Below are 62,870 nucleotides of genomic sequence, written 5' to 3'. Positions count from 1 at the left end.
AAATGTTTATCTATTTTCTTTATCTTTTCAAAACCCAACTCCTGGATTCATTGATCCTTAGAATTGTGCTTTTAGTCTCTATGTCGTTTAATTCTGCTCTGATCTTGCTTATTTCCTTCCTTCTACTTGCTCTGGGCTGTCTTTGTTGTTGTTCCTCAAGTTCTTGCAGGCGTCAGGTTAGGTTGTTTGTTTGAAATGTTTCTATCTTTTTTAGATAGGCCTGTATGCTATCAACTTCCCTCTCAGGTTTGCCTTCCCTGTGTCCCATAAATTTGGGGTTGTTGTGAGTTTATTTGCATTTGTTTCTAGAAGCTTTTTGATTTCTTCCCTAATTTCATTCTTGACCCATTCATTGTTTAATAGCATACCATTCAGTCTCCATGCTTTTGGGTGTTTTGGGGTTTTTTCCTGTGGGGTTGGTTTCCAATTTCAGTCCCTTGTGATCAGAGAAAATGCTTGGTATGATTTCTATTTTCCTGAATTTGTTGAGACTCGTTTTGTGTCCTATCATATGGTCTATCTTTGAAAATGTTCTATATACATTTGAAAAGAATGTGTATTTAGCTTCTTTGGGATGGAGGGCTCTATATATATCAATTAGGTTCATTTCATCTACAGTGTCATTTAATGCTGCAATATCTTTGTTGATATTTTGTTTGGAAGATTTGTCCATTTTTCACAGTGGGGTGGTAAAATCCTCTACAATAATTGTGTTGCTGTCAATATCTTTCTTGAGGTCATCTAGGATTTTCTTTATACATTTCGGTGCTCCTATGTTGGGTGCATATATATTTAAGATGCTAATGTCTTCTTGGTGGATTCTTCCCTTGAGTATTATGAAGTGACCTTCTGGGTCTCTCTTTATGGCCCTGTTTTTGAAGTTTATTTTGTATGATATGAGAATTGCTACCCCGGATTTTTTTTCTTGTCCATTTGCTTGTAAAATTTGTTTCCATCCTTTCACTTTTAGTCTGTGATGGCATTTTTACCTGAGGTGGGTCTGTTGTAGGCAAGCATATGTTTGTGTCATACTTTCTTATCCATTCAGCTATTCTATGCCTTTTAATTGGTGTATGTAATCCATTTACATTTAAGGTTATTATTGAAAGGTACTTATTCATTGCCATTTATGTATCTGTGTTCCTCTCTGTCTCTCTCTTTTCCTTCCTTTCCTTAAAGCAGCCCTTTTAGTAATTCTTGTAGAGCTGGCTTGGTGGAAGCGTATTCGTTTAGACTTCTTTTGTCTTGGAAGCTCTTTATTTGGCCTTGTATCTTGATTGAGAACCTTGCTGGGTACAGTAGCCTTGGTTGTAGGCCTCTGTTTGTCATTACTTGGAATATTTCTTGCCATTCTCTTCTTGCTTGGAATGTTTCCATTGAGAAGTCAGTAGCCAACCTTATTGGGCCCCCCTCGTATGTTACTTCCTTTTTCTCCCTTGCTGCCCTTAGGATTCTCTCTTTGTCTTGGAGTTTTGCCATTTTAATGATGATGTGTCTTGAAGTAGGCCTCTTTGGGTTCTACCTGATTGGGACTCTCTGCGATTCCTGCATTTGTGGGACTTTATCTCTCCTCAACTTAGAAAAATTTTCTGTTATTACTCTCTCAAGTAGGTTTTCTATCCCTTGTTCTTCTTCTTCTCCTTCTGGTATTCCTGTTATTTGGATATTATTATGTTTCATATTGTCTTGCATTTCTCTTAAACTCTCCTCATTTTTTCTGATTCTCTTTTCCATTACTTGGTCCATCTGGGAGATTCTTTCTACCCTGTCTTCAGGCTCGTTTATGCGGTCTTCCACCTCATCGATCCTACTCTTCATACCTTCTACTGTGTTCTTCATTTCAGAAATTATATTCTTCATTTCCTCTTGGCCTTTGATGATGGTTTCTATTTCCTTTTTCATGCTGGTATAGTTTGCGGAGAGTTCGTTGTAGCTCCCCTGTAGTTTCTGCTAGCTTGTTGTAAACTCTTTGAATTTCCTGATAACCAGTGCTTTGAATTCAGTATCTGATAGTTGACTTGCCTCTATTTCATCTAACATTCTTTCTGAGACTTCCTCCTTTTCATTCATTTGGGGATTGTTTCTTTGTCTTCCCATTGTTTGTCTTGCTCTTCTTGTTGGCCTCAGCTTCTTAAATTGATCTGTTCTGGTTCCCTGGGTTTATGGTGTGAACTTCTGTGGTAGGATGCCTGTGAAATTCAGTGGTGCAGTCTCCTGCAGGTATCTTGGTGTTCTCTGCTTCCACCTACTCCTCTTGTTGGTTTCCAGCTGGTCAAACCTTTTCTATTCATCTCACTAGCTGCAGCACCCTGAGGGGCTATTAGTGCGGCCTTTCTCGAATCTCAGTGAACTCAACTGGTCTCGCCAGTGCCCTCCCAAGATCCAGACTGGCACTGCTCTCCCACACCCCACTGAGAGCAGATTTTTTCTCCACACTTCCCAGCCCTGGCCTGGCGTGAGGGCACATGCTCCCAGCCAGGCTTTCCTGGACTCGCAGGCTTGGGCGTGGACTTCTCCTCGTGCTGTGGCTGAACACACAGGGCAACTCACAATTCTTACAAACCGGCAACCACAGCCTCACTCCTGGGTTTTTCAGTTTGAGCCCGGCTGGGTAGGGAGGGAGCTGATGGCTGGCTCTCTTTCAGGGGCCTTGCCAGCAGCCTGAGACTCCCAGGGTCCGTGGCAGAGACAGCTCAGACCCCAGGCTACAGGGAACGCACTGTTGACTGTCAGTTCCCCAAGCCGGCAACCACAGCCTGACTCCACCGGTTATCAGCTCTCTGGTTTGCTTCCCAATGCCCACTCCTCTCTCTGCCACTACAGACAAACCGATCTCTCCTGGTGTTTTCCAATCTGCGCCCTGCCGGATAGGGAGGGTGCTGGTGACTAGTTCTCTCCCAGGGTTGTTGTTGCCCACCCTCAGCTCTCAGAGACTGGGGTGGCCCGGCTAGGGCCTGGCGCGGCCCGGCGGAGGGCCTGCAGCCTCTGCGCTGTTCCCTCGTACCTTGTTGATCTGCGGTCATCTCCTCTCCTCAACCTCTGGTCATTCAGTTTCCGCTACACTTTTTGGAGTCCTGCCTTCCTATATGCTGGGTCCCTGTTGGGTATCCAATGTGCTCCTCTACGGATCAGCCCGGTTTTTCTCCAGCACGTGGAGGGAAGCAAAATCCTTTGTCCTACTCTGCCGCCATCTTCCTGATCTCAACAGCATGTCATTAGTACAATGAAAATGGTGTGTATCAGAAGTTAGTGGTACTTGATCTAAACCCTCATTTAACTTGTGGTGACAAGAGATACGGTACGTTTTCCTGCTAACATTTGCCTAACCTGACTTCACCTGACCAGAATAATCCCCTCTGAAATTTAGGGGGTGGGGATACATAGGCATGTCACACATATTTTCTATTATATTCTGATGTAGAACAATAGGATGCTGCCTTTACCCAAGGAATTCTGCTATGGTCTATGTATTCCCTCAAAAATCCGATATGGAAACCCACCACCCGGGGTGATGGTATTAGGAGGTGGAGCCTTGTGAACATAACAAGGAGAAGTTTCTCATTCAGGAGAAGGCCCTCGCCTGACTATGCTGCATCCTGACCTCAGACTTCTGGCCTCCAGAACGGTCAGACAGAAATTGTTGTTTATTGGGCACTCTGAGGAGTGGTGTCATAGCAGCCTTATGACAATGACATGGACTTCATTTACCTCACCAAATCCGCATTACTCTGCCAAGGTGAAAAATCAGGCTATTTATTCATGGAGGACTCAGACACTGTCCATCCTCATTGCCAAGACTGTGAAATATGCAAAGCATGTAAATTTTTCTCCATTTGCAAACAAACAACTCAGACTGCCAATTCCAAGGATGCTGAACAAGACCTGAGACTCCTGGGACTGAGACAAAGACATTATTATTCATGGCACAACAGGGAGCGAGAGTTTCATGTTCACATCTGGTCACACTACTTCCACATGCCCCACAGGCAATTCAAAGGTCTACGTGGATGCTGCACACACAGCAGGTTTGCAACACAGCTGGAGAGCCCTGAGCTTAATAAACTCCAATCCTTTTATGTGGTCTCTAAGTACACATGCCCAAATATTATGTTGAAGGTAGGCATTAAATTTATTGTATAAGTTAGAAATTTTATCTGCCTTCTCTCCAAGAAAGACACTATTGCCATCTTCCAAGGTTATTATAAAAAATCTTTGTAAAATAGTCCAGAACAGAAGCTGACACAATAGGTGAAAAGCATTTGAGACAATCACAAATAAATATTTGCTAATACAATGAACCTTTACCCTTAGAATGTGCAAATATTGCGTAAACAAATCTAATGAATATTTTTCACACCAAAATTGTCATTGGTTGAATGGTGCTAGGGAATTGTTAAAAACTGAAGAAGGCAGGAAGGACATAAATTTACCAGGAGACATCAAAGAAAAGACAGATACAAAAGGTGGCATTAACCTGGGTGAGGAATGAGAGTGAGTACAAAAGCAGAGAAAAAATACATCCCAGTGTCTGAATGAATGACAATTTCATAGCTTGTAAGAAAGTCATACACTTACAGTCAAGATGGAGGGTAGGAAGCCACTCTTCACCTCTTTGCACAACCATAGAAAGAATAAAAACCAGATCTCAAAAAACAAGTAACACCCAGAACCATCAGAAAATTGAGCTGTATGGAAGCCTGACAACCAAGGATTTAAAGAAGCCACATTCAACCAGACTGGGAGGAGAGATGGTGTGGCACAGCAGCAGCAGAGCAGATAGTCCCACATTCATGTGTGGTGGATAAAAGTCAGAAGGGATACCCTGGGAGCAAGTGATCCCAGCCCCAGGCCAGACTGCATAGCCCAGGGTTCCAGCACTGGTAACATAACCCCCTATTACCTCTGGCTGTAAAAACCAGTGGGGGTTGAGGCAATAGAAGAAACTGCTGGATTTTCACTGCTTAAAGGGCATACATGGACTCAGAACAGATGCAACCCCAGGGAAGCAGCTGGAGGGGTGCTAATTGCATTTGGGAAGTGGGTGAAATGACGGACAACAGGGCAAGGGATGGCCAGACCTCTGAACGACAGGCAGTGGCAGGGTCCCCTCTCCACCCCCAGCCGAAGCAGAGCCACAGAAAGGAGAAGCAGGTTGCCCTACCCTGGTTATTACCTAAGGACCCACCTCATACAATTTACAGGTGCCTTTGCTACACAGGCCATGCTGCTAAGACAGGTAGGAAAGTGGCTCTACCTAATACACAGAAACAGGGAGACTGCCCAATTGAGGAGGCAAAAAAACTATGACTGATATGAAAGAACAAAACAAAATCCAAGAGAAAGAATGAAATGAAATAAAGACAGCCAGCCTATCCGATCCAGAATTGGAAATATTGGTGATAAAGGATGCTTAGAGAACTTCTTGAGTATGGCAAGAAAATAAAGGAAGAAATTAAGGTTACACAAAGTGGAATAAAATATATATACAGATACAGGGAACCAACAGTGAAGGGAAGGAAACCAAGGTTCAAATCAAGCATTTGGAACAAAAGGAAGAAATAAACATTTAACCAGAAAAGAAGAAACAAGAATTCAATTTTTTTTAAAAAGACAACAAGACAGAACAAGGGGAGGCTTAAAGAACCTCTGGGACAAATTTAAGCATACCAACAACTGAATCATAAGGGTTTCAGAAAGAGAGGAGGAAGAGCAAGAAATTGAAATCTTATTAGAAAAAATAACAAAAAAAAACACCCCAATTTGGTGAAAGAAATGGGTATGCAAGTCCAGGAAGCAGAGTCCCAAATAAGGACCCAAAGAGGACAACACCAAGACATATCATAATTGAAATGCCAAAGGCTAAATATAAAGAGAGAAACTCTTTATATTTATCAGCTGATTACTTAAAAGAAACTGCAGGCCAGAAAGGGCTGGAAAAAAGTATTCAAACTGATGAAAACAAGGACTTACAACCTAGATTATCCAGCAAAGCTATCATTTAGAATGGGAGGGCAGATAAAGTGCTTCTTAAACAAGGTAAAGAGTTCATCATCACCAAGCCATTATTACATGAACTTTTAAAGGGACTTGTGTAAGAAAAAGATCAAAACTATTACATGAATGACAACAAACTCACAAGTATAAACAACTGAATCTAAAAAACAAAAACTAGACTTCCGCCAAGATGGAGGCATAGGTGGAAACACTGTGCCTTCTCCCACAACCAAGTTTGGATACAACAAAAGTTTTGAAGAACTAAGACACACCCAGAGACCAGAAAACCGAATTATACGGAAGTCCAACAGCTAAGAACCGTTCAATGGGGACGGTAAGAGAGGCAGAGCCAGCAGCAGAGCAGGGTCGGGAAGGACAGACCTAGGAGCGCAGGCAGCCCGGATCTAGTCGGGGTGTGGGGCAGACTGACCAAGGTCGCACATTCGCGCGCAGTGAGACGGACCACGCAGGCCCCAGGGGGTGAACCCAGTGGTGGAGGGCTGACAGCGGTGGCACACTCCCATGCAGTGGAGCAAGGCACGAGGCCCTGGTGACGGTGGTAGCTGCAGTGCTCCTGGGGGTCACGGCGGTGGGCACCGGAGGGAAGCCATTGTCCCTCTTTGACCCCGCCCCCACATACAACCTCACAACCCAGCGACTTAGTTGCCCTGCTCTGGTGAAAACCTAGGGCCCCGTTCCTGCTAGTTAACAGGCACGAACAGCCCAAAAGTTGGTGCAAGAACTCAAAGTCCCAGAGCCAATAACTCTAAGCGACCAACAGATTGCCAGCCTCTCAGAAGCCCAATTTAAAATACTATTTATCAGGAGGCTCACAGAATTGGTAGAGTACAGTCACAAATTAGAGGAACTTAGTCACAAATTAGAGGAACATATGAAGGCTAAACTAATTGAAATGAAGGGAGATGTCCAGGAAACCAATAGTGATGGGAAGGAAAATGGGACTCAAATCAAGGGAATGGACCAGAAGGAAGAACGAAACATCCAACCAGAAAATAGTAAAGAAACAAGAATTCAAAAAAATGAGGAGAGGCTTAGGAACCACCAGGACATCTTTAAACGTTCCAACATCCGAATTATAGGCGTACCAGGAGGGGAAGAGGAACAGTCACGAGTGGAAAACTTATTTGAACAAATAATAAAGGAGAACTTCCCCAGTCTGGCAAAGGAAATAGACTTCCAGGAAATCCAGGAAGCTCAGAGAGTGCCAAAGAAGTTGGACCCAAGAAGGAACACACCAAGGCACATCATAATTACATTAGCCAAGACTAAAATGAAGGAGAGAATCCTAGAAGCAGCAAGGGATAAGGGGACAGTCACCTACAAAGGAGTACCCATCAGACTGTCAGCGGATTTCTCAAAAGAGACCTTACAGGCAAGAAGGGGCTGGAAAGAAGTATTCCAAGTCATGAAATCCAAAGACCTACAGCCAAGATTGCTTTATCCAGCAAAACTTTCATTTAGAATGGAAGGACAGATAAAGTGCTTCTCAGATAAGGTCAAGTTCAAGGAGTTCATCATCACCAAGCCCTTATTATATGAAATGCTAAAGGGACTTATATAAGAAAAAGAAGATGAAAAATATGAACAGTGAAAGGACAGCAAACACACAGTTATTAACAACCACACCTAAAACAAAAGCAAACCAAGAGGACAGCTAGATCAGGAGTGGAACCATAGAAATGAAGAACACATGGAGGGTTAGAAAAGGGGGGGTGGGAGGAGGAGAAGGGGGGAGAAGGCACAGAAAATAGCATAGATGGTAGGTAGAAAATAGATAGGGGGAGGGCGAGAATAGCGGGGGAAATATAGAATCTAAAGAAGTTGAGACACGTGGTTATAAACTAAGGGGGGAGAAGGGTGGGGCAGGGAGTGTGCGGGTAGAGGGGAATGAAGGGGGTAATAGAACAACTGTAATGGTATAATCAATAAACTATATTTAAAAAATAAAAATAAAATAAAATAAATAATAAAAAACAAAAACTAGCTTCACCCTGGCTCGTGAAGCTTAGTGGATTGAGCACGGCCCTGCGAACCACATGATCGAGGTTCGATTCCCAGTCAGGGCACATGCCTGGGTTGCGGGCTGGTTCCCAGCATGGGACTCATGAGAGGCAACCACACGTTGATATTTCTCTCCTCTCCTTTCCTCTAAAGATAAATAAATAAAAATTAAAAAATAAAATAAAAAACAAAAACTAAAACAAACTAAGCAAACAACTAAAACAGGAACACAATCACAGAAATGGGGATCATTTGGAGGGTTATCAGCTGGGAGAGGGAAGGGGGGAGAATGGGGGAAATGGTGCAGGGTTAAGAAGTATAATTAGGAGAAACAAAGTACACAGGGGGGTGTTAAGAATAGTATAGGAAAGGAAGAAAACAAAGAGCTTATACAAGAGACCCATGGGTAGGAACGAAGTGAGGGGGCGGTTGCTGGAGGAAAGGGGTAGAGGGGGGCACAAGAGGAAAATTGGGATAACTGTAACAGCATAATCAACAAAATGTACTTAAAAATACAATTTGCCATCCACACATATACCACATCAGTCCCGAGTGGATTGCTGATCTGAATCTTAAAGCTGTATGATGTTTTGAAACAGAAATGATACAGTATATACCTCTAGTGTTATAATAGAAAAATATTTCTTAAACAGAATAACATTATCTAAGAAAATAGATTAAGTCATATTAAAAAGAAGAGATGCTGCTCATCAACACACACACACACACACACACAGGTCCTGTGAGGAAGAGACACAACCAAGAATGAAATCATGTCCAGCAGCCCTGGCTGGTGTAGCTCAGTGGATTGAGCATGGGCCTGCGAACCAGGCGATCCCGGTTCGATTCCCAGTCAGGGCACATGCCTGACTTGCAGGCCACTTCCCAGCAGGGGACTCACCAGAGGCAACCATACATTGATACTTCTCTCCTTCTCTCCTTCCCTTCCCCTCTAAGGATAAATAAATAAAATCTAAAAAAAAAAAGAAATCATGTCCAGCAGATATATAAAATTATTACAAATCAATGGAAAAAGACAACTCAATTGAAAAATTAAAGAAAGATTTTAAAATGTGGTTGTCTTATGTCTAATATATGTGAAAATATCCTCAGATTTTATACTAATGAAGAAATGTAAGTAAACTGTTACGTGTCTCCAACATACATCAATCATAAGTCTGACATAAAAATGAAAAAGAAAACTAGACTAAAAGAGTTGGCAATAATGTTGATAAACTCAGAAATCCTACTTCTGCTGGGAGTGGCAGCTGCTTCAAAAGTTTTCCAAACCTCTCTGACACTATTTCCAAGACTTAAAACCCAACAATTCCTCTCCCACATGCATTGTCAAAGGAAATGTGTATGTCATCAAAAATTGTCTATGTTTATACACAGGAAGTTTCCTAACATTCCCAGTCTGAAAACCACTCATATGCCAAAGAACAGAAAATGATTAAATTAAATGTTTTATATTCACACAATAGAATCCTATACAGCGAGGCTATTGAAAGACCAATTCCAACACAAAACAATAAATTCACCAAAAACAAGGAATGAGAAAGAAGAAACATAGTTAGTATGATATAATTTCCCATATAAAGTGCAAAACAGGCCCTAGTAACCTATGCTGTGAGATGTCAGAACTGTGCTTAACCTGAGGAAGCGTGACACAGGAGGAGCACAGGAGTCTTCTGATGATCTGACAACATTCTGCTTCCTGATCCAGGTAGAGTACAGGAGTGTGTTATAACGTCCTTATACTGTAAAGTTGGAGTTTAACAGTAGTAAATAAAATGACAGTATGATTAGCTTTTAAGCATATGCTGAAATTATTCGGCAGAAACTAACAAATAATCACTAACCAAACATCAAAGGTCATAAGTCCATTAAAATGTACAGTTAGCCCTGGCTGGCATAGCTCAGTGGATTGAGCATGGAACCAAAGAGAACCAAAGAGATGGCAGTTCGATTCCCAGTTAGGGCACAGGCCTGGTTGAAAGTCAGGTCCCCTGTGGGGGCCACGTGAGAGGCAACCACACACTGATATTTCTCTCTCTGTCCCCCTCCCTTCCCCTCTCTAGAAATAAAGAAATACTTTTTTAAAAGATCAACTTTGCTTATTAAAAATATATAATCATAGACAATTATAGTATATAATAACAGAATTATATTGCAAAAATTAGTAGAAAAAATTAACATATAAAGTAAATGTAAATAAATTTAAAGTGAATAAACTCTATTGACACCCAAATGCATTAATTTTTATATTAAACTTAGGTAGACTAATCCCTGTTTCAAATACAAACAAATGTTTACAATATTTATGTTTTTTCAAGAGATGCAACCAGACAGTAAAATTCAAAACCACATTTTTATTGAATTTTAATAGAGAAAAGAACTCCAATACACACATCTGATAACACACTTTAAATCTGTCATGATTATATTAGTACCATTTTAAATTTTTGTAATATACAACTTTTCAATATATTGATTAGAGAATAATAAACACAACTGGCAGTATATGTGTATAATATATGTATGCACAGATCACACACAAACATGTATGTTTGTCTATGCTCTCACAAATAATTGTATATAGGGGTTTCTATGGCTTTCCCCATTCTCTATTCTTACTTATTTTGGGCATAATTGAAAGGTTTCATATGTACTAAAAATATGGGTTTCATTCGTGGTACGAGGCTCAACATACATAAGCATAAGGTCAAAATCATTCTTTTGTTTCTCAAACTGCTGAATCTATAAGTGTGCAACAGCTTCACAATGTAAATACAGAGAATGGTATATAAAATCTCTTAAGAAATTGAGAAAATATTCACTTTGCTCCTCAAAAATGAAGGAGTCACAGACTCCACATACACAGAATGGATTCCCGACTTTCCTTTCAAATGAACCTGGCTATAGTGCTGCAGATAGTGGAAGTCCCTGTGATGAACTAGTGTCATCAGAGAGACAAGAGTATGCACCTACAGACCTCCTTCTGCCAATATTCCCAAATCCTTTTCACAAAAGAAATGCCTACCTTCTGTGGGTTGCAATTCCATTCAATTCACATCTTTTATTTTATTTTATTTTTTAAATAATTTTTTAATTTAATTCTTGTTACAAGTACAGCTTTCTGTCTTATATTCCCAACCCTGCCCATCCCCCGCCCCATGCTCCCCGCCACCCTCCCATTTCCGCCCCTCACCCTTAGTTATTGCCCATGTGTCCTTTATACTTGTTCATGTGAGTCCATCTCCTTTTCCCCTATGATTCTCTCCCCTCTCCCCTCTGGACCGTCAGCCTGTTCTGTATTTGAGTGTCATTGGTCATATTTTGCTTGCTTGTTTGTTTTGTTCAGATCCCTGTTAACGGTGAGATCATATGGTATTTGTCTTTCACTGCCTGGCTTATTTCGCTCACCATAATGCTTTCCAGTTCCATCCATGATGTTGCAAAGGGTAGTAGTTCCTTCTTCCTTTCTGCAGCATAGAATTCCATTGTGTAAATGTACCATAGTTTTTGGATCCAGTCATTGACCGATGGGCATCTAGGTTGCTTCCAACTCTTGGCTATCGTGCAATTCACATCTTTTAAAATGGTCACACTCACCTGATGTGGTCAAAAAACCAGCTACCATATAATTTTATCCTGGCTGGTATAGCTCAATGAATTGAGCGTGGGCCTGTGAACCAAAGGGTGACTGGTTCAATTCCCAGTCAGGGCACATGCCTGGGTTGTGGGCCAGGTCCCCAGTAGGAGGCATGTGAGAGGCAACCACACATTGATGTTTCTCTCCCTCTCTTGTTCCTTCCCTTCCCCTCACTCTAAAAATAAATAAATAAAATCTTTTTAAAAAATAAATAAAATATAATTTGATGCTGCCATTGCCCACTCCACTTAAATCTGTCCATTTCTGCCTCAACTTTGTTGAACATGGTTATCACCCTTCATAACATTGTATTTCAAATAAATGGACCACTGCCTCTCCAGCAGTGTCATGTACGAAGTCGGAACAGGATGCCACAGTCTTTCCTCACAGACTGAATTCCCTCCAGCACTGCTGTCTTCAGCTCAGTAGTGACTTACCACATGCTGATCTCCATCCTTATTATTCAAATTTTTCTTACAATTCCATGACTTGCACATTTCTGAACATGTACTGGGATAAATTGAATTTACATACTTGAAGACTTCTCCAGAATATCCAGATGTTTCAGGGCCTGATGTTTATATTGCATCCATTCTGAATTCCTTCATGGCAAACATGAGGAAACTTCTATCAAAGAAGTATTTACAAAGCAGTTATATGTCATTGCATTTCCAAATATAACATTGTTGACTTTGACGATACTAACCGTGTTCTATGTACCAGTCCCTTGTAAGGCACTCTTAATAGTATTTAGGATGCTGAGGAGGATGAGTGAATTACCAAATGAACACTGTGCATGTACATACAATCTACATATTTCTCCTAAAATGACAGAACTTTGCATTCCTTTCCCAGGTGAAGCTGAATCTGGAGACATTGGAGTTACGGCCTAGGATCAGAAAGGGACTGACAGTTGGGAAACTCAGAGAGATTAATGAACTGGTGTTCACAATGAACCAGTTGGGATTCTTTAAAATAGCTAAAAAAATATGAAAGATGGAGGAAAGGGCATTACAAAAGAGAAAGGTGCTCACCAGGAGAAGAATAGTTTTGATAGCCCTGGACTCAGGGGAGGATAGGGAAGAGATGCAGGTCCTGTGAATGCTCTGGACCCTGTGCTTGTGTCTGTACAGGATGAAGAGCATGGAGCCACTGGCCCAGAGCATGAGCAGGAAACATACAACATCAGGGGATGCTATCAAGGCTGCATATACTAAGTCTCTGGTATCTTCATGACGAACAGAGGAACAGTGTCCCAGATGTTTTTTATTTGTGATGTTTCTGTTGCTCAATTTGCTAGACAGAAACAGAGGATAAACTACATTTATCAACATTTGCAGGATCCAATACAGAAAAATTGTAGGGACAATGTATTTTGGGGCTTTATGTTTAAGGTTTGCCCACCTGGAGTTCGTGGGGCTGATGGTGATAGCCTGAAAGAGGCTCAAGAGGCAGGTGGTGCCAATGGACACACCCCTGCCCACTGCACGAAAATAGTGGAAAAGTTTGCATCCAATATCACTATAAACAGTATACCACCCAAAAGATGACATGCTATTGGGAAACCCACTGAAAAACAGAACTGAAAAGTTGGCCACAATCAGGTTGTTGACAATAAAATCCGTGGGCTTCAACCTGTACCCAGTGAAGTAAAGGAAGAGATAATGGTAAAGAAGAGAGGAATTCCCCACAACTCCAGTTATAGTGTGTAGTAAGAAGACCATTCCTATTGCCAAATTCCTGATGGACATGCTGTTTGTTCTCAGTGACTGATATCTTCTTCCAACCTAGAGAGAACCCTGCATGGGAAAGTTAGGCATAAGCCACACATACCACATTAGCTGAACTCCAATATTTTCTACTTCGAACCCCAACAGTTTTCCCTGAAATACTGACTTAAAATTTTGTTTTTCCGCCATCTAGTGGCTTCCAGGGGATGAATGTGTAACCATTAAAGACCACTTTCAAAATATGAGTCATTGCTATCAAGACCACACATGAAATCACTTCTTTATCTCTTACAAGCTTACAAGGCCAGCTAAATATTAGAAAGGCCACAGAAACTGTCATTTGTCTATATTCCAGGAGAAATTGCAATGACATGAGTAATCAAAAGTATGCAAAAGCAAAATCTGATCCCTAATAAACAGCATATGGCACAGTAAAATTATTAGTAATTTTAGATCATATACATATTTATTAAGATGTGGGTTAAATTAAATAATTACCAGTAATGTTATAATTCTGTTAAAATATTACAATACAAATGAAATAAGCCAGGAGGTGAAAGACAAATACCATATGTTAGCACCGTTAACAGGGATCTAAACAAAACAAACAAGCAAGCAAAATAGGACCAAAGACACTGAAATAGGGAACAGGCTGACAGGGTCCAGAGGGGAGAGGGGAGAGAATCATAGGGGAAAAGGGGATGGACTCACATGAACAAGTATAAAGGCCACATGGACAATAACTAAGGGTGGGGGGTGGAAATGGGAGGGAGGTGGGGAGCATGGGGCGGGGGCTAGGCAGGGTTGGGAATATAAGACAGAAAGCTGTACTTGAACAAGAATTAAACAAAAAATTTATTTAAAAAAATAAAAGATAAAATATTGCATCTTTTCAAAAACAAAAAAAACACAACGAAAAATATTACAATACAAGACATGCAAAATGAATAGTAATATATAACATTGTATATTATTAAAACAACACACTTTTTCTGGATTGGTATTATACTTTTAAAAGTAGAAATATTGCAAGATACATCTGAACCTGAAGGTGATAACTAAATTTTATAAAGTTATATTTTTCTTAAATGCTGCCTCCCAACTTTAAGAGGGAATAATCTCTTCATAATCAATAAAGACACTATGATTAAGCCCAATACACACCCTGAGTTAAAGAAAACATGTGTGCTTCAGCAAATGCTCTCAGACACACTTTCTGCAGTCAGATTATTCCTATAGATGAAAAATCGTGGAGGTATTACAATGCCCCTCTAGAAATGTGCAAATTATTTCTGTGATGCCTGTAAATTCTGCTGACCAGAAATTGATTTGAAATCTGTACACTTTTTAATTGTACATTAAAAAGTACAATTCCTGATCGCTGGATAAAACACACTACAACTGTGAGTGAGGACCACAATACACCACATCAGGAGCCACTGGAAACAGGAGCAGGTCTAAGATGCACATTTCTTTACCAGCTCAGCTCAAGCCTCAGAATTCCTCACCCTTGGCTGTGGCTTTGGGGCTGAACCAACTTAACTCTCAGAAGATCCCCTTTGTCCACTATGATCACTTACCCAAACTCTTATTATATAATGCCTTCCCTGACAGTCTCTAACTCTCAGATTAATTAAGAGAAAAGCCACCAACTTCTGCTGCTGCCTGGACTCTGGACGCATCATCAAGTCAGCACTGTCAGTAACTGGTGGAGGCAGCCAGACCCTGAGATATGAGCTGTGATTCAGTGATCTCACCTCCCTTCTGAACTGTAATTATCATTTCACCGGTAGCAGCATTGGCACTGACAGGCTTGGGAGCTGGGAGTATTTCTCAAAACTTTCTTTCCACTTGTTAATTACCAAGAACAACTCTAAGTTCCCAGCCAGCATCTCTTAGGAGACTATTGAGTGTTTGTGAGAGGCCCTCTCTTTCCATGATCCCTGGAGCAGACAGGGTCTCCCATGGAGGAGAGACAGCAGGGAGTGCTGATGTCTGACCCCTGAGGGGCGGGGGTGAATCTGGTATCTCACTGGACATTCTGCTCCATTAAGAAGTTCTATCCAGGAACTGGAAAGCATTATGCTGAGCGAAATAAGCCAGGCAGTGAAAGACAAATACCATATGATATCACCATTAACGGGAATCTAAACAACAAACAAACAAGCAAGCAAATATGACCAATGACACTCAAATACAGAACAGGCTGATAGGGTCCAGATGGGAGAGGGGAGAGAATCATAGGGGAAAAGGGGATGGACTCACATGAACAAGTATAAAGGACACATGGGCAATAACTATGATGGGGGCGGAAATCGGAGGGAGGTGGGGAGCACTGGGCGGAGGGGGGGCGGGCAGGGCTGGGAATGTAAGACAGAAAACTGTACTTGAACAAGAATTAAATTTAAAATTTTTTTTTAAATCAGGGAAAAAAAAGAAGTTCTATCCAAAGTGAATCTTTTCCTAATCTTACAAATGAGTTACACCATTGTCGATGTATGAAGCAAAGGAATCAATGAGGAAGATTTAAAAAGAGGGACAGTAACAAGAGAAACACAGTATGAACAATACACATTAGATGTTGCTACACTGAGTGACTCAAAGGCAATATCAACTTACAGAAAATTTTTGTGACAAAATATACATTACCCCCTAGGGAACCCCGGTAGTGTCAAAAGCAGAGGCAGAACAATATCCACAGAAGACAGAGCATTCTAATAATCCCTCCCATACAAGACACCAGGATCACACACTTTCACAGGTAGATTCTTCCAATGCCAATTACTTAATTCAACGCCACTAAATGGTAAACATCTTTCTCTAAACTTACCTCTTTGCAAAATTTTCAGTAAGAAACTCCCTGCTTTTTAAATTAAGAAATATATTTCTCATGGGCAACAAAAAACCACATAAATCAGAAGTTGAATTTCATTCTCTAGGTTTTTCTATACACAAATGACTTTTTATCCAAGTTCAATGTTGATACCCACATTGTCAAGTCACTTTTTAGAGCTGTTATCATGGATAACCCATCCTACAGACACTCACACCCGCAGAGTCATTTACACACAGATTGAAACACACACATGCGTGCACTTTCACTGTATTATAGTCGCATTTAATTACTTATACATATACACAAACGTGCTGATATTAATGCACACACTGCACACATGAAAGTTTACACTCACATATATAAATCCTCTAATACACACACTCATCTGAACTCCCAATTACTCTCTCACATAACATCACATTCACTATGTATGTGTATACCACAATAATATGATCTATTACAGAAGACTTGTATAACTCCAGACTTCTGAATGTCTAAAAAAGGATGGAAATCTCCCTATTCTTTATAGACCTTTGGACCCTGCAACAATCACAAGAGAAATGTCTAATATAATGCACAGCACTTAAAATGTGCTCTGAGCATTGCCACCTTATGTCAAGAAGGATGCTAGAAAACTGGGAGTTTAGGAGAGTTTCAGTGTGTGGGTACTTATGGAAATTCCTTTGTAGGTCACTGTCTGCCCTTCTCTTGCCTTTAAGTTTCTCTCTTTATCTTTAACCTTTGGCATTTTATTTATGATGTTGTCTTGGTGGGGTCTTCACTGTCTCCAACTTGTCTGGGACTCTCTGCGCTTCCTGGACTTGTACGTCTGTTTCCTTAACCAAACTGGGGAAGTTTCCTTTCATTATTTTTTCAAATAAGTTTTCAATTTCTTGCTCTTCCTCTTCTCCTTTTGGAAACCCTATGATTTGGAGGCTGGAATGTTTGGAGGTGCCCCAGAAGTTCCTGAGCCTCTCCTCATTTCTTTAAAGTCTTGTTTCTTCCTTCTGTTCTGGTTGAATGTTTATCTCTTTGTCATGTTCCAAATCGTTGGTTGAATCCTGGCGTCTTTCCCCTCTCTGTTGGTTCCCTGTGGATTATTCTTTATCTCACTTAGTGTAACCTTTATTTCTAACCTTTATTTTCTTTTTCTGTACTCAAAAGAGTTCTCTGAGCACCCTGATAATCAGTGTTTCCAACTCTGCACCAGATAGGTTGGCTATATCAATTTTGCTTAGTTCTTTTTCTGGGGTTTTCTTCTGTTCTTTCCTTTGGGCCATGTTTCTTTTTCTCCTCAAATTAGTAGCCTCCCTGTGTTTGTTTCTGTGTAGGTACAGCTGCTTTTACTATGTCTTAGTAGCATGGCCTATGTAGAAAAGGCACATGCAAATTCTGTGGGATGAAGCCTTAGGTAATTGCCAGGGTGGGGAACCCACTTCACCACTTTGTCTGTGTGGGGAAGGCTCTGAGAGTGGACAATGCTGCCACCTGCCTTCTGGCCAGCACTTGCCCTGTTTTCAGTCACTTCACCGCCTTCCCATGTGTAACTGGCACCCTTCTAGCTCCTGCCACAGTGGTGAATCCTGCAGTGGGTGGCCTTATGCATGTCCTAAGACCATGCTGGCCCTTCAAGCAGGGAAAATCTGGTAGTGACTTCTGCCAACCAACCCCCACAGGTTTTTACAACCAAAGGTAATGGTGATCTGTCTTTCCAATGGTGGAACCCTGGGCTGTGTGGTATGGACTAGGGCTGGTATCACCGATTCCCAGGGTATACTTCCCATCCATTCTGCCAGTGGCACCACCATCTCTCCACCCATCCTCATGACTCTGCCACTCCTACCCATCTGAATGAATGGGGCTACTTTAAATCCTTGGTTGTCAGACTTCCATACAGCTTAAATTTCTGACAGTTCTGGGTGTCACTAGTTTTAAGATCTGGTTGTAATTCTTTCTGTAGTTGCATGAGGAGGTGAAGCATGTTTACCTATGCCTCCATCTTGAATGGAAGTCAGATATTGGTAGAATATAATGTTCCAAGTGAGGTAGACTATTGAAAATGAAGATGGAACTATTGAATAGAATAGACATGGGCAAGAAGGTAAAATGGTACAGGACAATTAGAGAGCTGAAGAGGACAGTGGGAATAAGTGAGGCCAGGAGCCAAGGAACAAGGATGTAAAATTATATAATTCAATGTCATGATGGCAGCATGTGATTTGGATTCCTGGGATGTTTATGATGCCTGAAAGGCACAGAAGACACAGAGCATGTGATGACATACCGGAATGGGGCATAGTAAGACAAGAGGAAGAAAGCCATGGAAAAGGAACTTTGCAGATGTAACAGAACCTGAGGAGGGTTAGACTGAGGTCCCTAGAATATGGTCGTGGAGGGTTGGATGCCAAAAAAGTAAAAAGGCAGAGGTGGAGAGTGCAATACTGAAGTATAAGTGGGTTGGATGGAGGTCAGACAATGTTGGAGTTTTGGTAGATGTCTGAAGGTCACATTGTGAAGTACCAACTGCAACCCTGATGCTGAAACCCTGAAGCTGAAACCTTACAATAAGATGATCAATGTGGAGCTCGCATGCTAATGAAAAACGCACACACCTTAGTGAATGACAGAGACTACCTTGTACCAAAAAATGCTGGGCAACCCCAACCAGCTGACTGCCAAGTGCTGTGGCAAGGGTGATTGGTCCATTCAAAGGAAGTGGCAGTGTGGGGCAACTATTGTTGCGCTGGAAAGTATGGTTCTCTCTGTAGTCATCACTGCCAGAAATTGACCCCAGGTTGGCCACCACATCTTCTGTTCACCACGGACAAACATCTGGCTCTCTAACTCTCCCAGGCTCCCTATCCACTACCCTCTCTGGCCTAGCCTCCTCCTCTGGGGCCAGGACAGTTAGGTTTTCTGACTTCCAGGAAGATGAGCAGGAGGGCAGAGGGAACCAGCACCAGAGGTGTGGTGTTTTCTCACATAGGGAGAAACTGAGTCAGGGCCTGACCCCCATCCAGTACAGAAGGAAAGGCCCTTCATTTTTCCAAACCCAATATTCATTACCTGCCAACACAAGCCTGGGTTAGTTCTCAAAAGCAAACTGCCTCAGATCTCCCTTCAAAGGGGCTAGGAGAAGCCCTACAACCATTTGGAAAAAGAGACACAACAAAACCTGGATGTGGATGGGAGAAGCTAGATGAGCTCTAGAATTGTGCATGTGAAACTTGTATAATTTTGTTAACCAGGGTCACCCCAATAAATTCAATGAGAAGGAAAAATAGATCAGCTGGATGTAGGTATCTTCTAGTCTGTTCCCAGTATCAACCTCTGAGTTTCGACCTACTTACTGTCCAGGCTCCCTAGGTCTCCAAAGCTCTAGCCTCATGTGGCTCTACAGACATACACAAACACCTTCCCCACAAACAAAAAATACAAAAAATGTGACCCTAATTGTTTTAAATATATTTTATTGATTATACCATGACAGTTGGCCCATTCCCCCTTCACTCCCCTCCACCCTGCACACCCCTCCCCCACCATCCCCCTTTTGTTCATGTCCATGTGTCACAAGTTCTTTAGATTCTGTATTTCCCATAGTATTCCTGCCCTGCCCCTCTCTATTTTATACCTACTGTCTATACTACTTATTCTCTGTACCTTCTCCCCCCTTCTCCTCCTCCCACTCCCATTGCTAACCCTCCATGAGATCTCCATTTCTATGTTTCTGCTCCCAATCTAGCTGTCCTCTTGGTTTGCTTTTGTTTTAGGTGTGGTTGTTAATAACTGTGAGTTTGCTGTCCTTTCACTGTTCCTATTTTTTATCTTCTTTTTCTTAGATAAGTCCCTTTAACATTTCATATAATACAGGCTTGGCAATGATGAACTCCTTGAATTTGACCTTATCTGAGAAGCACTTTACCTGCCCTTCCATTCTAAATGAAAGTTTTGCTGGGTAGAGCAGTCTTGGACGTAGGTCTTTGGATTTTATGGCTTGGAATACTTCTTTCCAGCCCCTTCTTGCCTGTAAGGTCTCTTTTGAGAAATCAGCTGACAATCTGATGGGCACTCCTTTGTAGGTGACTGTCCCCTTATCTCTTGCTACTTCTAGGATTCTGTCCTTCATTTTAATCTTGGCTAATGTAATTATGATGTGCCTTGGCATGTTCCTCGAGTCCAACTTCTTTGGGACTCCCTGAGCTTCCTGGATTTCCTGGAAGTCTATTTCCTTTGCCAGACTGGGGAAGTTCTCCTTTATTATTTGTTCAAATAAGTTTTCCACTCGTGACTGTTCCTCTTCCCCTTCTGGTACCCCTATAATTCGGATGTTGGAATGTTTAAAGATGTCCTGGAGGATCCTAAGCCTCTCCTAATTTTTTTTGAATTCTTATTTCTTCCTTCTTTTCTGTGTGGTTGTTTCTATCTTCTTCTGGTCTACTCCCTTGAATTGATTCCCAGTTTCCTTTCCATCACTATTGGTTTCCTGTGCATTTCCCTTCATTTCAATTAGTTTAGCCTTCATATATTCCTCTAATCTGTGGCTAAAATCAACCTATTCTGTGAGCATCCTGATCACCAGTGTTTTGAACTGTGCATCTGAAAGGTTGGCTATCTCTTGGACACTTAGAATTACAGGCTCTGGGGCTTTGAGCTGTTCTTGAGACACAATGTTTGGTGTGTTCACTGCACCTGTTATGTATGAGGGGCGGAGACTTAGGTGGTCACCAGGGCCGGGCAACCCAGTTACTGGGTTGTGATGCTGTATGTGGGGGCGGGGTCAGAGAGGGGGGAAAAATGGCTCTTTGCTCCCCTCCGCTCTCTCAGATTTCTGTCCCCTCTGCAGCTTCCCACAAGCAAATTGGGCTCCTCTGGTGCTGGTTTCTGGGTGTGTGGGCCCACGCACCCTCCAGGACCCTGTGGGTCTCTCCAATGGACTCTCTGTGAGCCTGGGAGCCTCTCCCGGCCCGTCGACCCCAGGAAAGTCCTTCCAGTTGCCTCTAATTCCCATTTCTGGGGCCCTAGCCTGAGTGATCTGTCTCACTGGTCGCACCTTTGCTTGGTTTACCTGCGCACGAATGTGTGACCGCAGTCAGCCAGGCACCCTGCGCCCTCATTGGGGCTGCCTGTTGCCACCCCATGCCTGAGATCCACCAATGGCCTCCGCCTCCACTCCTGGGGTGGTCTGACGGAATGGTCTTTCCAGCTAGACCCCACTCTGCCACTGACCCCCCCCTCTTACCGGTCTGGCTGGGTGGTTTGTTGTTGGATTTCCGTACAGTTCAATTTTCACTGTTTTGGCTGTGTTTTTGTTTCTAAAACTTAGCTGTCTTTAAATTTAGTTGTGGGAGGGGGCACAGTGTTTCCACCTACACCTCCATCTTGGCCAGAAGTCAATGTGACCCTAATTTAAACTTGAAATCTGAACCAGAAAGTCCCATTTATACATTCCACCCTCCCCCAACCCCCACCAGTATCCCAGTTCCCTGTAAATCTGCATTCTAGCCAAGATACCACGTTCACTGACACACCTACCACTCCAGTTCCTAATCACTGAGCCCCACAGCATCACCCACCCGAGAGCAAATCCCAATGGCTAAAACCTCAGTTGTTACTGTCTTCATAGTCTTCATCCACAAGGCAAAGCACCAAAGCCAAACCCTGCACTGGCCAAACTGAGAGTCCCCAGAACGGCCCTTCTCTTGCCTCATAGGCCCCCAGTCCACAGACTGCTGCGGGCGCCGACCCACCTGCTGCTGGGCTTCTCAAGACTCTAGGCGGCTGCCAAAGGCCCAGCACTTTTCCACATGGATTGCCCTCATGGTGCTCCGGCCCTCAAGTCCCCTCGCCAGCTGTGGTGAGGGACACATCTTGACGGTTGAAGTTCTGGGCCTGGGCATGGCTCTAGGACGTAACGTGACCACGCCCACCTCCCCGAACATCAGTCTCTCCGTGCAGCCAACAGAAAATTGAAATCACCTTCTGGACTTGTGGCAGACTCCTTCTGGGTCTACATTATGGTACTGATTAAGTTTTCAGAGAACAGACCCTCCTGGAGGCCAACGTGGAGCAGCTCTTGTTCTCTCTAGGTTCTGGGGAAACATAAAGATGGCGGGGCCCTTGAGGGAGTGGCCATCTTACCGGAAGTGCAGTCACTGTGGCTGGGGACACCCAGGGACCTACGGTCTGCAGGAGCCTGTGAACAAACCATGGATTGGGTGGAGCCACAACCTTAGAGGTAGAAGTCAGACTGGTGGAAAGCACTGGGAGACTTTAAGCCCTGGTGACAGTTGGAAATGGGGTAGAAGGAGGGTAGGACCAGACCCAGGCTCTGTAAAATTCAAGCTCACAAGCTTTACTTCTCAAGTGATAAATGAGGATAATGAAGATGACCCAGAATATGCAAGGTGGGAGGGATTTTTTTCCTCCAATAGGGCCAATAATGATCTGCCGCCGCCCACGGCAGCAAGGTGGTCGCGAGGTGAGGCGATGGACTTAACTTAATTAAAAGAATGGAGAGGTCCAAGTGCTCTTGCTGGCAAATGGCGAATTTATTCAAGGAACTGCTGGCTTATATACAGAACTGCAGTGGCCTGAGAACAATGCTTTTTTACAAAAGTTTGTACATTACCGAAAGCTATCAAGAGGGCAAGATGTTCTCACATCCTGAGAACATTAGCCCACAGATAGCAGTGTCCTCAAGATTATCACTTCCTTGGAACATGACGCACATGCCAAGACCTTGTTCTTTCCTTCAAGGCTGAGAAGAAGAAGGTCCGGAAGATGTCAAGATACCCGCCGGCTCCCGGGACCAGAAACCAAGTCCCGCCACCGTATTCACAGTGGGGGCTCTGTCCTTGGTTCCCTGCGGCCTGGTGGGCTCCCACAATGATCCTTACTTCCTTGCTTGAGGGACACTGTTTTAACTACATCTGCTTCTCACCAACAAAACTGGGACAGAGAATACTTCATCTGATACATAGGTGAGTTAAGTAACTTGCCCATAAGCACCAAGCCTAGGATTCAAACAATAGTGTGACTTCAGGACCCACTTCTGAGCACTGTTGAAGGTCAAGTAGGGACTTCATTGGAACCAAATGAATCCCTGGTAATGGTAGCAAAATTAGGTGTGCACTAGGCAGCCTCTTCCTGGGGATGTTGATCTGAGTTTCACATGTGCCCATCAGACCTCAGGTGAATCTGGTGAATGGGGCCTTGACCGTTCAATGGTTGAGTCAGCCAGTCTGACTGTTACAGAACAGACCCTGGGGAGGGGGGTAAAAGATACACTATTACCAAAAGGAACCCCCTTTTTCTTCGGGGTCCTGACCACCTACTAGGTTTGCCTTGCCTACTGCCAGGGAGAAACGTCTTTCAAGGCCAGAGATTGGTGAAAAGGAAAGGAATTACTTATTTAAAAGTTATACAGACTTAAAGTAATGACTTAATGTCCTCATTAAAATACTACAGTCCTTTAGAATACCCACAGACACACACAGTCCTTCCTTCTCCCTCTCCCTCTGTTACCTCTGGGGTACCATATCTCTGGGGGAAAAAAGTAGAAGTCCATGATTCAGGCTCCCAGTACCATCAGCAGTGTCGCCACCACCATCTCCAGTTATCCAAAGCCATGTGGCACTTTCTTGTGGCCAATCAGCAAGAGTCCTTTTGCTCCTTTTCTTCCAGGCAAAGTCTCTCCTGATTCCTAAGCCACATGGCAAAAGGGAGCACCCCAAAGCTGCAAGGTCTCCACTTGGCATGGCTACCACTTGGCATGGCTGCCACTTGGTTTAAATCCCAGCACCAGTCTCCTTCTGCAGCCCCATTTCCGACTCCTCCTACAATCGGTGACACCTGCCAGCATTCCTGTATTCTTCCAGCTTTACTGGGCTGCCACAGTAAGTCTGGGAGGCATGGCTCCATGGCATGGAGCCAATCATCTCCAAGCTCTCACACAGGTGCTGAAACCAGGGGGAATTGCCTCCCAGTAACATCTTGGGTGGAAGTCACTTCCATCCCCCTAGCTCAAAGCACAGCTACAGCTATTTAACATATCTATAAAACCAGTTAAAGCTTGTAGATATGTTAAATGACCATGCCAGAGGTTAGCTGCAAAGCTGTTGCTATATAAAACAGCTTTCAATGGCTCTATTCCATGTATCCACCCATATATATATCCACCCCATATATATATATGGTGTATCCATATATATATCCACCCCAATATATATAGGGGTGAGGACATCCTATATATATTTTAATGATATTTCCTGGACACCCTGAGTTCTGGGTGTCCAGGAAATATCATATTAAAAATATGATAAAAATCCCTATTATTAAAAATCCCCAATATTAAAAATCCCTATTTGGGGTCCCCTCTTGGCAAGATCACACCCTGTTACATGATCTTCCCATGGCTGGATATGAAGATTCACAGGACCAGAAGTAGTTGGGATGGTGGAGCACTTATGACTGATTGTTTGCTAGAGAATGTCTGCCCTGAATCCACCCCATTACAAAGTATACTGTGAAAATTATGATGGAGACAGTAAGTCAGAATTAAGGATAAACATGGTCAAAATGAGATGTGTATCTGACCCTTGTTGAAAATACAAACCTGTAGACTCTGGCCCTATAAGTTCTGGTGTATGTGCTGGGTGTGACTCATGAATCTGCATTTTTCAGGTTTCTCAGAGGGTCTGAGGCCTATGACAGACATTCAAGACCATACTGAAATGTCCACTGTTTACAAATATTAGGATGGATGGTGATTCTCCTTAGCACTTTGGTACGACCTCAAATTATATTCTAAAAGCATCCCCTTGCAGAGGGCAAAGTCTCTCTTTTCTTTTACAATGTATTATGAGGACTTATTTTTCTAAATATGAGTTTTACTTTCTGGAATTATATAATCCATTTACTGTCTCCCTTTCTCATTACATTATAAAGTCCATGAAGGCTGAGAATTGTTGTTTATTACTGAGGAGAATTGTGTTATAGCAGCCCAAGCCAACTGAAATAGGCCTCAGCTATGTCACTGAGTCAGCCTCCCTTTACTGAGGTTGACTAAACACAAAGACTATGTATGTACAGCTTGCTCACTACCCAGCCTCATTACCAGAATGCCAGAAATACAAAGGGCGAATGTCTTACTCCACTGAAACCATTAGATGATCACTGGTTTAATATTTTTGTTGCAAAGGAGCTTAAACAATTGTTAGGAATGTTTGTCCTAAAACAGTAATCTTACACTGGAAGTTATTTGTCACTCAGAGAACATTTACCAGTGTTTGGAGACTGTGATTTATGTCACCTGGGGGATGTAGATCACTGCTGCCGTGGAGTGAGCAGAGTGCTAGATGCTGGTTACCACCCAGGACCACCATGAACCAGAGCCACACATTTAAGGGAATCTCAGAGCAGTTAGGCTCCTACTGCCAGAGGACTGCTGCAAGTATGGAAAATTTTCTCTAAACGCCAAGGTACCACTTGTTCATGTAAAGCTGAAATGACATTAAGGCCAGTCTAACATCATTCTCAAATATCCGCTCTCCAGAATAAACAGGCCTCTCTGGGTCCTCCCTACCTAGTTGGTGAAAGACTCTCAATTGTATTCTCCCAACATTGGGGAGAATAGCTGTTGAGGCCCAACATTTCATGCAATTATACAACGTTTTTTTCCTCATCTGAGCATATTTTTCTCATTGGAGACTCAGAGGGAGAGAGAGGAAAAAAGAGAGAGAAGAAGAGAGACACATCGATGTTGAGAGGGAAACACGGACTTGGTCCCCTTCTCATATGCACACTGACCAGGGGTTGAACCCATAATCTGGGTATGTGTGTTGACTGGATACTGAATCCGTGATCTTTCCATACATATGATGACACTCCAACCAATGAAGAAACCCTGGTATGGGCACACATTTGATTTATAATAAGACCTCTAGCTGGCTAATTTTTGCTTTCAAAAGAGGACTTATTAGTTGTCAGAGTAGCCACATGTTCATACACCAAAAGGGGCTTCTGGGAAACTATTGCTTCCTTTTCCTGAGGATCTGAAGGACAAAATCCATGGTCACAGAGACTTGTGCCAACCTCCATCTCTCATGAGTCTAGTAAAGGCTGGACTCATCACTAAAATGATTCAATGAAGTGTTTTTTATTCACACATAGAATCCTATATTGCAATGCAATGGAATAGAATGATCAATACCAACATGGAGCAATCAATACAGCAACAATATAAGGAATGACAGACACCAAACATAAAAGAGTTAATACTCTGTGATTTTCTTTCTATGAAGCACAGAGCAGGGGAAGTGACCTCTGCTCTAACACTGCTTATCCTGACGAGGAGTGACAGAGAGAGAGAGCAGAAAGGACTCTTGGGGTATGACAGTATTCTACTTATTGATCATAGTACTCAGTATAGGGGTGTGTTCACTCTGTGGACTGTCATTCAGCTGTGCACATATGACCTATGCATATACCTTTAAGTTCTTTAAATATGCATCAAAATTATTAGGGATTGGATTGGGTAAATATATTAGTATTGTAATGTCCTCGCACTGTAAAGATGGCATTTATTAGGAATAAAGAAAATGACACTGTGTAATTAGCTTTTAAATATATGCTGAAATTTCTGGTTAGAAACTAACAAATAATGAGGATGCAACTTTCAATGAAAAGGTGTCCATGATAAATTAGAATTATAAGGTAGAACTAAAATACATATATTTTAAAGTCAACCAGAAATAAATTATTACAGAGAATTTAAGAAAATGATCTCTATTAATGCCAAACTATCAAATATTAAAGTTAAATAGACAAATTATTCCTTTAAAAATCAAACATTTTTACTATGTTTGTTTATGAATGTATTTTCAAGGAATAAGGCCAGGTAATAGAATTAAATACATTTTCTGTCATTTCAAACATTAAACAACTTAGCATGGCAATATACACATTGCATTAAAAACACTTTAAGATTTTGTCATTATTGTACCCTAACCTTGAACAATCACCAACCTCTTCAGTCAGCAGCCATCAACATTGAGGAAAGACCTCTGCCAGCAAAAAGATTATAACTCACTGAAGGCTGAGATGATGGCTAACATTATTGAACAATAAAGTTTCTTTCTTTCTTTCTTCTATGTATTTATTTATTTTGGTTATTTATTTAATTGTTCAAGTACAGTTTTCTGCCTTTTACTCCCGTCCCAGCTCACCACCCCCAGTGCTCCCCACCTCCCTCCTATTTCCACCCCCCTTAGTTTTTGTCCATGTGTCCTTTATACTTGTTCCTGTAAACCCTCCTTCCCCTTTTCCCCTGAAATTCCCTCCCTTCTCCCTTCTGGTCCCTGTCAGCCTCTTCTCTCAGTGTCTTTGGTTATATTTTGCCTGCTTGTTTGTTTTGTTGTTTAGGTTCCTGTTAAAGGTGAGATCATATGGTATTTGTAAAAAAAAATACTTATTATTATTGTAATTAGTACAATTTTAAAATTTTGTTACTCTACAACTTTCCAATATATTGAGTGACTTAATATGTAAATGTGTATATACATATATACACACACACAGGCACACACACACATATATACACACATATACACACAAATACACAAATTCCAAGCATGTGTGTATCTCTATACATGTTTTCTCTTCTTGCTCTTTGATGTCTATATCGTCATGTTTCACATAAGCTGAAAATGCAGGCTTTTTTTATTGTGGTACAATGTTCAAAATATATGTCAATTAGGTGAATATAATTATTTTATTCTTCAATACAACGAATTATCAATACCCTCTTTCAGCTTCAAAATGTACATACAGAAAGAACAATTTGAAATACCTACTAGAATTAAGGAAATATCCAGTTTGGTTTTTGGTTTTTAATCAATGAATTATAAACTTTACATACAGAGGATTAATTCCTGCTTTTTTCTTCTAATGGCTCCACATTTCCTGGAAGTCCCCACCATGAACTAGCGTCATGACTTTAGAGACCAGAGTGTGCACCTGCAGATCTCCTTTTTGTCAATGTGCCCAGCTCTTCTTCACAAAGGAAACATTTGGCTTTTGCAGGTCTCAGTTCTGTGAAATTCGCATCTTCTGAACTTGTCACACTCTCATGATGTAGTTTAAACATCAGCTAAAATGTAATTTCATGCTCCCCTGTGCCCAACTGCAGTTAGATCTGGCCATTTCCACCTGAATATATGTGAACAAGCCTTCCCATTATAACATTGTATTTCAATAAATGACCACTTTCTCTCTAAGAATGTCATGTACAAGATCACAGCTGCCTCCCACAAGCTTTCCTCATGAGCTGAATTTCCCTCCAGCACCAATGGCTTCAGGTTTAGCAGTGACTTGCCACCTGCTGTCCCACTTCATGTACCTTTTCTTACAAATCCCTGCCTTGCTCTGTTTTGAAAATTGTTTAATAGACTCAAGTTACACACTAAAAGTGTTCTCGGTAATAACCATATTGTTTCAGGACCTGATGGTTATTACTGCATTAATTCTGAATTCTTCCATGGAAAGAATTCAGAATTCTTAGCCCAACATTTCATGTAATTATACAACGTTTTTTTCCTCATCTGAGCATATTTTTCTCATTGGAGACTCAGAGGGAGAACATTAGAAATCATTAAATCACACATGTAATATAAAGCAGCTATGTGATACTTCATTAAAGTTACTATTATAAACTATTTTTACTTTGATGAAAGTGCTTACCAAGACCTGTTTACCTTTCACAGCAATATACTCATAAAGGGACTTATAATTCTGAAAGGAATGAGTGATTTACCAAATGAACATTATACAAATACATAAAACTTACATACTTCTCATAATATTAGGGGATTTTTTATTGCTTAACCAGGCAAAGGTGAGCCTGGAGACACTGGAGTCACGACTCAGGATCAGAAAAGGACTCACAGTTGGGAAACTCAGAGAGAGTACTGAACTGGTGTTCCTGATGAACCAGCTGGGACTCTTTAAAATACCTAAAAGAATATGAAAGATGGAAGAAAGGGCATTGAAAAAGATAAATGTGCCGACCAGGAGAATAATGGTTTTGGTAGCTCTGGCCTCAGGGGGAGATGGAGAGAAGAGGTGGGTTCTACGAATATGTTGTACCCTCTGCTTGTGTCTGTGCAGGATGAAGACCATGGAGCCACTTGCCCAGAGCATGAGCGCAAAACATAAAAAATCAGGGGATGTTATCAATACTGCATATAATGAGCTACTCATTTGATCATGACAAACAGAGAAACAGTACCCAAAATGTTTTATACTGGTGATATTTTTGTAGCTCAAAGTGCTATGCATAAACTGAAGAAAAACAATATTTATCAACATTTGCAGGAGCCAGTACAGAAAAATTAAAGGGACAATGTACTTGGGAGCTTTATGTTTAAGCTCTGCCCACCTGGAGTTCATGGGTCTGATGGTAATGGCTTGGATGATGTTCAAAAAGCAAGTGGTGCCAATGGACACACCCCTGCCCACTCCACGTACATAGAAGAAAAATTTGCATCCAAAATCAGTGAAGTGATGATACCACCCAAAGGATGACATGGTATTGGAGACTCCAGCAGAAGACAGAACTGAAAAATTGGCCATAATCAGGTTGCTGACAATCAAATCTGTGAACCTCAGCCTGTACCCAGTAAAGTAAAGTAAGAAATAATGATAAAGAAGAGAGAAATTCCCCAAAACTCCAATTATGGTGTGTAGTAAGAAGACCATTCCTCCTACAAAATCCCTGGTGGCCATACTGTGTGTTCTCAAGGACTGATCTTTGTCTTCTGAACTGGAGGACCCTGCATAGGAATATGAGACATAAGCCACATGTATCATGTTAGCGGTACCCTGAATATTCTCCACTTACCTGTAGTCCAAGTGAAACAATGAGTTATAGTTTTTCTGTCATTTAATGTCTTCTAAGGGTTGAATGTGCTATCACTAAGGAACAACTTTTAAATATAAATCATTACTATAAATTCCATACATGCCTTGTCTTCTGTATGCCTCACTAATTCACAATGCCAGCAAAATCATGATGGCCACAGATACACTCAGTAAATTTTATCCCAGGAAGAAAAGTAGAATTCCATGAGTCATCAGAAATATAGGATAGAAAAATTAGATGCCTAATAAACAATATACAATATAATCAAAATTATTACTAATTTCAGATCATATAAATATTTAGATCTAAGTTAAATATGGTATTTGTCTTTCAACACCTGGGTTATTTCACTTAGCATCATGCTCTCTAGTTCCATCCATGCTATCACAAAGGGTAGGAGCTCCTCCTTTCTTTTTGCTCCATAGTATTCCATCGTGTATATGTATCATAGTTTTTTTTTATCTATTCATTTATTGATGGGCACCTAGTTTGCTTACAGCACTTGGCTATAATGGGAAGAAAGAAGGTAAGGGTTTTCAGGAGCAACTATAAAGGACACATGGACAAAACCATGGAGGTTTTGGGCAGTAGAATCAGGGGAAAAAGGTAGTCATGGCTGGGGTCAGGGGGATTGGAGTGGGGAAAAGAAGACAACTGTGCTTGAACAATAATAAAATAAAATAAGTGAAAATGTTAGAAAGCTCAGTTAAATAAAGTAATTAGCAGTAAGGATACAAACAAAACTGGTAAGCGAAAAACCTGTATATTATATAAAAAGCACTTTTTCTTTATCAGTATTATACAATATTTAACAACTAAAATAAATAAGCAATCTTGATGAAAATAGAGGCAGAAATATCATAACATACATCTGAACCTGATGTGATTACTGAAATTCATCGTTATATTTTTCCTATGCTGTTTCCCTAACTTTAAAAAGGAATAGTCTCTTTATAATCAATAGAGACAGAATCATTAAATCTATTAAGCCCAACGTACAACCAGAGTTAGAGAAAAAGTCTCTACCTCAGCAAATGCTCTCATCTGACACTTTCCACACAGCGTCAGATGATTCCTACCAACTGAAACACATGGAACTATTGTATTAGAGTGTCCCTCGAGAATCCTGATAATTATGTCTGTGATTCCTGTAAACTCCAATAAATAGAGACTGACTTTAGAGTGCCAGAGCTTAGGCACAATAAAAATCAGGATCCTTATTGCTGGATAAAACACAGCCATGACTGTGAGTACCACACTACTTCACATCAGTAGCCACAAGCTCAGCTCAAGCCGCAAGAATTCCTTCCCCTGCTTCCCTGGCTTTGGTGCTTGACCACAGTCACTCACAAAGGTATCTTTGTCCAGTGTGTTCACTTACTCCAACTCCTGATACAACACCTTCCTTTACAGTCTCTGTATCTCACATTGATTAAAAAAGGAAACCCAACAACTTCTTCCCGCTGCCTGCATGTGAGCTCATCCTGAAGTCAGCATTGTCAGTAACCGGCTAAGGCAGCCAGACCCTGAGATATGGGTTGTAATTCAGTGACCTTATCTCCCCTCTGAACTGCAATTATCACTTTACCAGTAGCAGCACTTGCCCTGACAGGCTTGGGAGCTGAGAGTACTTCTCAGAATGTTTTTCTCAGTTGGAATTACCAAGAAAAACTCCAAGATTTCACCAGTGTCTCTTAGGAGACTCTTGGAGTGTTTGTGACAGGCTTTTTGTTTCCATGATCCCTGAAGCACACAGGGTCTCCCTGGGGACAGACATCAGGAAGTGCTCGCATCTCATGCCTGAGGGACAAGAGCAAGACTGCATGTCCCACTGGACATTCTACTTCATTGGGAAGTTCTACCTAAAGTGAGTTCTTTTCTAATCTTCATACAAATGTGCTGCACCACATCTACATATGGAGCAAAGAAATAAACTGAGTCAAATATCTTAGAAAGATTTAGAAAGAGGAAAAAATAACAGGAAAAAATGTGTACACTGGATAACACTGCAGTCATTGGTTCAAGTCAATGTCATCTCATGTGGGAACTTTAAGAGAAAATACACATACATTATCCATATTGATCCCCAATAGGGAACAGAAGAAGACACAGGACAATATCCACAGAAGACAGACAGAAGGTCTTAAACAAAACCCTGTCATATACAGCACCAGAATTATAGAGGATAACAGGCAGATTTTTCCATTCTTATAACTATTTCAGAAGCCAGTGCCACTTACTGAATTTAGGACCATCAAATTGTTGGCATAGTCCTCTAAACTTTTTTGTATAATATTCATCAAGGAACTGCAATTGCTTTTTAAATTGAGAAGAAAATTTTTTGATAGGCAAAGGGAAAAATATATACAAGTTGAAGTTACTATTTTAGGTTTTCCTATACACAAGGACACTCTTTGATCCATTCACTATACAATTACCCCCATTATCAAGTCACCTGTTAGCACAATAATGGTGGACAACTCATTCCACACACACACACACACTCATTTACATATAGATGTAAATGCGTGCATGCACACTCAAACACACACACATACAATAAATCATGTACTCATAAAATTTCAACTGCATAGCCATAAACAACGCACACACTGAGCACATGAAAGTTCACACCATATAAGTACCCATAAATATGCACAGTCACCTAAAATCACATTCACTCTCTTGCATAAAATCAGTCACCACACATGTGTATATTTCAATAACATGACCTGTTCTAGAAGAATTTTTCTATGTTCAGAATTCTGGATGCCCGAGAAAGAGGTTGTTCAAGTACAGTTCTCTCAATTTTCACCCGTTTTGAGAAAAATCCCTGGCTCTTGTAACATCATAATCAGAAGACTCCATCAAGATATCCACATTTCCAGCATAAGAAATATGAGAAAATGGGTGTTGCATTCAGCTGCTAAATTTGTGGTAATTTGATACATCAATAAAACTAAAGTAATACACATGAGAAAAAATTTAAGAGTAAAATATTTAAACAAAATAAAAGCAAAGTCTTCATGAATTACCCATGACCAATACAATTCTCACCTCCAGATGTAACAATTTTCATCTGAAATATACCATGAGGTGTATGGTATGATATTTCTAATGCAGTCTGAAATGGATCTGAAAATAGGATTATATACAAACAAACATACACACAAAATCTAACATATTCTGCTCTTGACTCACTTTCTCAGGGATAGAGAAGTGAAGGTTTTCAAGTTACATAAACCTGGCATTTAAGGAAGAAGAAAAGACACATATGACCAGCAATTTGGTGCTTTCCTGAGAGAAGTATTTTCCCTTATTTTACTTTTTCCCTTTTCTCTAGGCTTGTTGCTCATTATCTTGAAAAAAAAAAACACATTTGGCAAATACATCTCGTTTTATGGCATCACCATAGCCCTTCTGTTATGGATGGAACTGTGCTCCTTCAAAATTACCATATTCAGTCTTAACCTCCAGTGCTTCAGAATGTGTCCTTATTGGAAACAGAGTCACTGCAGATAGTTAACATGAAACTGTCTGGACTAGGGTGGGTCCCTAATTCAAAGGACTGGTGTTGTTATTAAAGGGGGACTTGGAGGCACACATGCACACAGGAGAATTCCACATAAAGCCTGGAGTTACCTTGCCATGAGCCAAGGAATGGGAAGCTGGGACAGTGCCCTGGAACAGATTCTTCCCTAGACCTTCAGAGGGTTTTGCTAGTCAGAGAACTAGCACTGCAATACACACATCAGATAACATAAATTTAAAATTTCACATTATTATGTTATTAGTAGTTTAAATTTTTATAATATAAAACTTTACAATGTATTAATTAAGGGGTGACAAACAAAACTGGCTGTACATGTGTATAACATGTACATGTGCAAATCACACTCTAATATATATACATTTACATATATATATTTCTAGAAACTCACAAGCAACTGTAGTTATGTGAAACTGTGTTTTATTCCTATTTTCAATTCTTATTTACTTTGGTAAAAATTTACATTTCATATGTACTAAAATTATGGGTGTCATTCATGGTACAAGGCTCAACATATATATGAATGAGCTCAAAATCATTCTTCTGTTTCTCAAATTGTTGAATTTTAAAAGTGTACATCTGTTTCACAATGTAAATACATAGAATCTCTCTGGAAACTGAGAAAATATCCACTTGGCTCCTTCACAATCAATTCAGAAACTCCACATACACATGGATTCCTGATTTCCTTTTAAATGCCTCTCATTGCACTGCTCCAACTTTAATAAAAGTCCCCACTATGAAGCAGTGTCATCACTTTAGAGACAGGAGTGTGCACCTGCAGACCAACCTTCTGACCAATATGCCCAGATCATCTTCACAAAGAAGAAAAACATCTGTCATCCATAGATACCAACTCCATGCAATTCACATCTTTAATCATTGTCACATTCACCTCATATTGTTAAAATCAGCTAAAATGTAATTTTATGCTCCTTGCTCTATTCTGGTTAACTAGCCTCTGTACCAGAAATTATTAACAAGCTCATCACTTACATTATCATATTTCTAATAATCGACCACCCCCTCTCCAGGGGTGTCATGTGCAGGATCATAACTGGCTCCCACAAACTTTCCTCATGGACTTCAATTTCCTCCAGCACCAATGGCTTCATCTTCAGGAGTGACCTGTGACAGGCACATTTCCATTTATGTACCTTTCATTACAATTCCATGTCTTGCTCATTTCTGGAAATTACTGGAATTGACTGAAGTTTACACTTGAGGAGTCCAGATTGTCTCAGGACCTGGTGTTTGTTATAAATTCTGAACTCCTCCATGGCAAGCATTAGACACACTTCAACCATATAAGTATTTATGTTACAAGAATATTCTATGTAATTACAATTATATGAATCCTTGTTCCCAGTGAAGATGGTCACCATGTCCCTTGTATTGTTCCCTGGTAAGACACTCATAAAGGTATTTAAACTCTGAAAAGGATGAGGGAGTTACTAAATGAACACTGTGCACATTTCTATAATTTACATATTTCTCATAAGCACAGTGGATTTTATATTCCTTATCCAGGCAAAGCTGAGTCTGGAGACACTGCAGTCACAGCAGGAAAGGACTGACAGTTGGGAAACACAGAAAGAATACTGAATTGAAAGGGGAGAGAACCCTTCTGGGATTATTAAAAATAGCTAAAATAATATGAAAGATGCAGGAGAGAGTGTTAAAAAAGACAAAGGTGCTCACCAGGAGAATGATGGTTTTAGTAGCTCTGGACCCGGGGGATGATCGGGAGGTGATGTGGATCCGGGGAATGTATCGGACCCTCTGCTCGAGTCTGTACAGAATGACGACCGTGGAGCCGTTGGCCCAGAGCATGAGCATGAAACATACAACACCAGGGGACACTATCAATGCTGCATACAATTAGTCTATGGATTTGTCATGACGAACAGAAGAACAGCGTCCAAAACATTTTCCATGTGTGATGTTTTTGTCGCTTAAATTGCTAGACATAAACATTAAATAAATGATATTTACCAACATTTGCAGGATCCAATACAGAAAAATTGTAGGGACAATGTACTTTGGAGCTTTATGTTTAAGCTCTGCCCACCTGGAGTTTGTGGGGCTGATGGTGATGGCCTGGAAGATGCTCAAGAGGCAGGTGGTGCCAATGGACACACCCCTGCCCACTGCACAAAAATAGGGGGAAAATCTGCATTCAAAATCACTGAGATGGTGATAACACATAAAATATGTCAATATAAAGAAGAGCCCACTAGAGAACAGAACCAAGGAATTGGCCAAGGAATCAGATTGTTAATAATCAGATCTGTGGGCCTCAGCCTGTACCCAGTGAAATAAAGAAAGAGATAATGATAAAGCAGAGAGAAATTCCCCAAGACTCCAATTGTAGTCTGTAGTAAAAACATCATTCCAACTACCAAATCCCTGGTGGCCATCCTGTCACTTCTTAGTGACTTAGACTTGTTCTCTGAGTTAGGGAGAACCGTGCATAAGAAAATAAGATGTAAGCCACATGTATAATGTCAGCTAACCCTAACATTCTGCACTTACCAACAGTTCCTATGTTACATACTGATAAAGATTTTCTGCCATTTAGTGCCTCCCAAAGTTGAATCTGTAAGCACTAAAGAATACTTTTAAAATATGAATCACTGCTGTTAAGTCCACACATACAAGAACTTCTCTATCCCTCCCAGATTCGTGAGGCAGGAATAGTGCAATATTAGAAGGGCAACAGAAAAGCTCATTCACTTCCTTCAAGGAACAGGAGTCAACAAATGTGTGAGTCATGGGAACTACTGGACAGGAGACATGGATGCCTGATAACAGTGTGTGGCACAAGCAAAATTATTATTAATCTAGGACCATATGCACAATGATGTATTAAGACCTAAAGAAGTTAATATTTAGCACTAAGGCTACATTTGAGTAAAAATATTAAAATACAAAAGACATATAAAAAGTGGAACATTTAGGTCAAACACTTGTGTATTTTCTAAAACACATACATTTGTTGGATTGGTATTAAAATAGTTGAGAACAGCAAAAATATCAGAAGGTACACTGGAGTCTGAAAATACTGTCTGAAACTTTTAAAGTAATATATTTCTAAATCCTGCTTTGTAAACATTATATGGAAAAGGTTTCTTCATAATCAAAATAGACACAATTATTAAATTTGTTAAGCAAATAACAAACCCAGAGTTAGAGAAAATGTTTCTATACAGATAATGCTCACAGACACACTTTCTGCACATGGTCAGAAATAATTCAACAATTACTGAATTGTCAATAATTCCTCTAAATTTGAAGGCATGGAGGTATGAAAGGGGGACCTCTAGAAAAATGAAAATGTCTGTGATTTTTGTAAAGTTGACTAAACAGAGATTGACTCCAAAACTCCAGAGATCGACTTAAACACATTAAAAATCATGGCTCATAATCACTGGAATAAACAACCACGACTGTGAGTGAGGACTACACTACATTAGAAGCCACCAGGGACTGGAGCAGCTTTATGCCCCATGTCTCTTTACAAGTTCAGCTGAAGCCACAGGAATTTTTCCCCCTACCCTCTATCTTTGAAGCTGGACATATTCAATCACACAACATCCTTCTGAGCAGTATGTTCACTTACCTGGACTCCTGATACAACACCTTCCCTTACAGTCTCTACCTCTCAGACCAATAAAGAGAAAACCCACTGATGTCTTCCTGCTGCCTGGACGCTGGCTCATTGTGAAGTCAGCGCTGCCAGTACGTGTAACAGGGAGGCAGCCAGACCCTGAGATATAGGTTGTGATTGGTGACCTCACCTCCCCTGTGAATGGCAATTATCACTTCACTGGGAGCAGCACTGACCCTGACAGGCTTGGGAGCTGAGAATATTTATGAAAAGTTTCTTCCCAGTTGGAATTACCAAGAACAACTCCAAGTTTTCACCAGTGTCTCTTAGGAGACTGTTGGAGTGTTCTGTGAGAGGCTTTTTCTTTCCATGATCCCTGGAGCACACAGGGTCTTACTGGGATGGACAGTAGGGAGTGCTGATGTCAGACCTCTGAGGGACAAGGGCAAGTCTGCTTGTTTCACTGGACATTCTGCTTCATTGGGAAGTTCTACCCAAAGTGAGTTCTTTCCTAATCTTCATACAAATATGCTGCACCATCATCTACATATGGAGCAAAGAAATAAACTGAGTCAAATATCTTAGATTTAAAAAGAGGGCTGAGGCCCTGGCTGGTGTAGCTCAGTGGATTGAGCGCGGGCCTGCGAACCATACGATCGTGGTTCGATTCCCAGTCAGGGCACCTGCCTGGGTTGCAGGCCAGTTCCCGGCGGGGGACTCATGAGAGGCAACCATACATTGATACTTCTCTCCTTCTCTCCTTCCCTTCCCCTCTAAAGACAAATTAAATAAAATAATTTTTTAAAAAAAGAGGGCTGAGTAACAGGAAATATGTGTACATTAGATAACACTGCAGTCATTGGTTCAAGTCAATGTCAACTCATATGGGAACTTTAAGAAAAAATATACAATATTCATATTGACCCCCAACGGGGAACAGAAGCAGACACAGAACAATATCCATAGAAGACAGAAGGTTCTAAACAAGTTCTCATACACAGCACCAGAAGCACAGAGGTTAAGAGCAGATTCTTCCATTCTTGTAATTGTAATTATTGTAATTAATTGTAATTATTCTTCCATTCTTGTAATTATTTCAGAAGCCAGTGCCACTTACTGAATTCAGGACCATCAAATGATCAACATAGTCCTCTGAACTTTTTTGCAAAATTTTCAACAAGGAACTGCAATTGCTTTCTAAATTGAGAAGAAATATATTTTTGATAGGTGAAGGGGAAAACATATACAAGTTGAAGTTAATTTTTTTAGGTTCTCCCACACACAAGTAAACTCTTTGATCCACGTTCACTACACAATTACCCCCATTATCAAGTCATTTGTTACAGCAATAATGGTGGACAACTCATTCTACACACACACTCATTTACACATAGATGCAAATGCATACATGTACTCTCTGTAACCCTATGCCCCCCACACCTTCCTGTACAGCCATCTTTTCCTTATGTCCCTTTTTACTTGTGGCCTATTCTTACTTCAGGCACACACATGTACCCTAAATCACATGCTTACACAATTTCAACTGCACAGTCACAAACATTAACGCACACACTGAGTACATGAAAATTCACACTAACATATATACTCATAAATATGCATACTCACATAAACTTATACTCACTCTCTTGCATAAAATCACAGTCACCATTAAAGTGCATATCTCAGTAACACAACCTGTTATAGAAGAATTTTTCTTTCTCCAGAATTCTGGATCCCTCAAAAGCAGTGGAAGTTCTTCTTACATTTTATAGTCCTTATAACCCTGCAACAATCACAGCACTTAATATTTATATAATGCACAGCACTTGAAATAGGCTGTGAGCATACCTTTAAGTCACGACATATGCTGGGAAACTGAGAGTTTTGAAGACAGTTACAGTGTGTGGGTATCTGATGGTCTGAAGTAAGAATAGGCCACAAGTAAAAAGGGACATAAGGAAAAGATGGCTGTACAGGAAGGTGTGGGGGGCATAGGGTTACAGAGAGTGCAGGTAAAGAGAGGGCAGAGAGATAAAAGGCAAAAGGTTTTTACTGTTGGGTCAGCATTAAAGTGCAATGCTGGGGATGGGAATGCAAGTGGGCAGAGTGTGCAGGGAGTTAAGGTGGGAAGATACTTGGGATCAGGGGAGGTCATGGTGCAGAGAGTCATGGAAACAGAAGTTTTAATGGGGATGGGAAGTGAATGAGCTACAGAAAGGAAAGCTAAGTGGTGGGGTGGGTTATCGACAAAACAAACAAATAAACAAAACAGAACCAGAGACATGGAAATAAAGAACAAAGTGACCAGAGGTGAGGAGTGAGGGGGACAGTGAGGGAAAGAAGGGGAGGGGGCAAGTCAAGGAACACAAATAGAAGATTCATGGCCATGGACAGTGTGGGGAGATTGACTATGGGAGTGGGAAGGACAGGGCAGGGGAGAGCAATGGGGAAAACTGTGGGACAACTGTACCTGAACAATTAAAAAAAAAAAAAACATGGTGTGAGACATGTACCCTTTGACTTTGGCTTGTACCATCACAGGCTTTTTGATATAATTTTTGATCAAAACATTAGGAAATTAGATATTTTGTGTTTATGATTCTGGGCTATATCATAATATATGGAACATTCTACAGTATTTCATAATATAAAGAAAAATGTGTTAATTGACAGAATAGCCTACAGGGTTTAGGCAATAGGAATAATCTTCCTGTCACTAACTCTATTTGGAATCCTGGGCAATTTCTCTCTTTTTTTACCATTATCTCCTCCATTACCATACTGAATGCAGGTTGACACCCACAGATTCTATTTTCAAGCACCTAACCGTAGCCAACTCCATGGTCATCTTATGGCAGCTTTGGGGTTGAAATATTTCTTCAATGACTATTTTTTTCCTGCAAGGAAACTATACTACAAAATTATAAAGCAGGACTGTGGGACAAAATAAAATACATATCTGAGTTTGTTTAAACACCCATGTCTTCAGAGATTCAGCCACTTGAAGTAACACATTCACATCCAAAATAATTTCAACAAATTTAAACAATATATATGGAGCACTAATTCCTATTTAGCTTATTCTTACTAGTTTGGATCCAAATATTCCAACAGTATGAAACAGTCAGCTCTCCAAGCCTTCCTTAAAAATCTCAACTGAAGTTTCTGAACAATCGCAGCAAAAGCCAAAGAATAATTGGAGGAATTAGATATTTCCATGATAATAAAAACCAAGGATTCATGGGGGGTAGGAAGGAGCATTCAAGGATAAAAATCAAGTTTTCTACCTAGGTCAGATAGTAACTGAAAATGACTTTTTAAAAAAAGACTTTATTGCCCTGGTGGGTGTGGCTCAGAGGTTGAGTGCCAGCCTATGAATCAAAGGGCCGCCAGTTTGATTCCCAGTCTATGGCACATGCCTGGCCCACTACTGGGCCAGGCCCCCAATAGTAGGGGGGTGTGAGAGGCAACCACACATTGATGTTTCTCTTCCTCTCTTTCTCTCTCCCTTCCCCTCTCTAAAAAATAAAACAAAATAAAATCTTACCCCAAAAAGGAAAAAGATTTTATTGATTTATTTTTAAGAGGAGCAGAGAGGGAGAAAGAAAGAAAGAGGAACATCAACATGCCGTTGCCTCTCATGCATCCCCCACTGGAGACCTGGCACACAACACAAGCATGTGCCCTGACTGGGAATAGAACTGGTGACCCTTTGCTTCACAGTCGGTGCTCAATCCACTGAGCCACACCAGCCAGAGCATTCAATGACTTTTTAAAAATTTAATCTTTATTATATCTTTTTCCATTACCATTTAGTCCCCTTATACCTCCCTCTCCCCAACAATCACCACATTGTTGTCCATGTCCATGAGTCCCTTTTCCTTTTAGCTCCATCTCGCCTCCCCTCATCTTACCTGTCATCCTGTTCCCCATCTATGAATTTGTCCCCTTTTTCCTTGTTAGTTCAGTTTATTCAGAGATTCCACATATGAATGAAATCATATGGTATTTGTCTTTCTCTGACTGCCTTATTTCACTCAGCATAATGTTCTCCAGGCCCATCCAAACTATCACAAAGGGTAATTTTTTCTTTTTTTTTTTATGGCCCAGTAGTATTCCATTGTGTAAATGCCCTATAGTTGTTTTATCCACTCATCTACTGATGGACACATGGCTGCTTCCATATCTTGGCAATTGTGTATAATGCTGCAATGATCATAGGGGTGCTTATGTTCATTCAAATTATTGTTTGGGGTTCCTTTGGATATATTCCCAAAAGTGGGATCACTGGGTCAAAAGGGAGAACCATTTTTATTTTTTTGAGGTATCTTCATACTGCTTTCCACAGTGACTGCCCCAATCTGTGCAACAGTGCAAATTCCCACCAACAGCACAAATGGGTTCCCCTTTCTCCACATCCTCACCAGCACTTGTTGTTTGTTGATTTATTGATGAGAGCCATTCTGACAGGAGTGAGATGGTATGTCATTGCGATTTTAATTTGCATTTCTCTGATGATTAGTGACATTGAGCATCTTTTTGTATGTCTATTGGCCACCTGTATGTCTTCTTGGATGCCAACTTCTTTTTTTTAATTTTATTTATTTATTTGTTTGTTTGTTTGTTTATTTATGTTTAGAGGGGAAGGGAAGGAGAGAGGAAGAGAAATATCAATGTGTGGTTGCCTCTCGTGTGTGCCCTGCTGGGAACTGGCCTGCAACCCAGGCATGTGCCCTGACTGGGAATCAAACCTCAATGGATCGTGTAGTTCACAGGCCCGCACTCAATCCGCTGAGCTACACCAGCCAGGGCTTAAATTTAATTCTTGTTCAAGTACAGTTTTCCATCCCCTACTCCCATCCCAGCCCACCTCCCGTGCTCCCCACCTCCCTCCCATTTCCACCCTCCTTAGTTGTTCTCCATGTGTCCTTTATACTAGTTTCTGTGAATCCTTCCCCTTTTCCCCTGAAGTTCTCTCCCCTCACTCCTCTGGTCTCTGTCAGCCTGTTCCGAATTTCAGTGTCTTTGGTTGTATTTTGCTTGCTTGTTTGTTTTGTTGTTTAAGTTCCTGTTAAAGGTGAGATCATATGGTATTTGTCTTCACCACCTTCACTGCAAACTTCTTTTTTATGTCAGAAAGTGGGCATGGGCATGTCTAGGTGCACCACCTGCCTCTTAAATGTGTTCCAGACCATCATGATCAGCCAGCCCAATGAACTCCCGTTGGAAGGATCTTAAAGTAAAAGCTCCCAAGTACATTGGATTCTTCATTTCCACCTGCTAGAGGATGTACAGGGAGGTAAGTTTTATTTTTCTTAACGCATGCTTTGTATATTCTAAGAAATGGAGTAGCAAAAATGTCACAAAGAAGTGGGGTTTTGAATGCTGTTCTACTTCTGGTAAAAGAACAATCAAAGGTTCACTGTTTGCAGCATTATTAGTATTCCTTGAAGTTTCATTTTCTGTGCTCATGCTCTGGGCTAGTAGCACTGTGGTTTCATCCTGTACAGACACAAGCAGAGGGTTTGGCACATTCATAGGAATAATGTCTCCCCCAGATGTTCCTGAGACCAGAGCCACCCAGAACACCCTTGTCCTGGTGAGCACCTTTTCATACCCTCTCTTCCAGCTTTAGCTCTTCTGTCTGTATTGCTCTTTTCCATAATCCCAGCTGGTGGTTGGTGTGCACTGCTGCCCTGCTCTTTGTGTGTTTCCCACCTGTCAGCCCCTTTCTACTCATGAGCCAAGACTCCATCTCCATATCAGAAATATACTTATTGCATTTTTCACAACAATTGGTTGGTTATTCACTCATCTCCATCAAAAACTCAATACGCACGCATTTCTAAGTTAGAAACTAAGAGGTATTGGGGTTTCTTCCATGGGTAAAAGTAGGAACCACTTGAGCATCAATAAGTTGAATAAAGCAGGATAGCCACATCCTGATATACAGTATACTCTTAGTAGTCTTTTTTTATTTTTATTGTTTACATTATTACATATAGCCCCATCCCCCCACCTTTGCCCATTTCCACACCCAGCCTAAGTCTCCTTTTCCCTCAGGCCATCACCATACTATTGTCTGTGTTTATGGGTCATGCATGTATGTTCTTTGGCTAATCCCTTCACCTTCTTTTGTCCAGTCCCTGTTAACAGTAATCTTAATCAAATGTTGCTTGAAATAAATTAAGTGGCTTTGATCCCAGCCCTTTGACAGTTTAATCAGTGTTGGAACAAGTGATCTATTCATGGAAAAATTGTGCCAAGAACTATGCAGTCAAAAACATGAGTGTTGGGTATTTTTGGAAGACAATTCTCCATAGGTTTCTCATCTATGTGTATGATTTGTAGATAGAGGTATGGAGCGCTTTTGTTTCAAATTGTGTTTTCTGAGATGTTTGTATAAACAAGAACCTTAACAAATAGGGATTAGTGTTACCCTCTGGAACAGGATAGGACAATACAAATAATGTCTTCAAAGAGTGCAGCAGGTTTCCTAGCAGTCCCCTCTAAAAATTGGGTTTTCCTATATTCAGGCTTCCTCATGTGTGATGCAAACCCACTGCGTGTGAACATTCACCTGGTTCTTTCTGTTGCACTCCAAATGGAACCAAGGGGTGGGGGCGGAGAAGGAAACTTCCAGTCAGGATATTTATTTTGTCATTTGTGCCATTAGTAATGAAGTCCTCTCTTTTTAATCTAGGAATCTCATGTATTCTGCCACTATCTCTAAATGTAGAAGCTAAATTCAAATGTTCACAGGGCCTGAAATAACCATAGGTGTGATTCAAAACAAGGCAGATACATAACTGATAAGTAGGTAGATGCATGGGTAGAAAGATTGTGAGAACTCTAACTATTAAGAAGACAGACTATACTAAAGGAAAAGCTTACCTAATTTCTAAATCACAATACATTTAGTCAACTGGGTTAGGCTGTAGACTTGAAAGAGCTAACTAGTCTATATTAGGATGGTAAGAACTGTAAGTTATTCTCAGGAGGTCCCAGAGGGAGGAGAGAAGATTCCAGATGGGGAAGGTCCAAGAGGCCTCACAGGTACAGAAGCCCAGAGGAACCTTGGAAAATGAAACTATTGTTATAAAAGAATATTAAATTGTCTGTCCTAGGGTGTCCTGATACCTCTCTTTCAGTCTTACAGTATCTTCAAAAAGGCAACATTTATCAATGTATTTTTCTGTGAAAGTGGTTTATTTTGGGAATATTCACAGGAGAGCTCGACTTTTATATTTGTGCTTATACAAGACAACAGCTAATTCTATGGGGATGGCTGAGTTGAGAGCACAGGAGATCTTGATAATGAAAACTATAGGAAATCAGCACAAACTCCTGTGAAAACTTCAGCCTCTCAGGACGGTGGAACTGGTAGGTGAAAGCCAGCATCATCAGTTGTCATCTGAGTTATATGTAGAATAAACAGAGATATCCCAAAGAATACGTTTATATGGTGAGAGAAAGGAAGTGAAATTATAGGATCCCAAAAGAAGAGTAGAGAGATGGAGTTGGCCTGAAAGGTTGGAATCTGCTAGACTGAACAGTGGGGGTTGTGGGGGGAAGAGTGATACCATTGACCCAGTTTTGAGATCCTGCTTAGAGGCCAGTCGTTGCCCCTGTTGAGCAGCTGATTAAATCCACACATTCACCCACAGTGAGCCTTGTAGCACTGTAATGCACTCTAACCCCATCTCTTCAGCTTCAAGGTACCCCTGAAAACCAACCACTTGGCAAAAACAGTAACAGTGAAGATCAGCAACCTAGCACCCACTAGAGGCGGAATGTCTTGGGAACGACCCCAGATCCAATTTCCAGCGAGATTCCACTATGTATCCTATCTGGCAGTACGATGAAATGTTCCATTCTCATGGTTTTTCTTTATGTCACCTGACTCAGAGCTTGATCTGTGCGAACACTCCTACCTACAGGACATTTGTTAGAAATGGGCAGTAGCCACTGTTTAGCACTGGAGTGTTTGGGAAGTTACAGTGTGTGGATGTGTGATGGAATAGCATAAGAAGAGAAACAATAAAATTGGAGGATTGGGGTAAGATGGTGGGGCAGAGTCTGGAAGTGTGGGGTAGAATGCTCAGAAAAGTCAGAGGCATAAAAGGCAAAAGAATGTTGCTTAGGGCCCCATCTGGTGTGGCTCAGTGGATTGAGCACTGGACTGCAAAGCAAAGGGTCTCTAGTTCAATTCCCCATCAGGGCACATGCCTGAGTTGCAGGCCAGGTCCCCAGGAGGGGGTGTGTGAGAGGCAACCACACACTGATGTTTCTTGCTCTTTCACCCTCCCTTCCCCTCTCTCTAAAAATAAATAAATAAATAAAACATTTTTTTAAAAGAATATTGCTTAGGGGTTAAAGAGCAATGTCAGACTTAAGATCACAAGGGGCAAATGTGCAAGGAAGTTAAGGGAGTAAGGGAATTGGGATCTGGGAGGATGAAGTGTACAGGGTGTCATAGGAACAAAAAAGATGATGGCAATGAAGAGCTAATTGTAAAAATGAGTAAAATAGAAGAGCTAAATCTATAAACTTTTAGAAGCAAATAGCAGGGTACATCTTCATGACATTGGATTTCACAATGGTTCCTTAGGTATGACAACAAAAGTGCAGGCAATAACAGAAAGAAATAAGTTGGACTACATCAAAATTACAAACTTTTGTACATTTATAAACACCACCAAGAAAGTAAAAAGAGCCCAGGGAATGAATGGGGAAAATATTTCCAAATCATGTATCTAATAAGAATCCAGTATTCAGAGTATGTAAATAACTCTTATAATTCAACAAGACAGAAAACCCAGACAAAAAGCAGGTAAAAGTAAATAGACATTCTTCTAGAGAAAATATACAGGTGGCCAAAAAACACATGAGATATTTAATGTAAACTTGGTCATTAATAAAATGCAAATCAAAAGCACCGTGTGTAACACCCATTAGAACTCCTAATATAAAACAAAAAATAAAAATAACAAGTGTTTGTAAAATACAGAAGAATTAAAACCTTTGAATATTGCTGGCGGAAATGTGAAAGAGTGCAGCTGTTAGGAAAATATTATGAATGGTTCCTCAAAAAAATGAACATAGAATAAACATATAACCCAGAAATTTCACTTCTAGGTATACACCCTAAAGAACTGAAAGCAGTAATTCCTGATATGTATTTTTCTACCAATGCTCACAGAAGCATGATTTCCAATAGCCAAAATATGGAACTAAATGAAATGTCCACTGATGGAGGAATGAATAAAGAAAGCATTATATATACATGCAACGGAATATTATTCAACCCTATAAAAAATTAAATTGTGATACATGTTACAGCTTCAATGAGTCTTCAAACTAGTATGCCTTCAAACTAGTATATAATAGTAATGTAGATTTATATTAAAAATCTAACAGGAGAGTTCCAGCTGAGATGAAGGCACAGGTAGAGACTCTTCACTTCCTTGTACAACCAAAAGGAGGATAATAACCAGTCTGAAAATAATAAAAAACCAAAAGTGCCAGAAAATCAAACTGTATGGAACTCTGACAACAAAGGAATCAAAGAAAAAATCAACCAGAACAACCAGCCCAGTAAGGTGGTAGACTGCACAGGCTGACTCACAAAAACCCCAGCAATGCAGCACACCTTGGGGGTGAAGCTGGCTGCTATGGGCTACAGCGGCTGTGGTGGTAGGAGAAGCTCCCAGTCTCACCAGAAAAATAGCAGAAAAGTAGGCTAGAGATGAGCAGGCGAGCTGCACAGTTTCTCTCTGGCCCCTCCCCGACAGGCAGCCCCACAGGGTAGCAAAGAGGGTTGCTGTGACTGGGTGAATACCTAAGGCCCCACCCCCTTACAACCTACCAGCTGCACCAACAAAAAAGTATGGCCCAAATGAAAGAACAGAGTAAAGCTTCAAAAAGAGAGCTAAACGATGAGGAGATAGCCAACCTATCTGATGTTGAATTTAAAGCCCTGGTAATCAAAATGCTTACTGAACTGATTGAGCTTGGCCAACAAATGAAAAAACAAATGAAGGATACCCAGGGTAAAATAAAGCAGAATGTTCAGGGAACCAACAGTGACAGGTAGGAAACCAGGACTCAAAGCAGTGAGTTGGAACAAAAGGAAAAAAATAAACATCCAACAGGAACAAAATGAAGAAACAAGAATTTGAAAAAGTGAAGAGACTTTTACAAACCTTTGGGACAACCTGAAACATTCCAATATGCAAATTATAGGGGTGCCAGAAAGAGAAGAACAACAGCAAGAAATTGAAAACTTATTTGAACAAATGATGAAGGAAACTTCCCCAATCTGGCAAAGGAAATAGACTTCCTAGAAGTGCAGGAAGACCAGAGAGTCCTCAATAAATTGGACCCAAAGAGGAACACACCAAGGCACACCATCATTAAGTTACCTAAAATTAAAGACAAAGAGAACATCTTAAAAGCGTAAAAGGAAAGGAAAGAGTTACCTACAAAAAGTGTTCATAAAGCTATCAGCTGATTTCTCAAAAGAAACCTTGCAGGCAAGAGGCTGAAAAAACTCAAAGTATTCCAAGACATGAAAAGTAAGGATATACATCCAAGATTACTCTATCCAGCAAAGCTTCATAGTTTATGAAGCTTATAATTTAAGCTTCATAGTTTTAAAATGAATAAAATTTACATATTTCTCATAAAATTAGGAAATTTNGAAAGAGTTACCTACAAAAAGTGTTCATAAAGCTATCAGCTGATTTCTCAAAAGAAACCTTGCAGGCAAGAGGCTGAATAAACTCAAAGTATTCCAAGACACGAAAAGGATATACATCCAAGATTACTCTATCCAGCAAAGCTCTCATTTAGAATGGAAGGGCAGATAATGTGCTTCCCAGATAAGGTCATTCATCATCACCAACCCCTTATTATATGAAATGTTAAGAAAAAGAAAATCAAAAGAAAAAGAAAATCTAAGAAAAAAGAAAAATCTAAGAAAAAGAAAATAAAAAATATGAACAGTAAAATGACAACAAATTCACAACTACCAACAAATAAACCTAAACAAAGAAAAAGAAAAACAAAACAAACAATAGAGGAACAGAATCAGAGAAATGGACATCACATGGAAGGTTTTCAGTGGGGAGGGGGATGGGAGGAATAGAGGAGAAATGGTACAGGGAAGAAGAAGCATAATTGGCAGGCATTAAATAGATGGCAAGAAGTCAAAAATGGTATAGGAAACAGAGAATTCAAAGGACTTAAATGTACAACCCAGGGACATGGACTAAGGGGGAAGAATGCTGGAGGGTTGGGGGGTGCAGGGTAGAGGGGGGATAAAGGAAGAAATACTGGGAGAGCTACAATAGCATAATCAATAAAATATACTTTAAAAAAGATATATACCCATTAGTTGAAATAATTCATTTCTTTCTCAAATTGTGAATTATCAACACTTCGCATGAGTTTAAGAATGTAAATACAAAAAAAAAAAACCTGTCAGGCAATTGAGAAAATATCCACTTTGCTTTTTGGAAATCAGGAGGCCACAAATTACACATACCTGTTGTTCCTTTCAAATGGCTCTCATTAGACTGTTCCAAATTTAACAAAAGCCCCCACCATGAATTAATGTAATGACTTTGGAGACAAGTTTGTACTGCCAGACCTCCTTCTGCCAACATGCCCAGAGCATCTTCACAAAGAAAACATCTGCCTCCTGTGGGTCCATTTCCATGCAATTCATGTCTTTTAAAATTGTCACTCAGCTCACCCCTGCTGGTGTGGCTCAGTGGATTGAGTGCCAGCCTGCAAATCAAAGGGTCACTGGCTCGAATCCCAGTCAGGTAACATACCTGGGTTGTTTGACCAGGTCCCCAGTAGGGGGCGCACAAGAGGCAACCACACACTGATGTTTCTTTCCCTCTCTTTCTCCCTCCCTCTCTAAAAATAAATAAATAATCAAATAAATAAATAAAACTGTCACTTGCCTGATGTGGTGAAAACATCAGCTAAAATGTAATTTCATGCTCTCCTCTGTCCCTGTTCAGCTCAATCTGGTCATCTATATAAAAGTTATTTACAAGCTCATCCATTTATAACATCATATTTCTAATAAATGCCCACCACCTCTCCAAAGGGGTCATGTACAAGAGCATAACTAGCTCCCCACAACCTTCCTTACAGACTGAATTTCCTTCCGAAACCTATGGCTCCAGCTTCAGCAGGAACCAGCCACCTGCTGATTTTTTTTTCATGTATTTTGCTTACATTTCTTGCCTAGTTCTCTCCTGGAATATTCCATTTGATAAATTTAACATACATGCAATCTAACTGACTTATAATTTAAGCTTCATAGTTTTAAAATGAATAAAATTTACATATTTCTCATAAAATTAGGGAATTTTGCATTTTTTATCCAGGCAAAGCTTCGCCTGGAGACACTGGAGTCACGGCTTATGATCAGAAAGGGACTGACAGTGGGGAAACTCAGAGTGAGTAATAGATAGATGTCAAGGAGAAACGAGCTGGGATTGCTTACAACAGTGAAAACAATGTGAAAGGTGAAAGAAAAAGTGTTCAAAAAGACAAAGGTGCTCACCAGGAGAAGAATGGTTTTGGCAGCTCTGGACTCTGGGGAGGATTGGGAGGAGGTGGGGGTCCTGTGAATGTGTTGGACCCTCTGTTTGTGTCTGTGCAGGAGGAAGACTGTGAAGCCGCTGGCCCAAAGCGTGAGCACAAAACATACAAAATCAGGGAATGTTAACAACAACACTGTATATAATGCGGTCATGGTTTCATTAAGATAAATATAGGAACAGAATCTGAACACTTTTCTGTTTCTGATGTTTTCGTTGCTCAAAGTACTAGACATATGCATAAGAAAAATGACATTTACCAGCATTTGCAGGATCCAGTACAGGAAAACAGAAGCCACAATGTACTTGGGAGCTTTTCGTTTAAGCCCTGCCCACCTGGAGTTCATGGGGCTGATGGTGATGGTCTGGAAGAGGCTCAGGAGGCAGGTGCTGCCAATGGACATACCCCTGCCCACTGCACGCACATAGGAAATAAATTTGCATCCAAAATCACTGAGATGGTCGTATGACCCAAAATATTTCTTGGTAAAGGTGATTCCACTAGAGAACAGAACCAAAGAATTGGCCACAATCAGGCTGTTGACAATCAAATCTGCAGGCCTCAGCCTGCACCCAGTGAAATAAAGGAAGACATAATGATAAAGCAGAGAGAAATTCCCCAGGACTCCAATTATTGTCTGTAGCAAGGAGATCATTCCTACTGCCAAATTCCTGATGGACCCGCTGTCTGTTCTCAGTGACTGGTTTTTGTCTTCTGAATAAGAGGACCCTGCATGGGAAAAGGAGGCACAAGGCACACGTATCATGTCTGTTGAACCCACTTAATTGTCTCCACTTATCAAAAATTCCTACCTGAAATACTGAGTTAAACTTTTTATGCCATTTAGAGGCTTCCAAGTGAATGTGTAGCCATTTAAGAACACTTAAAACAGCATACTCACTGCTACAAAGGCCGCACACAAAATAACTTTGTTATCCCTCACAAGTTCAAGAGGCAGACACTACTGCATTTCTTATAAAGGTGAGGACCCAATTTGCGCAGAGAGGTTAAAGGTTTTGTCTGAGATCACACACTGGTTAGGGGCATAGTGAGGACTTGATGCTGGCTGTGCTGCTAACAAAACAACGAATTTAAACCCATAACATACTAACATACTCATTACCTGTGTTCTTCAGAGAATCCAACTGTTTTTAAACTCTGTCATTTCAAACCCCGTTGGTGGTATTTTACTTTAAATTTTTGGCAATGTCAGTGTCCACTTATTTTCATTATGAAAACTTAATCTATAGGCAACTATAAACTTTGAATAAAGCTTCAGAGATCTTCATAGAATGCAGATGCACTGACTGCAGAATAAAGTGCAGGTACCCGTCCCTGACAAGTTGGGTGTGATGGACGCAGGAATGGTGCAATATTAGGAGAGCAACAGAAAGACTCATGTGCTCCATTCCAGGAAAAATAAATTCAATTACACAAGTTACAAGAACTATAGAACAAGGAGCATATATCTAATAAACAGTGTATGTAGAAATAAAATTGTTATTCATTTCAGATTATATACATATCTATTAATAACAGTAAAATAAGATTCTTAGCAATAAGGCAAGATTTGTATAAAATATGAACATATAAGGAACATACAAAAATGAAATGTTAAGACAAAATACTTCTATATGGTGTAAGTGACATATTGTGTAAATGACATATTATGTAACTTGAGTCATATGTAAATGGCACACATGGCATACATATATGTATGTAATTTACAATGTATTGTGTATTGGTATTATAATATTTAACAGCAGCAGAAGTATCAAATTATATATTTCAGCCTGAATTTTTAAAGTTCTATTTTTTAAATGCTGCCTCTTTAGATAGGTAATGTGTCACCATACTAAAAATACACACAATTATTAAATATGTTTAGCAAATAATATAGCCAGAGTCAGAGAATACATTTCTATTTTGGCAATTACTGTCAAACACACTTTTCTATAGATGTAAAAGCACGCAGGTACACCTCTAGAAACCTAAAAATTACATCTATGTCTCCTGTAAAGTCGACTGAAGAGAGATGAACTCTAAAACTCCAGCCCTTGAGCACATTAAAAATCAGGTTCATGATCCCTGGACTGAACGACCACGACTGAGAGTGAGGACCACACTACATCACATCAGAAGCCTCCAGGGACTGGAGCAGCTCTGTGACCCATCTGTCTTTACCAGCTCAGCTCAAGCCTCATGAATCCCTCCCTCTGCCCCTGACCCCTGGGCTTTGGTGCTGGCCCAGGTTCACCCACACAAGATCCCTTTGTGCAGTACGTTCACTTACCCACACTCCTGATGCAATACCTTCCCTTACAGTCTCTACCTCTCAGACCAATAAAGAGAAAACCCACTGACTTCTTCTTCCTGCTGCCTGGACGCTGGCTCATTGTGAAGTCAGCGCTGCCAGTACATGTAACAGGGAGGCAGCCAGACCCTGAGATATGGGTTATGAATCGGTGACCTCACCTCCCCTCTGAGCTGCAATTATCACTTCATCTGTAGCAGCGCTGACACTGACAGGCCTGGGAACTGAGAGTATTTATGAAAAGTTTCTTTCCAGTTGCCAATTACCAAGAACAACTCCCAGTTTTCACCAGCATCTCTTAGGAGACTATTGAGTGTTTGCGAGAGGCTCTTCTTCGCCATGATCCCTGGAGCAGACAGGATTTGCCATGAGATACAGACAGCAGGGAGCATTGACATTCGATCCCTGAGGGGCAGGGTGAATCTGGTGTTTCACTGAACATTTGCTTCATAGGGAAGTTTTAACCAAAGAGTTTTTTCTGAGTCTCCTTATAAACCGGCTACAGCACCATCTACATATGGAACAAAGAAAATAGAATGATTCAAAATATGTTAGAAGGATTTAGAATGGGGACGAGTAACAGGAATACTATGTTGTCATAATGAGCATTACATAATCATTGCACTCACTGGCTCAAGTCAATGTCTCCTCATATGGAATCTGCAGGAGAGAAAGGATCCAAGATGGCTGCAGAGTAAATGAAAGCTACACACACCTTTTTCTGGCGCCAAACTGGATTTATAATTAAAATAAAGACCAATCAACCTGAATGACCAAATTAGGAAGAACAACTGAACAGAAGCATTATGCCCAAGGATCTAATGAAGCTACACCGAGCCTGGTAGGAAGGGCAAAGACATGTGGAGGACTTGTCCCAGCAGGCAGATGTGGTAGCTGAGAAGCTGAAGGGAGATCTCAGCTGCAAAAGCCCCTCCTGAGGAGAGTGGGGTCTCAACCCCTCACCGGTACCCCAAACCAGAGCACCAGGGCTGGGAAGAGGAGCCTGCATAGCGCTGCCAGCAAAATTGAGTGGGGACCCTGTCCACTGGAAAGAGGAGGGAGTCTGCTAGAATCCCAGGCGCTCTCCTAAAGGGCCAATGCACAGGAGCTCAGTCTGAGCACTCACACCGGCTCTGGTAGGAGGAAGGAGACTCAGGGCACACAGAGACTATAAAGAGAATATATGAGTGGCATGTTCTGGATAGAGATTAAGGGTTGGCTACTAAGGTTAAGGTCCCATTCATGGGGCAACATCCCACACTGCCCTCAGGCGCCACCTTCCCGAGCAGACGACTCCTATTCTTACAGCACCAGCTGGGGGAAGCGCACTAACCCAGTACTCCAAGACACCACTCCGCCACACTCAAGTCCAGCAGGAAGGACTGTCGGCTGTAACCAACAGAAACCTGAGGTGTGTTCTTTTTCTGGAGAAGCTATAGGCAAACTCTCAATGCTCAGTGAACTGAGTGGTTTTAGAACAGGGGCCAATCTTTTACCCTGGCTGTGTAAAAGGCAGGCACCACCCCCAAGGGAAGAATCCCTTGTCAGGGTCTCTGGCATTGTGCAGCTGCGAGGTAGGGGCAAGCATGCAGCTTGCTTCCCTCCCGCTAGCCTGAGCTACCCCCTATTGTAGGGCTGCCTTGATGTGTTTTTATGAGCTCCCCTGATCCCATCATTCTGGGCTCAGGTTCATAGGGGAATAGCAACTCCACTCAGGACTGAGACATTCAGAGTTTATCTCAGGCAGAGGCTCCAGTCCGAGACTCAAGCAGCCATGACTACAGAGCTAATGAGAGACGTACAGTTTGCCCCCCACGTGTAGCCCAGCGAGTACTACCTACAATGGAAGGCCTTCTTGACCTATTTTCCCAAGTTCTGGTAACCCCATCCTGCCAAGCTTGCTCCTGCAGTGGGGACAGCTGTCTAAGCCTAACCTGAACCTGTGGTACACTCATCCTGAGGAAGCCGGAGTTACAGATTCTAGCAGAGACTGGTTCGTAGGGGAACAGCAACTCCACTCAGGTGTGGCTCTGGAGTAAGAGCCACATTCTTCCACTGAGTAGGGGACCCACTGGCCATATCCTCCCAAACTGGTCACCCTGCCCTATCAAGCTTGAGCCCGGTGGAAGGGTCAGTGGGATGCAGCCAGCTTGGGCCCACTCTACAGTCTTTCTTCATAAGGCTCTGGAGGAAGTCTAGGCAATATTAGCCCAGGACAGGCTGGCAAAGTAGCTGACAGGTGGACATGGATTTTTACCGACCTGCCTCCAGCTCAGGGTGCCAGAAAACCAATCCTGGTACACAGCCTGCCCCCTCCCCTACACACCCTCAGGCCCAGTAGACACAGACACAGTGATTAGCATGGTAGCTCCACATAGGTAGCCCAAGGCCAGTTACACAGGACATCTGACACCGACCTGCACTGAATTCCCAGCCAAAGGGGCCCCAAACCAACACAACCAGTGGTGGGCTCCAAACCACACCAGAGTACAACCCAGCTAGCCACATAAACGGCAGACACATGCAGGCACCAGACCCTGCCAAAAACAACTCTGCTTTGGGGGACAGCCCCTGAACACTGGCTCACACGCAATGAACAAAGTCTATCCTTACAGTCAGCCAGCACTCAAGGGTAAAACTCTACCCACAAACAGGCCAACAGCACTCAAGATTCAACTACAACAGGAGAGGGCACATCATTCACAAAAGAAACACTTCAGGTGATCTAGAAGATTGTGCCACTGAGACCTACAATACACTTACATCAGCAAGACCTTATGACAAGCTTGAGAGTCACAGGAGATCTGCCTAAAACACAGAGACAAAGAGGAAAATGCAGACAGAATAGGGAGACAAAGAAATACACCCAAATGGAAGAACAAGGGAAATCCCCAGAAAAAAAAAAGAGATAAAATGGAAGCAACCAAAATACCAGATTTAGAGTTTAAAACAATGATTATAAGGATACAAATGGAAATGAACACAGAACAACCCCAAATCTGTGGGACATGGCGAAAGCAGTCCTGTGAGAGAAGTTAATAGCATTACAGGCTTACCTCAAGAAGAAAGGAAAATCTCATATAAACAATATAACCCTATACCTAAACAAACTAGAAAAACAACAAACAAAGCCCAGAGTAAGTAGAAGGAAGGAAATAATAAACATCAGAGCAGAAATAAATGATGTAGAGACTAAAAAATCAAAACAAAAGATCAATGAAACCAAGAGCTGGTTCTTTCAAAAGATAAGCAAGACCAATGAACATTTAATTAAGCTCATCAAGAAAAAAATATGTAATGGCATTTTCAATAAAATATATTTAAAAAAGAAAAATAGAGAGGACACAAATAAAATTGGAAATGAAAGAGAAGTGACAACTGACACTGCAGAAACAAAGGAAAGAAGATACTACAAACAACTATATGCCAACAAACTGGACTATATGCCAACTATATGCCAACAACTGATATATATCAGAGGCTGGCAGCACTTGATCTAAATTCTGACCCACCCTCTGGTCACAGGTAACAGGATACTTTGTCTCACTAACACTTCTTAACCTGACCTCACTGCCTGGGATAATCCCCCCTGGCACTAAGGGGCTGGGGAAGCACAGGCATGTCCCATGTAATCCCTATTATATTCTGATGTAGAAACAAAAGAATGTTACCTTTTCCCAAGCGGTCCTTCTATGATCCATGTGTGTCCCACAAATTTTACATGTTGAAACCTGACCTCCCAAGTCATGCAAATAGGAGGTGAAGCCATTGGGAAGTGTTGAGGCCATGAGAACACCATTCTTGTGGATGGAACTGGGGATCCTTCACTGCTGGATGCCTGGGAGATGCCTGAGAGAATTTCCTCTCCTTTGTGCAGATATAATGTGAGGTCTGCCACCCAGACAAGGGCCCTCCTCTGACTATGCAGTACCCTCTGTGAGGGCTACTTTCCTTGCAAGTCACCCCCCCCTCCCCCGCCATATGCCATGGATGGGAGTAAACATGACTGAGACATGATGTGATCTGCTTGGGGGAGGAGAAGTGGCCAGCTTCCCAGGGGAAAAAGGCCTTGAGCAGTGGCCAGTTTCTCAGGGGAAAGAGGCCATGAGCAGAGGCCAGTTTCTCAGGGGAAAAATGTGTTGAGCCCCTTCCTCCAAGGGCTTTTATTGGGTTTTAATACACAGGAATAAAGGGTGGCAAGGATCAAACAGTAGATAACATTTCAAAGAAATCTGTCGGCTTAGTTTGAGTCAGAGGCTGTCAGGAACAGAGTTTTAGAGTTTCCTGCTCAAACCCTTAACATATGAATGAAAGCACTCTTAGCAGAGCAGATTTCACAAGTTTATCAGGAAGTCTTTGTGATGCCAGATTTTTCCCCAGGACACACTATAGCAAGGCAAGGAGCTGCACCCCTCCCCATCAGGTATTCAGGCTTAAGGGGATTAGAGTCAGGAAGCACTTCTCCCAGAGAACGTAGGAACTCCAGCTTTGTCAAAGCTGGGGTGGGATGAGGGGGCAGGGCAAGAGTCCATTGCTTTTTGCTGCAGCCCCACCCCAGTCCTTCCATGATGGCCTCCCAAGTGGTGTCTAGCCTAGGTTGCCCCTCCTCTGAGGGGTCTTACCTGTCTGACCATGCTTTGGGGGCAGGGAGGAAACTGAGGTAGCATTTGCTACCAGAGACAAGCTTTGTCTCCTGCAGCTCACATTCCAGAGGTAGTCTGCCGACGCCCGCGGCAGCAAGGTGGTCGCGAAGTGAGGCGATGGACTTAACTTAATTAAAATAATGGAGAGGTCCATGTGCTCCTGGCGGCAAATGGCAAGTTTATTCAAGAAACTGCTGGCTTATATGCAGAACTACAGTGGCCCGAGAACAATGCTGTTTTACAAAAGTTTGTACATTACCGAAGGCTATCAAGAGGGCAAGATGTTCTCACATTCTGAGAACATTTGCCCACAGATAGCAGTGTCCTCAAGATTATCTCTTTCCTGGAACATGACGCACATGCCAAGACCTTGTTCCTGCCTTCAAGGCTGAGAAGGAGAAGGTCCGGAAGATGTCAAGATACCCGCCGGCTCCAGGGACCAGAAACCAAGTCCCGCCACCGTTTTCACAGTGGGGGCTCTGTCCGTGATCCCCTGCGGCCTGGCGGGCCCCGACATCTCCCCCTCCTTTATTTTATATATCGAACCGGCTCCACATTCCTCGTCATGTCCAGCTTATGTCTTTTGAGGTCTATGTACAAGCCACTGATTTGTTTGATAAAAAACCGAATGATGCAAGGTATACATAACAAAAGCAAAATAACGAGGATACCAAAACCTATCCAATTATAAAGAACATGTCCAAAAGAGGGAAACTGCTTAGATAAAGCGGACAAGAAATTCTGAGCATCTCGAGCAATATCTATGTTTAAAGGAGGAGCATTTATCAAATCTTGAATCTCTTTATGTAACGTAATAAGGTCTAAGGATGAACTGCAATTGCGCCAAATTCCTAACAAATGGTTGCGAACCTTTTCCCATGGAAACTTAGTTGAATTGTAGGGAAAAGGGGTAACACATATATGGGAAAACATGAAATGACATCTTAGAGAAGATCGAACCTCAAGTGATTTTAACTCTTCTCCAACAATTCTAACAGTATCATACAAGGCGTTCAATTTCTGTTCTACTTTTCGGTCCCAGTCTTCCTGGGTCTGGAAGGCAACAGAGACATTATGTGCTAGTTCGTTAACAAAGTCTGCTGTTTGTACACTTTCAGTTAGGGCAACAGCAGCTGTAGTTGCCGTCACAATGAGGGCAATTAAGGTGGTAATTCCTGCAATAAGCGTCCCTATAAATCTTTTTGATCGAGCTAAAATCAAATCGTTAGTAGCCTTAATAATAGCATACCCTGGATCATTAAACCAGGGGATGGTTAGGTTAACAGGTAGAAAGGTGAAGGCAGGTTGCTTAATAACAGCAAATGATGTAACATTCATTGATGCATTTAAACAGTTGGTTAGGAAGCAGTTATGACAGCTTAAGTTATACTTTTGATCATATATAAGTTGAACGTTTCCGGCTACAAAAGCATATGGATCTGGAACGCAAGCAATAATTGAAACATTTTTCTGAGTCCCCGAAACATTCATAGCGTCCTGGTCTCCAAGGTGAACCCATTGAACATCTCTTTTAGCTACAGTGACATATTGAAGGGCAGCAACCGCTTTCCATAACATATTTTGAAATGTACGGTTATTTCTAGTCCATATGCCATACAGCAAGTTCATTGGTCTGAATGTTGTGGGGCGGTAATCACTCCAGTCACAAAGCCCTTGATCACAGATGGTATAGTTGAGATGGCACATTCTCCAAGCAGGTCCCAATTGACTTGGGGATGGTGTTTTCTGCTTGCACAATGGGATATCAGGTGGGGGATCTCCTGGTCCTACAATGGTAGTTGAGACATTTCGTCGTAGGTATAGTAAGTCCACTCCCCAGTGAGTCCCGTTAGTGAAATTCCCATCCCAATCAGCATATCTAGAGATAAGAGTGCAGTTATTATTGTCTAATGAAAAACAGATGGGCAAAGTAGTAGATAATCCTGTGTAGTTATAAAGCGTAGATATTGGGATAACATGTCCTATAGAAGGAGGTCCTAAAACTTTAGTATTGTTAACATAAACAGGAACAAAGTCATTATCGTTCCAGGTCACAGGATGCATCATTGGAGGATTAGGGACAAAAGCCCAATATTCCTCAGTCTTCACTTGAATCCTCAGCATCCACAAAAGGCTCAGCAAAATCGCCAGACGTTGGCGTCTTCTCCGAGCTCGCTCCGGGTGGCTGAGGCGAGGCTGCATCGTCAAGCGTGCTAGCCGTCCCCGCAGCCGGTTCGTTTTGCTTCTGGGCATGTCGGACACAACGTTCAGGAAGCCAACGAGGGGCTTCTGCGTCTGTTGGAAAAACACAAACATGCCCCCTGCCCCAAACTAAAACTGGGTCAGGTCCATGACGAGAGCCATCTATGGGGTCTCTCCAATAAACCAACGGGTAATGTCGCATACGCGGCCCCCAATGCCGATCAGCCGCGGAGCGTCCTTCTGCATCCAAAGTTAAAAAGTTAAGAACAAATAAGGAATGTGACACTAACAGTTTAGGAGAATGAGGATCATACCATCTCCCCCCTTTTAATTTAGAGAACTGATGTTTGAGGGAAAGATGAGTACGTTCAATGATACCTTGTCCTTGTGGGTTGTGAGGTATACCTGTTTTATGTAAAATCTGAAATGAAGCACAAAAAGAAGCGAAACTTTTACTAGTATACGCTGGGGCATTATCTGTCTTCAAGACCTTAGGAACTCCAAGGATTGAAAAACAAAAGAGAAGGTGAGTAATAACATTGCGTACATTTTCACCTGTGAGAGGAGAAGCGCAGATAAAATGAGAACAGGTATCAACGGTGACATGTAAGTAACGTAATCGTCCAAACGCTGGGCAATGGGTAACGTCCATCTGCCAAAGATCATTGGGTTTAAGACCACGAGGGTTGATACCATAATGAGGCACGGGGAGAAGCTGAGCGCACGTAGAACATGATTTAACAATTTGACGGGCAGCTTCTCGGGTGAGACGGAATTGATAACGAAGAGAGCGAGCAGATTGATGATGCAGGGCATGAGAAGATGTAGCCTTTTGCTCCTGTGAAAGGAAAATTTGCGTAAAAGTATCTGCAGTTTGATTACCATGGGCAAGGGGTCCAGGAAGGGAGGAATGTCCTCGAATGTGACCAATGAAACAGGGAAACTGTCGTTTCTGTAAAAGTTGTTGAATATCTGAGAAAAGCTGAGAAATCGTATGATTAGAGGTATGAATTAAAGGAACAGTTTCTAAAACAGCCATAGCTCGAACAACATATTGGCTATCTGTGTAAAGATTAAATGGTTGATTATATAGGGCAAGAGCTTGGCTGACAGCAAACAGTTCCACTTCTTGAGCTGAAACATAAGGGGTGGTCCAGATGAGAGGCTTGGTAGGAGTAAGTAGAACAGCACGTCCATTAGAAGATCCATCTGTGAATAGGGTAAAGGAAGTTGATAAAGGTTCAGAAGTGACAATGTTAGGAAAAATAAATCGTGCAGTATGGGCAAATTGTAAAATTTTATCAGCGGGCAGATGATGAGAGATGGTTCCAGCAAAACCTTCAAAGGCAAGAGCAAAAATGTCGTTAAAGTTAAGAAGCCAGTTAAGTTGTTCAGCGGTATAAGGTATAACAATAACAGTGGGATCATGTCCTAAAACTTGGAGAGAGATTTTGCGCCCTTGCTGGATGCGTTCTGCTACCAGAGAGGGATAGGGACTCAAAACTTTCTTTGGAGTAGACGATCCATGGATCCATTGCAATACACCTTCTTGATATAAAACTCCTGTTGGGGTTAAGGTAGTAGGAAGAATAATCAAGGACCACGGTCGTGAAATATCACAATATGTGAGTTGAGCTGTTAATAAAGCATTTTCTACAGACTGTAAAGCCTTCTTTGCTTCTGGAGTCATGGATCTAGGAGACGAGGGATTAGGGTCTCCTAAAAGAAGATTAAACAAGGGTTTTAAGTCACCAGTAGATAATTTAAGTGAAGGGCGGATCCAATTGAGTTCCCCTAGAAAGGTTTGAAAATCATGTAAAGTTTTTAATTGAGAAGTATCAATGGTTAGTTTCTGCGGAGAGAAGGAAGAGGGTTTTAATGAATACCCTAGGTAAGAAAATGGATAGGTATTTTGTACCTTATCAGTAGCGATCTGCAATCCTGATTGGGATAAGGCTTGTTGTATATGCTGGAAAGTTGAATACAAATAAGACTCGCTTTCATGAGCTAATAGAATGTCATCCATGTAATGGATGATTAATGCAAGAGGAAACTGATCTCGAGTTTGTTGAATAGCTTGTTGCACAAACTTTTGACATAGGGACTTGAACCCTGAACCCTCAGATTAAAAGTCTGATGCTCTACCAACTGAGCTATCCGGGCTCCGCTTGACCTGCTAGATCTCCCCAATCTGCTTCATCAGGGTTTGGCGGCCCCGATTGAACAGTCGCCACCTTAAAATCAGTCGCCACCTTAAGATCAGTCGCCACCTTAAGATCAGGTTCTTCATACCGCGGCGCCTCCCAAGTCGGAGGAGGCAGAGCAGTTGGCACTGGAGGCAGAGGGCGAGAAAGATCCTCTGCCGAATGAATGGCTGGCAAACTGCCACGAGTCCCTCGTTCCCATTTTTCAAGCTCAGAATCTCCCCTAAGACAATCTCTTACTAGTGTCCACAAAGAAAACGCATCAACAGGAGTTTTCTCTGGACCGTGAGCACGGTAGTGTTCACGAATACGTTCTCCTACCTTTTTCCAAGTTTCCATATTAATAGTACCTTCTTCCGGGAACCAAGGGCAAACTTGTTGAATAAAATCTACAAAACAATGTATTTGACTCTTAGAGGTAGTAATGCCTCGCCCCTTCAATAAGGAGCAGAGGACTTTTTCAAAAAGTCCCTGATCTGATGAATGGGAACTTCCCATGATTAAAAACTCTCCGATACTGCTTCCTGCTACTTTTATTTTTTACTTACCGGGCCCCTTGTAGCAGCGGTCCTCTCGGGCTCCCCTATCCTCGCGATTAGGACTCTGCTGGTCCCCCCTGACCCCCTTTTTCCGGGTCCCTGTTTTGGGCGCCACTCTGCCGCCGCCCGTGGCAGCAAGGTGTTCGCGAGGTGAGGCGATGGACTTAACTTAATTAAAATAATGGAGAGGTCCAAGTGCTCCTGGCTGGCAAATGCCGAGTTTATTCAAGGAACTGCTGGCTTATATGCAGAACTACAGTGGCCTGAGAACAATGCTGTTTTACAAAAGTTTGTACATTCCCGAAGGCTATCAAGAGGGCAAGATGTTCTCACATCCTGAGAACATTAGCCCACAGATAGCAGTGTCCTCAAGATTATCTCTTTCCTGGAACATGACGCACATGCCAAGACCTTGTTCTTTCCTTCAAGGCTGAGAAGGAGAAGGTCCGGAAGATGTCAAGATACCCGCCGGCTCCAGGGACCAGAAACCAAGTCCCGCCACCGTTTTCACAGTAGGGGCTCTGTCCGTGATCCCCTGCAGCCTGGCGGGCCCCGACAGTAGTCACTCACTCATCCTTAAGCCACAGGGGGTAGGGAGTTACAATTCCTGAAACCAGGCTGAGTGGTCCACAACAACCCTCACCTCACACTTTGAGCCTCCAGAACTGGGAGATCAAAATCAGGGTTTATCAGCCACTCAGTGGGAGGCACAAGGTTACAGTTGCCTAAGAAGACTGAATAAGCCCCAGCTATCTCAACAGGTCAGCCTCCTTCTGCTAGGATGAGGAAGCACACAGGCTGTTTATAGATGGCTCAGTCCCCATCCATCCTCACTGCCAAGACTGTCAGAAATGGAAAGAGTGTAGATTTCACCCCATATACAAACCAACAAGGAAGGCTGCCATTTCTAAGGATTCTGGACAAGACACAAGACTCCTAAAACTGGGACAAAGACATTATTATTCATAGAACAACAGGAAGCCAGAGTATTCTGTTTTCCTAATGCTCCCCTATACCCTACAAGGCCAT

General features: G+C 41.6%; 3 protein-coding genes and 2 pseudogenes across 3 annotated transcripts; 1 reads left to right on the top strand and 4 right to left on the bottom strand.

Annotated features, from left to right (window-relative positions):
• Positions 1-12,137: 12,137 nt before the first annotated feature.
• Positions 12,138-15,114, bottom strand: LOC118999848 (vomeronasal type-1 receptor 4-like). The gene is made up of 2 exons (XM_037064604.1): positions 14,982-15,114; positions 12,138-13,470 (listed from the first exon to the last, which is right to left on the bottom strand). Exon 2 carries the CDS (start codon positions 13,420-13,422, stop codon positions 12,481-12,483), a length of 942 nt encoding a protein of 313 aa, XP_036920499.1. The 5' UTR covers positions 13,423-13,470; positions 14,982-15,114; the 3' UTR covers positions 12,138-12,480.
• Positions 15,115-28,959: 13,845 nt separating this feature from the next.
• On the bottom strand, positions 28,960-30,176 carry LOC118999844 (vomeronasal type-1 receptor 4-like). Its single transcript, XM_037064601.1, has one exon. The coding sequence runs from the start codon at positions 30,101-30,103 to the stop codon at positions 29,078-29,080; it is 1,026 nt and encodes a 341-aa protein (XP_036920496.1). The 5' UTR covers positions 30,104-30,176; the 3' UTR covers positions 28,960-29,077.
• Positions 30,177-35,262: 5,086 nt separating this feature from the next.
• LOC118999850 (vomeronasal type-1 receptor 4-like) lies at positions 35,263-36,125 on the bottom strand (annotated as a pseudogene).
• Positions 36,126-39,279: 3,154 nt separating this feature from the next.
• LOC118999873 (vomeronasal type-1 receptor 2-like) lies at positions 39,280-43,164 on the top strand (annotated as a pseudogene).
• A 6,512-nt stretch (positions 43,165-49,676) lies between these two features.
• LOC118999853 (vomeronasal type-1 receptor 4-like) lies at positions 49,677-52,303 on the bottom strand. The gene is made up of 2 exons (XM_037064607.1): positions 52,233-52,303; positions 49,677-50,668 (listed from the first exon to the last, which is right to left on the bottom strand). Exon 2 carries the CDS (start codon positions 50,592-50,594, stop codon positions 49,677-49,679), a length of 918 nt encoding a protein of 305 aa, XP_036920502.1. The 5' UTR covers positions 50,595-50,668; positions 52,233-52,303.
• Between the last annotated feature and the right edge of the window lie 10,567 nt (positions 52,304-62,870).

The sequence above is a fragment of the Sturnira hondurensis genome, unplaced genomic scaffold (assembly GCF_014824575.4).
Source record: "Sturnira hondurensis isolate 20B ecotype Veracruz unplaced genomic scaffold, ASM1482457v3 Scaffold0015508, whole genome shotgun sequence".
Taxonomy (NCBI): Eukaryota; Metazoa; Chordata; class Mammalia; order Chiroptera; family Phyllostomidae; genus Sturnira; species Sturnira hondurensis.
Note: the sequence above shows the minus strand (reverse complement) of the source record. Positions and strands in the feature narration are given on the sequence as shown.

Bases quoted from the DNA above. Each gene is read 5' to 3' on its own strand.
- LOC118999853 (XM_037064607.1), bottom strand. From the start codon at position 50,594: ATGATCTCCTTGCTACAGACAATAATTGGAGTCCTGGGGAATTTCTCT.
- LOC118999848 (XM_037064604.1), bottom strand. From the start codon at position 13,422: ATGTCCATCAGGAATTTGGCAATAGGAATGGTCTTCTTACTACACACT.
- LOC118999844 (XM_037064601.1), bottom strand. From the start codon at position 30,103: ATGATACATGTGGCTTATGTCTCATATTCCTATGCAGGGTCCTCCAGT.